The sequence below is a fragment of the Trifolium pratense genome, linkage group LG2 (genome assembly GCF_020283565.1).
Source record: "Trifolium pratense cultivar HEN17-A07 linkage group LG2, ARS_RC_1.1, whole genome shotgun sequence".
Lineage (NCBI taxonomy): Eukaryota > Viridiplantae > Streptophyta > Magnoliopsida > Fabales > Fabaceae > Trifolium > Trifolium pratense.
This window is the reverse complement of record NC_060060.1, coordinates 71,263,688-71,335,776: the sequence shown is the minus strand read 5'-3', so window position 1 is coordinate 71,335,776 and position 72,089 is coordinate 71,263,688. Positions and strand designations below refer to the sequence as shown.

The window sequence follows — 72,089 nt, the reverse complement described above, 5'->3', positions numbered from 1 at the left end:
CAAGGTTGAGATGCACAAACTGTTGAAGAGCCATTTCTTGCTCATCAGTAGGTTTGTGACACACAGCACAACCCTTTTCAAGATTATTTACTCTATTCAGAGTTTCTTGATATAGACCTTGAAAATGTTCTGCTTGTTCAGTCAGAGTGTTGAGCTTTTCTTGAAAAACTTTTTGTTTACCCAACACTCTGAGATGTTTCTCAATGACCTTGTTAAGTGCAGTTATAAGTTGAGATTTAGAGCAGTCAGAAAATACCTCATCAGTTACTTCAGAATCTGATCCTGATTCTGATTCATCGTCTGAGTCTACATCTGAGTCAGCTGAAGCCATCAGGGCTAGATTTGCCTCTTCTTCTTCCTCAACTTCTTCCTCAGATGATAGCTCTTCAAAAGTAGCCATCAGACTCTTTTTCAATCTGCTCTTGAATTGTTGCTTCTTTGAGCTGTATCTTTTGCTTTTGTCTTTAGCAGACATTTCTGGACAATCAGCAATAAAGTGTCCTGGCTTCTTACAGTTGAAGCAGTTCTTCTGATCATCCTTTTTGCTGACAAAATTTCTGGAGCTGTTACCTCCTCTGAAATTTCTTTTGTTAAATCTGTTCCATTGCTGAAACTTGGTGAATAAAGCAAACTCATCCTCATTCATCTCATCCTCTTGACCATCAGCAGAAGATTCTTCTTCAATATCAAGAAGCTGAGTCTTAAGAGCCTTAGAAGTAGTCTTAGTTGACTGTAAAGCCACTGACTTAGACTTCTTCTTAGTTTCTGAGTCAGCATCCAGAACCATCTCATGGCTTCTGAGATTGCTTATCAGAGCTTCAAGACTCAGAGTCTTGAGATTTTGAGCTTCCTCTATTGCAGTGACCTTAGGTCTCCAAGCAATAGGAAGACTTCTCAGAATCTTCTGAACATGGTCATAGGTTGAATAACTTCTCTTAAGAGCTTTAAGACCAGATACAAGGATTTGAAACCTTGTAAACATAGTCTCAATGTTTTCATCTTGTTGCATAGTGAAAAGTTCATATTGTCTTATCAAAAGACTAGCTTTAGCCTCTTGAACCTTTTCATTACCATCATAGGTAGCACACATAGAATCAAAGATAGATTTAGCAGTAGACTTGTTCTCTATTCTGACATAGTCCTCATGTCTAATAGCACCAACAACAATGTCCTTTACTCTATGATGTTTTGTGTAGATTTTTAGGTTAGCTGGTGTGAGTAACTTTCTATTCTCCATGGACAACCTACCATGTTCATTCAAGTTTTCAAAAGTTACTCCCAACTCAACCAAATCCCATAACTCATGATCAATAGCAGTAATATTGCTATACAGTCTCTCTTTCCACCACTCAAATAATGAAGCATCACCATTGAATATAGGGGCTTTTCTATTGCCACTATGTTCATGTGATTCATTACTTAAGTAGTCATAACCAAAAGCATTTCTAGGACCACCACCAGCACCACTGGCCTCACCTTCACCAGTAGTTCTGGTACTACTATCATCTCCTCCAGACATAGTGTTCTCACAAGATCTTTACTGTCTCACTGTTAAGTGAAAGTAACAGACCAGGTGCTCTGATACCAATTGAAGGTGTGAAAACACAAGAAGGGGGGGGTTGAATTGTGTTTTAGCTAAGTTAAAACTTTTTCAAGTTCTTAGCTCAACTACGTTAGCAGCGGAAAAGTAACACAATAAATAACAAGATAAAGAGAGAGAGAGATCACACAAGCAATTTATACTGGTTCCTCTCACAAAACGAGAGTAGTCCAGTCCCCTTGCACTTCCAAGGGAGTTCACTATAATCACACAAGATTACACCTGCTCAAGCACACAAGCAAGAGACTTCTCAACAATGCTTAAGCACACAAGCTTAAGACTTCACACTTAAGCACACAAGCTTAAGTTTCACACTTAAGCACACAAGCTTAAGTTTCCTCAAGTAAATAGTAAAGTATATAAAAATATACAAATGCTCTTAGATGAACCTAAAGTGAGCAAATACAAAGTAGTACAGAGTATTTGGCTAAAGTGCAAAAAACACTTGACAGAGGTTCAGAGCTTGTATAACACAGAGTTCAGAGTTTGTTCAGCGCACGTTCAAATCTTGATAATTGTATATATGATGTAGCTGAATCTTCTAGTATATATATACCACTAGAAAAGAGTCGTTGCAAAAAGAACCGTTGGAGTTGATAATCTTTTGTCTTCAAGCAGTCTGTCTTGATGCAGTTGGTTGTATCCAAAACTAAGAAAGAGTTTCAGGTACTTTGACTACTGCAGAGTGGACTTTCCTTATTCAGCTAACAAAACTGAAGACCCACGTTCTCAAGTTAGGACAGACAAAACAGAGGTAGCTGAACTGATCAGGCTTGAAAGGTCCTTTTCTTCATTGGTAGAAGAGTTGACTAACAAAGAGAATCTTCACAGCTTTCAAAGAGATCTTCAGAGGTTGATGAAGCTTGTAGACAGACAAGAAGTTCTGAAGTCTTCATCCTCTGAATGTTGTAACTTCTGAAGTCCAACATCTTCTGAGCGCTTGTGAACTTCTGAATTCACATCCTCTGAACTTCACTCAGAGCTTATATGATGCTTATATCTGCGCACTCAAAATAAATTTTTAGTCCTTCCAATTGTTAATTAATACTTTGTTATCATCAAAACCTTTATAGATTTAGGGGCAAACATTCTTAAATCAATTTTGTTCCAACAACAATTACATGTTATAAGTGCATAATTCCACTAACAAAACATCAGCAAAATAATCCTGTTACAGAGCTGTTCGCTGTAGCGAACAGGTAGCGAACAGGTAGCGAACAGGTAGCGAACAGGTAGCGAACGCAAACAGACACAAAACCTCAACTGGCGAGCAGTTGGCGAGCATCTGGCGAACACGTTCGCTGTAGCGAGCATCTGGCGAACACGTTCGCTGTAGCGAGCAGGTAGCGAACCACACCAGAAGAACATCTGTTCTTGAGTTTCCAGAAAATGATTTTTCACTCAAAATCACCCAAAAATCCCATTTTCATGTTATAAATCCCAAATGAGTTCACATACAAGTGCAACAAACATGTTTAAGCATAAAAGGACGGCTAGTTTTCCCGATCTACATCGTTAACATCGAAAAAGCAAGGATTTAACATTTATGAGTCTAAAAGCTCAAGAACACATATAATCACTCAAAACATACAAATTCTCATTATTTAACCCATGATTTCGCTCACACTACGTGGTAGAAGTATATTGAACATGTTACTAACATTGGGTTTCACTTTCTCGAAGATTAACTCTCCCAAACCAAAACGAAAATGGGGTGGAGGAAGTTCGGGTGAGGAGAAATCGACATTCTCCCCTTCCTCGGATCACCCACGATTAAGGAAACTACTCTCATACCTGGATTCGAAGAAAACTCGACGAAGATCTTGAATCTCTAGCTTTTCTTCTTGCCCTAGCTCTCAACTCTCCTCTCTTCTCTCAACTCAAGAACACAGAACAAAAGAAAATGAAATGTTCTCTCCTTTCTCTTCATGCCATATGGCGCCACACACTCCTCTCACAAGGCCCATTGGGCCTCAAGCCCAATTGGCTTGGCCCAATAACACAATAACTCTCGCTACTCGCTTAATAACTAAAGTACTCGATAAATAACTCTAGTTATTAACTTAATTAAAATGCCTCGTTAAATAAAATATTTTAACGCATTAAAATTAATAATTTGAAAATTGGGTCGTTACAACTCTACCCTCCTTAAAGAATTTTCGCCCTCGAAAATTACCTGAGAATAACTCCGGATACGAGCTCCTCATCTCGCTCTCCAATTCCCAAGTTGCATTCTCACCAGCGGGTCCTCCCCATACTACCTTCACCGAGGCGATATCCTTGTTTCTCAACCTCTTCACTTCTCTACCTTCAATCCTCAAAGGCACAGTCTCGACCGTTAAGTCATCCCTCACTTGAACATCATCCGATTCAATCACATGTGACGGGTCTCTAACATACTTCCTCAATTGTGACACGTGAAACACATCGTGCAAATTCGCCAATGATGGCGGCAAAGCAATCCTATACGCCACTTTCCCCACTCTTTTTAAAATCTGATAAGGACCAATAAACTTCGACGTCAACTTCCTCGACTTCAAAGCACGTCCAATTCCGGTAGTCGATGTAACTCTTAAGAAAACATGATCACCCTCTTGAAATTCAATGTCTTTCCTCCTCTTGTCGTGATAACTCTTCTGACGACTCTGAGACGCTTTCATCTTCTCTCGAATCATTCTAATCTTTTCCGTAGTCTCTTGCACAATCTCCGAACCAAGAATTACACTCTCTCCGGATTCAAACCAACAAAGCGGTGTTCTACACCTCCTTCCATACAAAGCCTCAAAAGGTGCCATTCCAATACTCGAATGAAAACTATTGTTGTACGTGAACTCGATCAACGGTAAACACGAATCCCAACTTACTCCTTGCTCCAAAACACAAGCTCTCAACAAATCTTCCAAAGATTGTATCGTCCTTTCCGATTGGCCATCCGTTTGAGGATGATAAGCCGAACTCAACCTCAACTTAGTTCCTAAAGCCTCTTGTAAACTTTCCCAAAATCTCGAAGTAAACCTCGGATCTCGATCCGAAACAATACTCGACGGAATACCATGCAACTTCACAATTTGCTCCACATAGATCTCGGCCAACTTAGGCACCAAGGTACCTTTCTTAATAGCAATAAAATGCGCACACTTCGTCAAACGGTCTACCACTACCCAAATCACTTCATAACCTTTAGTAGTCTTGGGTAAACCTCCTACAAAATCCATCGCAATACTATCCCACTTCCATTCCGGGATAAACAAAGGTTGCAACAAACCAGACGGTTTCTGATGCTCAATCTTCGACTTCTGACAAACTAGGCAAGCATAAACAAACTCAGAAATTTGCCTCTTCATTCCTGGCCACCAAAATAACTTCTTCAAATCTTGATACATCTTGGTTACTCCAGGGTGAATACTCATTCCACTCCTATGACCTTCTTCCAAAATCATCTTCTTCATCTCAGGCACATCGGGCACGCACACTCTTCCATGAAATCTCACAACTCCATTCTCGTCAACTTTGAAATTAGCTTCTTTTCCTTCTTCAACCACTATTGCCAACTTCTCCATTAACTTCTTATCCGTCTTTTGACATTCTTTGATATTCTCTAGAAAAGGATTCGTCAACTTCAACATTCCCAATTTAACACTCTTAGGAGTCACTTCACATACTAGACTCAAGTCTCGAAATTCTTCAATCAACTCCAACTCCTTCACCATAAGTGATGACATGTGCAACGATTTCCTACTCAACGCATCGGCCACCACATTAGCCTTTCCGGGGTGATAACTCAAATCAAAGTCATAGTCCTTCAAAAATTCGAGCCATCTTCTTTGTCTCATATTCAACTCCTTCTGATCGAATAGATACTTCAAACTCTTGTGATCACTAAAGACTTCGAACTTAGATCCATACAAGTAATGTCTCCATACCTTCAATGAAAACACAACTGCGGCTAATTCAAGATCGTGTGTCGGATAGTTCCTCTCGTGAACCTTCAGTTGTCTTGACGCATACGCTACCACTTGACCTTTTTGCATAAGCACACCTCCTAGTCCCATCTTCGAAGCATCACAATACACGACGAAAGATTCCTTAGCATCCGGTAAAATCAACACAGGCGCGGTAGTCAACCTCTTCTTAAGCTCTTGAAAACTTTCTTCACACTTCACATCCCAAACAAACGCTTGATCCTTCCGAGTCAATTGCGTCAAAGGCAAAGCCAACTTCGAAAATCCCTCAATGAACCTCCTATAATAACCAGCCAATCCAAGAAAACTTCTTATCTCAGAAACAGACTCCGGCGTTCCCCATTGCAATACGGCATCAACTTTCGCTGGGTCAACCGCTATTCCTCCACTTGAAATCACATGACCAAGAAAACTTACTTCTTTCAACCAAAACTCACACTTCGACAACTTGGCATACAACTTCTTCTCCTTCAAAACTTGTAAAACGATCCGCAAATGCTCCTTATGTTCCTCTTCGGACTTTGAGTAAACTAAAATATCATCGATGAATACCACTACAAACTTATCCAAGAATGAATGAAAAATCCTATTCATGTACTCCATAAAAACACCAGGTGCATTGGTCACACCAAAAGGCATCACCGAATATTCATAATGACCATACCTCGTCCTAAAAGCAGTCTTTGGTATATCCTCCGTTTTCACTCTAATCTGATGGTATCCAGACCTCAGATCAATCTTACTAAACACGCAAGCTCCAACCAATTGATCCATCAAATCATCTATCCTCGGAAGTGGATACTTATTCTTGATCGTCACTTTGTTCAACTGACGGTAGTCAATACACAACCGCATACTCCCTTCTTTCTTCTTAACCAACAACACTGGTGCACCCCACGGCGATACACTAGGTCGAATAAACTTCTTCTCAAGTAGTTCTTCTAGTTGCTTCTTCAACTCATTCAACTCTGACGCTGACATTCTATACGGTGCCATAGATATCGGACTAGTACCAGGTACCAAATCAATCGTAAACTCTACTTCTCTTTTCGACGGTACATCTGACACGTCTTCCGGAAATACATCGGGAAATTCACAAACAACCGGTAACTCTTCCACCTTAACTTCACCATCCATCTTCAAGGATGCAAACAACGCATACACCTCTACAGGTTCCTTCAACGACTCTACTACTTCCTTCTTACTCATCAAATGCAAACTCTCCTCCGGTTTAGGAAACACAACAGTCTTCTCGCAACAATTGATATGGACTCGATTAAACACTAACCAGTTCATACCAAAGATAACATCTATTCCACTAAGTTGGATACACACTAGGTCCATTCCAAAGTGTCTACCAAACACGGTTACGGGACAGTCACGACATACGAGACGGGTAGTTACAGAACCATTAGCAGGAGTTTCTATTTCCATACGACCAGACATTTCAGACACAGGTATACTAAGACGCTTCATGCAATCAACGGATATAAAAGAATGTGTAGCTCCCGTATCAATAATCGCAATTAAAGGAGTATTATAGATGAAACACGTACCTCTAATGAGATTATCCCCTTGATCCGCATCATCCCCACTCAAAGCAAACACCTTTCCCATAGTCTTCTTCGGCTTCTTGCACATAGGACTCTTGTGACCCTCTTCACCACAATTGAAGCAAGTCACCTTCACTTGACACACATCCGACTTGTGTCCTAGCCTCCCACAGTTGAAACACTTGTCCACCTTCTTTGGGCACTCATAAGACTTATGACCCAACTCACCACACTTGTAGCATTGTCCACCACCTCTCTTCTTTCCACCACTAGTCTCAACAACCTTCTTTCCCTTGTCACCATAGGGCTTCCCACGGTCTTGACCTTTTCCTCTCTTGTCACTCATGGCCTTGTAGTAATTAGTCTTGGCCTTTCCATCATCATCACAGATACGACACTTATCCACCAAAGTTGGAAAGTCTCGGATTTGAGAAAATCCGATAAGATGCTTGATGTCCGGGCGCAACCCACTTTCAAACTTGACACATTTGTCATTCTCAGCTTCCACGGTGTTGTAGTGTGGACTAAACGCACACAACTCTTCAAACCTCACGGAATACTCCGCCACAGACATGTTTCCTTGCTTGAGCTCCATGAACTCCACCACTTTCTTGTTCCTAATATCAGCTGGAAAGTACTTCCTCAAGAACTCTCCCTTGAACATCTCCCAAGTGATTACCACTCCACCAATTCCCATCCTCAGCTTAGCATTCTTCCACCACTTGTTAGCTTCTTCACGAAGTACATAAGTACCCAAGGTCAACTTACTCTCCTCGGTACACCTCATAGCCTCAAAGACAATCTCAACTTCCTCTATCCACTTGACAGCAGCTTCCGGAGCATAGCCTCCAGTGAAAAGCTTCGGATTATGCTTCATGAACCTCTCCAACCTCATCTCATCTTCCCTCCCGGGTTGATGATCTCTAGCCACGATGTTGGTCAAAGTAGCTATCGCATCTGCCATCTGATTGTGACCTCTTCCATTACCTCTTCCAGCCATGATCCTGAACAATCAACCAATCCAAGAACAGACTTAGAAAGGTAATATCAACAGTGTTATCTCTACACAAGTTGAATATATGGGCAACTAATCCTAATTGGTTCCACATGAACCGACCCAGCTCTGATACCACTATTGTAACACCCAAACCCCTTAACGCGAATTTATTAAATATAAATAAATAAAACACTTAAGAAAATCTAGGCGTCACGTGTTAATAATACAAACCACGGCATAATTTAAAATCATGCTAGCACAGCGGAATTAAAAGCGAATAATTAATATAGTGCTTATCATACAACAGTCATAATTGTTCACACAATATCCTTAGGCTCTAGGCCATATCAACAAAGGATATTATGTTTACAACCCAAAAGATTAGGAATAGCAAAGTTAAATATGCCATCACGGGCTCAATACAATCCAAACGAATAACCCGACCCGGTAAAACCTAACCAGAGCAATACTATACAACCCATCAAAAAGATATATAACATATATCTAAGGAGTAGTCTACGCTAACTCCTCACCAAAAAGTGTGCTACTCCAAGCACGAGCAACGCCCTCTAACTCTGATCGGGATCCTCAACCTGAGAACCTGAACCCCCAACGGTCCAGCACATAACACAAAACATGAGAGTTAGATCACATAATCAAAATACAAGTGCAAGTAAATCGATACTTAAACACTTCTTCAACAACATAAGCATGCCTCACAATTATACATATACATATACATATATTCACATCTATGATCCAATTAGAAGTTCTCAAAAACACTTAATCGAATACCAACTATCAAGTATCAATTAGCAAATACCACAATAGCCAAACATGTGTCACATATCATTTATCGTCAAATGCACACATAGCCTAATGCAACTCTAATGCTTCAACTTCATGAATGTCACCCTAGACATTTCTAATGCATGTGGTACCATCTTCTTTATTAGAGTATCTCACCTCTAATATCCTTCTTTATCGGATAAATATAATCCGATATACTTCTTTATTGGAATAACCAATATCCTATTTAATTCATGAATGCATGTATATGTTTCATGAATCAACTCACAATTAATAGCATTAAGCTTCTTCCTTTACAATGTGGAATAATATCCAACATTCTTCATTATTAGAATAAACAATTATCCTAATATTCTTCATTAATCACTTCCTTTATCATATCTCATCATCATACAATTAATCATAGCTAAAAGCACCTAATTGTATGTTAGAATATCACAATTACATGTTATAAGTGCATAATTCCACTAACAAAACATCAGCAAAATAATCCTGTTACAGAGCTGTTCGCTGTAGCGAACAGGTAGCGAACAGGTAGCGAACAGGTAGCGAACGCAAACAGACACAAAACCTCAACTGGCGAGCAGTTGGCGAGTGTAACACCCAAACCCGTTATTTAATTATCTCTGCCTTTATAAAATCTTTTTCGAAAATACGCAGCGGAAAAAATTGAAAATCTGATTTATAAAGCGCTGGTTTGAATATCACAAACTTCATTCAAAGATAATACTAATACATTTATCTAGTAAAATATTCGAATGAACTAAAAACAAAACCTCGCATCGAACGATGCGTTATTAGTTATACAAACGGATACTTTTCAAATGAAAGCTTAAGACCAACAGAGTATACTAAGAGGACTACATGCATATACATATAAAAACCCCTTTTTCCCGTGTCTCAATCAGAGCAGAGCTTCACCATTGCACTCGGACGAGGCTAACATATAACCTGTCAACCTGGACCCCCAAAGGTCCAGCAATTACACATAGCAGAGAGTTAGAAAACATAAACATAAATATAAGTGTGAGTAGTATACTACACACTTCACACGCTATCATGCATTTCTAACTCACGCACATACATCGTCAAATACGACTACCAATTAATCATTCATTTACAAACACACCAATCATATAGTTTCACGTCTTCTCGGACACTACCAAAGTGTACATTTTATAGTCATGACGGACTCTACACTTGTTCATTTTATAGTCATGACGGACTCTACTCACATACCAAGTCATGGCAACAATCACAGTATTAAACAATTAGTAAATACCAAAGCTTAACACATACGGAAAACACATTACAATCCAATCGGATATTGTCACATAACAATTATCAAATACATGTGCATTTACCTTAATGCATCTAATGCCAATTATCCAATGTCATGTCATCCCTAGACACGACTAATGCATGTGGTACCAATTTACATTGTTCAGATTTCAGTCATGACGGACTGTTCAGTTTTCAGTCATGTACGGACTGTTCAGATTATAGTCATGTACGGACTGTTCAGATTATAGTCATGCACGGACTCTACATCTGCAGTTTTACATCATGCAGGATAAGCGTCTCACCAATGGTGGACCAAACCAGTTTTACATCATGTTGGATGCTGCTATTCACCCCATTTAAGATGAACCCAGTTTTACATCTTGTTGGATGCGTCGGAACTTACCGAACCACCTTATCTCCCTTGGATAAGCTCAATAACAGTTTTATATCATGTAGGATATGGTTATCATCAACCATCTCTCCCATAAAGAGGAGTCACACAGTTTTATATCATGTTTGGATATGGGTTCCAGATCTCGGATAACATAATCCCATCTTCGACCACTTTTCATAAACATAAACCATTTTCATCAATTATTGGAATTCACATGATTCCCATAACACAATTATTCATGAATGCATGATTACTTTTAAACACATCAAATACATGACGCTATCTAACTCGAAGCTATTCATTCACTGATGCGGAAACACAATTCCAACATCTAACACATTAGGATAACACAATATCCTATCACTCAAATCATAATTATTCACATGATAATTATCTGCATAACCATTTTTATACACATAAAGTTTCATTTACACTTATGTCATAAAACACACATCATTTCCTTAACATTGCAAATTAATGCTAAAACATAAACATAGTCACTTGAACTACAAGTCATTGCATACGCGTGCGAATCATATAACGATTAACAATAAGCATTAACGACATCAACATGTATCAACAAACATGTAAGGATACCCTTAAACCATGTTACAAGTGCCTAATTGCACTTAAAACAATTATCAAAAAGTTGCTGTCACAGTGCTGTTCGCTAAGCGAATCCGTAGCGAACCCGTAGCGAACCCGTAGCGAACCCGTAGCGAACCCGTAGCGAACATGTTCGCTGTAGCGAACAGGTAGCGAACTACATCAGAGGGTTACAGGTACATGGCGAACAGATAGCGAATCCGTAGCGAGCATGTTCGCTGTAGCGAACAGGTAGCGAACCACACCAGAAAATATCTGTTCTTGAGTTTTCTAAGGCGGTTTAACATGGAATCCACTCAAAAATTCGTCTAGACATGTTATAAATTCTTATAAACAGCTAATTCAAGCATATATGGTACTTATGAACATTAATTAACACTCACAAACACCCACATACATCACACTTACAAATTCATACCAATTTCTTGCATTTTAAGCAAGTTTAACAAAACATGCAAATCATTGATCAAACATCTACATATACCCATTTTCAACTTCCCAAAGTTGTTTACCTCATCTATCATGAGTTCACTACACATGTTAGGATCAAAAGAATCCAATTTCCATTAAGAAAATCACCCACAAAACCCACAAGAAAATAGAGTGGAAAGAGTTTGGGAATGGAGGAATCGACATCCTCCCCTCTTTCGAATCACTCACGAATGTGTAATCTAACTCTCGTACCTTAGCTCGACGAATCCACAAGCTTGCTCTTCTCTTTCTCTCCCACGAGCTCTCCCTCTCCCTCATGAGCTCCTCCTCTTGCTCTTTCTCAAGAATTGCAACTTATGAGACTATTCATTGGTTTGACTTGCTACTTATAGCTCTCTCTATTCTCATGGATCAAAGCCCAATTGGCTAAGCCCAATAACCACTTACACGCCCCAAGGCCCAATCAACATAACTTCTCGCTCATTAACTTACGTTCTCGCTAAACGATTATTCGCCGCTTAATAATTTAATTATAAATCACGCCCTCGCGAAATAAAATAATTAAATAACGAATACTAAATTTTGGGTCGTTACAATTCTCCCCCACTTAAAAATATTTTCGCCCTCGAAAATGGCTCGACTAAGAACAACCTCAGATGAACTCTCTTATCCGACTTTCTAATTCCAACTTACATTCTAACCAATGGGTTTCCTCATACTACCTCAACCAAAACATACAAAACACTTCATGCAAATTCGCCCATGATGGCGGCAAAGCAATTCCTATACGTCACTTTTCCGAATCATTTTACTTCCCTCGGTATTCCTTTATACTATCTCCGGTCAAAATAACACTTCTTCCGGATTCGTACCAACAAAACATACAAACTCCAAACCAAACCAAGTTTGACAAAATCAGTCAATCCCAATCGACACAATCTCGTCTACTCATCAACAATAGATCAAGGACAGCTAATCCCTTGATTTGTCGATAGATAGTCAACAATCGTGATGATGGCATAAACCATTCTCATCAAACTACTTAAAACTTTCTCTTAACATCTTACGGTACTCGCAGCACCACTCCAAAACAAAACCACTTAACCCAAAATACTCCAAAAGACCCTTCCGTTGCATACTTCACAACTTTCCAAATTCCATAAGTTCTTAACTGCGTCGAATCTCACTCCAACCATTCATTCGGTAGCACAACTTCTACACTCATTTGTTGTCCAACTTCTCAAAGTTCTTAACACATTCCAAAAATATATTATCTCCAACCGTCAAATTCTTTTCCTTCGCAACTCCCAAATCGTTGCGTCGAACCCCATCATAACTGTTTTATTTTCCAAACAATCTCTTATCCAAATTTCTAGGTTCCTTAACACGACATTTCCAATGTCACTTTTCCGTCGAGGTACTTTCATCCAAAATATTACCTTAAGTCACTCGTCGACTAACTATCATTTCATCGTCCATGATGAAAATATCCAAAATATTTTATTTCCTTACCACATAGTATTACTATACTACTCCCACACATACGATGTTCCCAACATCACTTAGTCTCCACCGACTTTTTCCATTCCATAAATAATTTTCCAATTGCTACAAAACATCTCTGATACTTACTTCAAGCATCACTTCCAAATTCTCAACACACATTTTCCAAACACAACAATCACTTATGTGTGAGATAGTCCTTTCCGCAAATTCTTACTTGACATAAGTCACTTTCTTACGTCTCTCTAATACTCGTGCTCGACACGTTTCCAAAGGCTAACTTTCTTATCCCCAAACATCCAAAGGTAACACTTCGCACTTAGCTTCTCATCAACCTCTAAGGTTTCATCCAATCTTAGACACTAGTTGTCTGATTATCGTCCAAATGGATTCATTTCCTTCCTCTATAAACTTCTTATGAAATCCTTCGATTTGTTATCCCACTTCCATCTTGGAATAACTCTACTACTTGTACAATCATATGCCACTTGATAACTTAAAAAGTTTGCTAATCTTATTATGATATCTTCATAACTTCATTCTCATTCCGTGGTTAACTAACACTAACGGTTTACAAGGCTCCACCTCTATTTCTAAGCTTCTCAAATCCTTCCAAGAAATGACTACTCGGTTCAAACATACTCAACCTTTATAAATCCTTCCTAGGCTCTTCTTGATCACCTAGTAATTCTGTATTCAAATCTCAGCTACTATCAAGAGTTGATTTCCAAACAACCATGATCTCCGTCTTGTTGATTCCAACACAACTCTCATCAGATTCCTCTGAAAACTTTTCATCAACAAAGCTTCCATCTTTATCACTCTTCCTCCTCTTTGAGGATGAACCATCAAGTGAAAGACAACCAAACAATGGAACATCCTTCCTACGAGTCCCGCTAGAAACACCACCAGTCCCACTTATTGTAGTCGGGTTTTCAGTTCCCTAACCACACCTCCAATCCTTGACATCAATCTCCCACTTAACTTAACCCTCAAGGTATCCACCATTCGCATACTCGTCGTATGATCATCACTAGGTTTTCTTACCCTCGACGCACACGTCTTCTCCGTTTCCCAGCAATGGTTTTCACTTAACATTCAATCTGCTCCATCGTTCCCCAATGGCCACATTCTCCCTACGGCTAAACAACTTCATTCCGACTCACTCCGAAATGATCATCTGATACTTCCTCCAAAGTATTCTCCAAATAAGAACTCCACTTCGAACAATGCTACTCAATCTTAAACAATCCACTTCAAGAACATCTCTATTCGTCCTTACTTCTCGCGTTCGAAACATCTTGGAGAGACAAAATCTTCTCCCCCACTTATCTCAAACCCACCTTTACACTTCCACTAGAACATTCGGTGTAAGCACCTAACGGTTCTATCGTCTCTAAACACATTCTTCCCAAAAGAAGAAACTAGTATCGACATCGTTTACACGCATGTCGCATACAGGGAACAAAACCTAACCCACGATACCTAAACACTAACACAAATTCATGCAAGCATTCAAGTAACCTATACTTCCCTCACTTCTCAAAGTTAGGAAATCAAAACAACACAAGAAAAATGAACATTGCATAGCAATAATTCATACTCACATTTATTCTAGTCTTAACAAACACAAGAAAACAAGAATCTCACATCTAATCAACTTAGAACAAGACATCAACAAAATAAATTCCTTGTCTGGCTCCCTCGCTTAGCAAAAGCTAGCGAGCTCCCGGCGAGACAAGTCAAAAACATTCACAGGATTTAGCAAGACTTAGCGAGACTCAGCGAGGTTCATTCTTCGTCTAGCGAGCACATCCAAAAATCTGGGTGCTCTGCTACGGTTTTGAACTTACGCTCACTAAACTCTCGTTTTCTCGACTCACTAATCCACAAAATCCAAAACATCAAGCATATAACATCATTATAGACTTGAAAGCACAATTAGAATCATGCATCAACAATCACGACATAGAATTATGAGATCTTCATGTTTTTACTCATCAAACGCATAGCAATTCAAATCCCTAGTAATCATCTAACACATGTTATAAACAAACATATAATGTAACGACCCAAAATTTAGTATTCGTTATTTAATTATTTTATTACGCGAGGGCGTGATTTATAATTAAATTATTAAGCGGCGAATAATCATTTAGCGCGAACGTAAGTTAATGAGCGAGAAGTTACGTTGCTTGGGCCTTTGGGCGTGGAATAGGCATTGGGCCTAAGCCAAGTGGGCTTTGATCCATGAGAATAGAGAGAGCTATAAGTAGCAAGTCAAACCAATGAATAGTCTCATAAGTTGCAATTCTTGAGAAAGAGCAAGAGGAGGAGCTCATGAGGGAGAGGGAGAGCTCGTGGGAGAGAAAGAGAAGAGCAAGCTTGTGGATTCGTCGAGCTAAGGTACGAGAGTTAGATTACATATTCGTGAGTGATTCGAAAGAGGGGAGGATGTCGATTCCTCCATTCCCAAACTCTTTCCACTCTATTTTCTTGTGGGTTTTGTGGGTGATTTTCTTAATGGAAATTGGATTCTTTTGATCCTAACATGTGTAGTGAACTCATGGTAGATGAGGTAAACAACTTTGGGGAGTTGAAAGTGGGTATATGTAGATGTTTGATCAATGATTTGCATGTTTTGTTAAACTTGCTTAAAACCCAAGAAAGTGGCATGATTTTGATTATTTGAGGTATTTGGATGTTTGGAAGGGATGATTAATGTTCCTTGATACCATATATGTTTGGAATGGCTGTTTATATGAATTTATAACATGTTTGGATGAATTTTTGAGTTGATTCAATGTTAAACCGCCTTAGAAAACTCAAGAACAGATATTTCTGGTGTAGTTCGCTACGGATTCGCTACGGATTCGCTTAGCGAATAAGTTCGCTACGGATTCGCTACGGATTCGCTTAGCGAATAAGTTCGCTACGGATTCGCTACGGATTCGCTTAGCGAATAAGTTCGCTACGGGTTCGCTATCTGTTCGCCATGTACCTGCAACCCTCTGATGTAGTTCGCTACCTGTTCGCTACAGCGAACGTGTTCGCTACGTGTTCGCTACGTGTTCGCTACGGGTTCGCTACGGATTCGCTCAGCGAACAGCACTGTGACAGCAACTTTTTGATAATTGTTTTAAGTGCAATTAGGCACTTGTAACATGGTTTAAGGGTATCCTTACATGTTTGTTGATACATGTTGATGTTGTTAATGCTTATTGTTAATCGTTATATGATTCGCACGCGTATGCAATGACTTGTAGTTCAAGTGACTATGTTTATGTTTTAGCATTAATTTACAATGTTAAGGAAATGATGTGTGTTTTATGACATAAGTGTAAATGAAACCTTATGTGTATAAAAATGGTTATGCAGATAATTATCATGTGAATAATTATGATTGGAGTGATAGGATATTGTGTTATCCTAATGTGTTAGATGTTGGAATTGTGTTTCCGCATCAGTGAATGAATAGCTTCGAGCTAGATAGCGTCATGTATTTGATGTGTTTAAAAGTAATCATGCATTCATGAATAATTGTGTTATGGGAATCATGTGAATTCCAATAATTGATGAAAATAGATTATGTTTATGAAAAGTGGCCGAAGATGGGATTATGTTATCCGAGATCTGGAGCCCATATCCAAACATGATATAAAACTGTGTGACTCCTCTTTATGGGAGAGATGGTTGATGATAACCATATCCTACATGATATAAAACTGTTATTGAGCTTATCCAAGGGAGATAAGGTGGTTCGGTAAGTTCCGACGCATCCAACAAGATGTAAAACTGGGTTCATCTTAAATGGGGTGAATAGCAGCATCCAACATGATGTAAAACTGGTTTGGTCCACCATTGGTGAGACGCTTATCCTGCATGATGTAAAACTGCTGATGTAGAGTCCGTGCATGACTATAATCTGAACAGTCCGTGCATGACTATAATCTGAACAGTCCGTACATGACTATAATCTGAACAGTCCGTCATGACTGAAATCTGAACAACGTGGAAATGGTACCACATGCATTAGTCGTGTCTAGGGATGACATGACATTGGATAATTGGCATTAGATGCATTAGGGTAAATGCACATGTATTTGATAATTGTTAAGTGACATTATCTGATTGGATTGTAATGTGTTTTCCGTATGTGTTAAGCTTTGGTATTTACTAATTGTTTAATACTATGATTGTTGCCATGTCTTGGTATGTGAGCAGAGTCCGTCATGACTATAAAATGAACAAGTGTAGAGTCCGTCATGACTATAAATGAACACTTTGGTAGTGTCCGAGAAGACGTGAAACTATATGATTGGTGTGTTTGTAAATGAATGAATAATTGGTAGTCGTATTTGACGATGTATGTGCGTGAGTTAGAAATGTATGATAGCGTGTGAAGTGTGTAGTATACTACTCACACTTATATTTATGTTTATGTTTTCTAACTCTCTGCTTTGTGTTAATTGCTGGACCTTTGGGGGTCCAGGTTGACAGGTAATGTGTTAGCCTCGTCCGAGTGCAATGGTGAAGCTCTGCTCTGATTGAGACACGGGAAAAAGGGGTTTTTATATGTATATGCATGTAGTCCTCTTAGTATACTCTGTTGGTCTTAAGCTTTCATTTGAAAAGTATCCGTTTTGTATAACTAATAACGCATCGTTCGATGCGAGGTTTTGTTTTTAGTTCATTCGAATATTTTACTAGATAAATGTATTAGTATTATCTTTGAATGAAGTTTGTGATATTCAAACCAGCGCTTTATAAATCAGATTTTCAATTTTTCCGCTGCGTATTTTCGAAAAAGATTTTATAAAGGCAGAGTTAATTAAATAACGGGTTTGGGTGTTACAAAGTGGTATCAGAGCAGTTGTCTTCGGACTGTGAGGTTGTGTGTCAATCAGAGCCGGTCTGTGCAGTCAGATCGAGTGAGCGTGTGTGCCAGTTGTGTCTGTCTTTTCTTGTTGTGTGTACTTGATGCGATTGATACTTATCATTGTTATAAGTTATCAAGTCAAGTAGTGGTTGAGTATTTTTATGCTTAAGTTTTAAAAATTTGTGTGGTTTGAACTTTAGTTTGTAGATGCTTATTGCTAATAGTTGATGATCCAGCATGATGTAAAACTGCATGTGATGAAGATTTTGTTGAAAACATAAGATTATTTTCTTTTGAGTAAGTGAAAATGAATTTTTCACTAGAGTGAGAAAGGAGTAGGATTTAAGTAGATCCTAATGTGTGTTGTTATATGTTTGTTTATGACATGTGGTAGATTGATTACTAGTACTTAGTGTGGTTCTTTAATTGAACTATGTGAATGTATTCTCATGATGGGAACTTGTTTGAGAACATGCTATGTTTTATACATGTTTGAGTAGATGTTGTAAGTATGCGGACAAACGAAATGTAATGCATGTACTTGACTCGATGTCTTGTGTACATGGATGTTTCATTGTCTTACATATAGTTTAGTTATAAATATATGTATAGACATGTGGTAGTAATTATGTATGCTAGTTGTTACGTAGGTTGTTACGTTAGCATAGACGGGAATAGTGTGTTTATGTATTTTGCAGTGGTGTGTATGTCAAGAGGACTGCACCGGGGTTTTGAGTAGATGCTTAGATATCTTACCTTATGTTTACCCTTTGCATACGACATGCATGTGAATGCTGTCGGTATTAGATTTCTCTTGAGAGGAATATATTTGGAATCGATAGGACGGTTAGGTGCTTACACCGGATGTTCTAGTGGAAGTATAAAGGTGGGTTTGAGATAAGTGGGGGAGAAGATTTTGTCTCTCCAAGATGTTCGAACGCGAGAAGTAAGGACGAATAGAGATGTTCTTGAAGTGGATTGTTTAAGATTGAGTAGCATTGTTCGAAGTGGAGTTCTTATTTGGAGAATACTTTGGAGGAAGTATCAGATGATCATTTCGGAGTGAGTCGGAATGAAGTTGTTTAGCCGTAGGGAGAATGTGGCCATTGGGGAACGATGGAGCAGATTGAATGTTAAGTGAAAACCGTTGCTGGGAAACGAAGAAGACGTGTGCGTCGAGGGTAAGAAAACCAAGTGATGATCATACGACGAGTATGCGAATGGTGGGTACCTTGAGGGTTAAGTTAAATGGGAGATTGATGTCAAGAATGGAAGGTGTGGTTAGGGAACCGAAAACCCGATTACAATAAGTGGGACTGGTGGTGTTTCTAGCGAAACTCGTAGCAAGAATGTTCCCTTGATTGGTTGTCTTTCACTTGATGGTTCATCCTCAAAGAGGAGGAAGAGTGCTAAAGATGGAAGCTTTGTTGATGAAAAGTTTTCAGAGGAATCTGATGAGAGTTGTGTTGGAATCAACAAGACGGAGATCATGGTTGTTTGGAAATCAACTTTTGATAGTAGCTGAGATTTAAATACAGAATTACTAGGTGATCAAGAAGAGCCTAGGAAGGATTCGTAAAGGTTGAGTATGTTTGAACCGAGTAGTCATTTCTTGGAAGGATTTGAGAAGCTAAGTGCGAAGTGTTACCTTTGGATGTTTGGGGATAAGAAAGTTAGCCTTTGGAAACGTGTCGAGCACGAGTATTAGAGAGACGTAAGGAAGTGACTTATGTCAGGTAAGGATTTGCGGAAAGGACTATCTCACACATAAGTGATGGTTGTGTTTGGAAAATGTGTGTTGAGAATTTAGAAGTGATGCTTGAAGTAAGTATCAGAGATGTTTTGTAGCAATTGGAAAATTATTTATGGAATGGAAAAGTCGGTGGAGACTAAGTGATGTTGGGAACATCGTATATGTTGGAGTAGTATAGTAATACCATGTGGGAAGGAAATAAATGATTATGGATATTTTCATCGTGAACGGTGGGATGATAGTAAGTCGACGAGTGACTTAAGGTAATATTTTGGATAAGAATATTTCGACGGGAAATGATATCGGGAAGGTCATGTTAAGGAAGTCAGAAATTGGATAAGAGATTATTTGGAAAATAAAACAGTTATGTTGAATGTTCGACGCAATGATTTGGGGAATTGCAAGGAAAAAAGAATTTGACGGTTGGATAGTATATTTTTGGCATGTGTTTAGAAATTTGAGAAGTTAGACAGCAGATGAGCGTAGAAGTTGTGCTACCGAATGAATGGTTGGAGTGAGATTCGACGCAGTTGAGAACTTATGGAATTTGGAAAGTTGTGAAGTATGCAACGGAAGGGTCTTTCGGAGTATTTCGAGTGGAGTGGTTTTGTTTTGGAGTAGTACTGCGAGTACCGTAAGAGGTTAAGTTAAAATTCTAAGTAGTTTGATGAGAATGGTTTATGCCATCATCACGATTGTTGACTATCTATCGACAAATCAAGGGATTAGCTGTCCTTGATCTATTGTTGATGAGTAGACGAGATTGTGTCGATTGGGATTGACTGATTTTGTCAAACTTGGTTTGGTTTGGAGTTTGTATGTTTTGTTGGTACGAATCCGGAAGAAGTGTAATTTTGAATCGGAGTTTGTGTAAGAGACCGTATCGGTTAAGGTATTATGACTAGAAAACCCGTTGGTTAGAATGCAAGTTGGGAATTAGAAAGTCGGATGAGGGAGCTTATCCGGAGTTGTGTTTGAGTCGGGTAATTTTCGAGGGCGAAAATCTTTTAAGGGGGGTAGAGTTGTAACGACCCAAAATTTAGTATTCGTTATTTAATTATTTTATTACGCGAGGGCGTGATTTATAATTAAATTATTAAGCGGCGAATAATCATTTAGCGCGAACGTAAGTTAATGAGCGAGAAGTTACGTTGCTTGGGCCTTTGGGCGTGGAATAGGCATTGGGCCTAAGCCAAGTGGGCTTTGATCCATGAGAATAGAGAGAGCTATAAGTAGCAAGTCAAACCAATGAATAGTCTCATAAGTTGCAATTCTTGAGAAAGAGCAAGAGGAGGAGCTCATGAGGGAGAGGGAGAGCTCGTGGGAGAGAAAGAGAAGAGCAAGCTTGTGGATTCGTCGAGCTAAGGTACGAGAGTTAGATTACATATTCGTGAGTGATTCGAAAGAGGGGAGGATGTCGATTCCTCCATTCCCAAACTCTTTCCACTCTATTTTCTTGTGGGTTTTGTGGGTGATTTTCTTAATGGAAATTGGATTCTTTTGATCCTAACATGTGTAGTGAACTCATGGTAGATGAGGTAAACAACTTTGGGGAGTTGAAAGTGGGTATATGTAGATGTTTGATCAATGATTTGCATGTTTTGTTAAACTTGCTTAAAACCCAAGAAAGTGGCATGATTTTGATTATTTGAGGTATTTGGATGTTTGGAAGGGATGATTAATGTTCCTTGATACCATATATGTTTGGAATGGCTGTTTATATGAATTTATAACATGTTTGGATGAATTTTTGAGTTGATTCAATGTTAAACCGCCTTAGAAAACTCAAGAACAGATATTTCTGGTGTAGTTCGCTACGGATTCGCTACGGATTCGCTTAGCGAATAAGTTCGCTACGGATTCGCTACGGATTCGCTTAGCGAATAAGTTCGCTACGGATTCGCTACGGATTCGCTTAGCGAATAAGTTCGCTACGGATTCGCTACGGATTCGCTTAGCGAATAAGTTCGCTACGGGTTCGCTATCTGTTCGCCATGTACCTGCAACCCTCTGATGTAGTTCGCTACCTGTTCGCTACAGCGAACGTGTTCGCTACGTGTTCGCTACGTGTTCGCTACGTGTTCGCTACGGGTTCGCTACGGATTCGCTCAGCGAACAGCACTGTGACAGCAACTTTTTGATAATTGTTTTAAGTGCAATTAGGCACTTGTAACATGGTTTAAGGGTATCCTTACATGTTTGTTGATACATGTTGATGTTGTTAATGCTTATTGTTAATCGTTATATGATTCGCACGCGTATGCAATGACTTGTAGTTCAAGTGACTATGTTTATGTTTTAGCATTAATTTACAATGTTAAGGAAATGATGTGTGTTTTATGACATAAGTGTAAATGAAACCTTATGTGTATAAAAATGGTTATGCAGATAATTATCATGTGAATAATTATGATTGGAGTGATAGGATATTGTGTTATCCTAATGTGTTAGATGTTGGAATTGTGTTTCCGCATCAGTGAATGAATAGCTTCGAGCTAGATAGCGTCATGTATTTGATGTGTTTAAAAGTAATCATGCATTCATGAATAATTGTGTTATGGGAATCATGTGAATTCCAATAATTGATGAAAATAGATTATGTTTATGAAAAGTGGCCGAAGATGGGATTATGTTATCCGAGATCTGGAGCCCATATCCAAACATGATATAAAACTGTGTGACTCCTCTTTATGGGAGAGATGGTTGATGATAACCATATCCTACATGATATAAAACTGTTATTGAGCTTATCCAAGGGAGATAAGGTGGTTCGGTAAGTTCCGACGCATCCAACAAGATGTAAAACTGGGTTCATCTTAAATGGGGTGAATAGCAGCATCCAACATGATGTAAAACTGGTTTGGTCCACCATTGGTGAGACGCTTATCCTGCATGATGTAAAACTGCTGATGTAGAGTCCGTGCATGACTATAATCTGAACAGTCCGTGCATGACTATAATCTGAACAGTCCGTACATGACTATAATCTGAACAGTCCGTCATGACTGAAATCTGAACAACGTGGAAATGGTACCACATGCATTAGTCGTGTCTAGGGATGACATGACATTGGATAATTGGCATTAGATGCATTAGGGTAAATGCACATGTATTTGATAATTGTTAAGTGACATTATCTGATTGGATTGTAATGTGTTTTCCGTATGTGTTAAGCTTTGGTATTTACTAATTGTTTAATACTATGATTGTTGCCATGTCTTGGTATGTGAGCAGAGTCCGTCATGACTATAAAATGAACAAGTGTAGAGTCCGTCATGACTATAAATGAACACTTTGGTAGTGTCCGAGAAGACGTGAAACTATATGATTGGTGTGTTTGTAAATGAATGAATAATTGGTAGTCGTATTTGACGATGTATGTGCGTGAGTTAGAAATGTATGATAGCGTGTGAAGTGTGTAGTATACTACTCACACTTATATTTATGTTTATGTTTTCTAACTCTCTGCTTTGTGTTAATTGCTGGACCTTTGGGGGTCCAGGTTGACAGGTAATGTGTTAGCCTCGTCCGAGTGCAATGGTGAAGCTCTGCTCTGATTGAGACACGGGAAAAAGGGGTTTTTATATGTATATGCATGTAGTCCTCTTAGTATACTCTGTTGGTCTTAAGCTTTCATTTGAAAAGTATCCGTTTTGTATAACTAATAACGCATCGTTCGATGCGAGGTTTTGTTTTTAGTTCATTCGAATATTTTACTAGATAAATGTATTAGTATTATCTTTGAATGAAGTTTGTGATATTCAAACCAGCGCTTTATAAATCAGATTTTCAATTTTTCCGCTGCGTATTTTCGAAAAAGATTTTATAAAGGCAGAGTTAATTAAATAACGGGTTTGGGTGTTACATATAACAAACACATACAAGGACACATTAATATCCTAATCTTCTCACCATTTTGAAATTTTAATTTTCACTCATTCAAAAGAAAATAACTCTTTATTTTCACCAAAATCTTCAAGAAATAATATTAGTTTTTAAAATTATTTCAAATCATTACCACATGCAGTTTTATATCATGCCGGATCATCACATGCAGTTTTACATCATGCCGGATCATCAACAATTAGCAATAAGCATCAATCCACCAAGTTTAAACTACAAAAAGGTTAAACTCTAAGCATATACAACTATTATAAAGAAAGAAGTATAGCACTCACACTACTACTCCACAAAAGAATGGATAATCTAATCCAATTCACACCACTCATAGTTCCTAAATGAACAACATGAATGATCTCACAAAACAAACAACACAAAATCGTTAGACAAACACGACTGGCACACACGCTCACTCGATCTGACTGCACAGAACGGCTCTGATTGACACATAACCTCACAGTCCGAAGACGACCTGCTCTGATACCACTTTGTAACACCCAAACCCGTTATTTAATTATCTCTGCCTTTATAAAATCTTTTTCGAAAATACGCAGCGGAAAAAATTGAAAATCTGATTTATAAAGCGCTGGTTTGAATATCACAAACTTCATTCAAAGATAATACTAATACATTTATCTAGTAAAATATTCGAATGAACTAAAAACAAAACCTCGCATCGAACGATGCGTTATTAGTTATACAAACGGATACTTTTCAAATGAAAGCTTAAGACCAACAGAGTATACTAAGAGGACTACATGCATATACATATAAAAACCCCTTTTTCCCGTGTCTCAATCAGAGCAGAGCTTCACCATTGCACTCGGACGAGGCTAACATATAACCTGTCAACCTGGACCCCCAAAGGTCCAGCAATTACACATAGCAGAGAGTTAGAAAACATAAACATAAATATAAGTGTGAGTAGTATACTACACACTTCACACGCTATCATGCATTTCTAACTCACGCACATACATCGTCAAATACGACTACCAATTAATCATTCATTTACAAACACACCAATCATATAGTTTCACGTCTTCTCGGACACTACCAAAGTGTACATTTTATAGTCATGACGGACTCTACACTTGTTCATTTTATAGTCATGACGGACTCTACTCACATACCAAGTCATGGCAACAATCACAGTATTAAACAATTAGTAAATACCAAAGCTTAACACATACGGAAAACACATTACAATCCAATCGGATATTGTCACATAACAATTATCAAATACATGTGCATTTACCTTAATGCATCTAATGCCAATTATCCAATGTCATGTCATCCCTAGACACGACTAATGCATGTGGTACCAATTTACATTGTTCAGATTTCAGTCATGACGGACTGTTCAGATTATAGTCATGTACGGACTGTTCAGATTATAGTCATGCACGGACTCTACATCTGCAGTTTTACATCATGCAGGATAAGCGTCTCACCAATGGTGGACCAAACCAGTTTTACATCATGTTGGATGCTGCTATTCACCCCATTTAAGATGAACCCAGTTTTACATCTTGTTGGATGCGTCGGAACTTACCGAACCACCTTATCTCCCTTGGATAAGCTCAATAACAGTTTTATATCATGTAGGATATGGTTATCATCAACCATCTCTCCCATAAAGAGGAGTCACACAGTTTTATATCATGTTTGGATATGGGTTCCAGATCTCGGATAACATAATCCCATCTTCGACCACTTTTCATAAACATAAACCATTTTCATCAATTATTGGAATTCACATGATTCCCATAACACAATTATTCATGAATGCATGATTACTTTTAAACACATCAAATACATGACGCTATCTAACTCGAAGCTATTCATTCACTGATGCGGAAACACAATTCCAACATCTAACACATTAGGATAACACAATATCCTATCACTCAAATCATAATTATTCACATGATAATTATCTGCATAACCATTTTTATACACATAAAGTTTCATTTACACTTATGTCATAAAACACACATCATTTCCTTAACATTGCAAATTAATGCTAAAACATAAACATAGTCACTTGAACTACAAGTCATTGCATACGCGTGCGAATCATATAACGATTAACAATAAGCATTAACGACATCAACATGTATCAACAAACATGTAAGGATACCCTTAAACCATGTTACAAGTGCCTAATTGCACTTAAAACAATTATCAAAAAGTTGCTGTCACAGTGCTGTTCGCTAAGCGAATCCGTAGCGAACCCGTAGCGAACCCGTAGCGAACCCGTAGCGAACATGTTCGCTGTAGCGAACAGGTAGCGAACTACATCAGAGGGTTACAGGTACATGGCGAACAGATAGCGAATCCGTAGCGAGCATGTTCGCTGTAGCGAACAGGTAGCGAACCACACCAGAAAATATCTGTTCTTGAGTTTTCTAAGGCGGTTTAACATGGAATCCACTCAAAAATTCGTCTAGACATGTTATAAATTCTTATAAACAGCTAATTCAAGCATATATGGTACTTATGAACATTAATTAACACTCACAAACACCCACATACATCACACTTACAAATTCATACCAATTTCTTGCATTTTAAGCAAGTTTAACAAAACATGCAAATCATTGATCAAACATCTACATATACCCATTTTCAACTTCCCAAAGTTGTTTACCTCATCTATCATGAGTTCACTACACATGTTAGGATCAAAAGAATCCAATTTCCATTAAGAAAATCACCCACAAAACCCACAAGAAAATAGAGTGGAAAGAGTTTGGGAATGGAGGAATCGACATCCTCCCCTCTTTCGAATCACTCACGAATGTGTAATCTAACTCTCGTACCTTAGCTCGACGAATCCACAAGCTTGCTCTTCTCTTTCTCTCCCACGAGCTCTCCCTCTCCCTCATGAGCTCCTCCTCTTGCTCTTTCTCAAGAATTGCAACTTATGAGACTATTCATTGGTTTGACTTGCTACTTATAGCTCTCTCTATTCTCATGGATCAAAGCCCAATTGGCTAAGCCCAATAACCACTTACACGCCCCAAGGCCCAATCAACATAACTTCTCGCTCATTAACTTACGTTCTCGCTAAACGATTATTCGCCGCTTAATAATTTAATTATAAATCACGCCCTCGCGAAATAAAATAATTAAATAACGAATACTAAATTTTGGGTCGTTACAGCGAGCATCTGGCGAACACGTTCGCTGTAGCGAGCATCTGGCGAACACGTTCGCTGTAGCGAGCATCTGGCGAACACGTTCGCTGTAGCGAGCAGGTAGCGAACCACACCAGAAGAACATCTGTTCTTGAGTTTCCAGAAAATGATTTTTCACTCAAAATCACCCAAAAATCCCATTTTCATGTTATAAATCCCAAATGAGTTCACATACAAGTGCAACAAACATGTTTAAGCATAAAAGGACGGCTAGTTTTCCCCGATCTACATCGTTAACATCGAAAAAGCAAGGATTTAACATTTATGAGTCTAAAAGCTCAAGAACACATATAATCACTCAAAACATACAAATTCTCATTATTTAACCCATGATTTCGCTCACACTACGTGGTAGAAGTATATTGAACATGTTACTAACATTGGGTTTCACTTTCTCGAAGATTAACTCTCCCAAACCAAAACGAAAATGGGGTGGAGGAAGTTCGGGTGAGGAGAAATCGACATTCTCCCCTTCCTCGGATCACCCACGATTAAGGAAACTACTCTCATACCTGGATTCGAAGAAAACTCGACGAAGATCTTGAATCTCTAGCTTTTCTTCTTGCCCTAGCTCTCAACTCTCCTCTCTTCTCTCAACTCAAGAACACAGAACAAAAGAAAATGAAATGTTCTCTCCTTTCTCTTCATGCCATATGGCGCCACACACTCCTCTCACAAGGCCCATTGGGCCTCAAGCCCAATTGGCTTGGCCCAATAACACAATAACTCTCGCTACTCGCTTAATAACTAAAGTACTCGATAAATAACTCTAGTTATTAACTTAATTAAAATGCCTCGTTAAATAAAATATTTTAACGCATTAAAATTAATAATTTGAAAATTGGGTCGTTACATTAACTCACTCTACTCGCTTAATAACTAAAGTATTCGATATATAACCCTAGTTATTAACTTAATTAAAATTCCACGTTAATAAAATATTTTAACACATAAAAATAATAATATGAAAATTGGGTCGTTACAACTCTCCCCCACTTAAAAGATTTTCGCCCTCGAAAATTACGCTACTAAAACAACTCCGGATAACTCCTGTATCCGACCTTCCAACGAAACGTTCAAAACGCTACACATTACCAAGTTTGACAAAATTAATTTATCCCATCCAACACAATTTTTGTCTATTTATCAACAAGAGATCAAGGACGGCCAGTTCCTCAATTTGTCGATAAATATTCAACAATCATGATATCGGCACAAACCATTCTTATCAAACCGCTAAAACGTCAACTTCGCACGAAACATCCATAGACTCACATTCTACGACCTCACAACGTTACCCCCAAAATAGGTACAACCAATCGGACTCTCCGAAAGATACTTCCGTGGAATACTTCCACAACTCCATAATTCTCATAAATCTTTGATTCCCTCATGAATCACTTAACTGTGCTACACCACTTATTCATATTCGAATCTTATTCCAACATATCACTCGATGACCAACATTCTCAAACTTCATTGACACATGCTAAAAACTACCGTCTCTAACCGTCAAATTCCTTTTCTCACATTGAGTCGAATCCAATACGACTACTCTATTCCCAAGTAATCTCTTAACCAACCTTTGCATTCCTTAACGCAAACATTTTCCAATACCACTTCTCCTTAATCCCTTAGCAATTCGCTACTTCAAAATTAGGCTACCGCCTAAAATTGGTTCTCCAAACAATCATAACCTCTATCTCGTTGATTCCAACAACATCTTCAATTCTCTCACACTCCATCTATCCATGTTCCCCATCATCTTGCATTGCAACAAGCACACTCTTCTCCGTTTATTCACTCATCGAATTAAATCCACAAAGCTCCAAATACTCGTCATACGATCTAATCCCATCCATTAAATTCTAATCAACCTTTGTCTTAGTATTCTTACTCATGACTCCTTGTCTAATCCCAATATGACATCTCTAGAAAATTTCCAAAATTCTCATCCAAATACATTTTAAGTTATGCACCAAGTCACTACCGTTTCATCATCCATGATGAAACAATTTAAAATCCTTTACTTCATTGTCACCGACTGTGACCATACCTCATCAACATCCACGATGCATCTAACAAAACTAGTCTCTACCGACTCTTCCATTCCATAAATCCAAATTCCTTAGCAAATACTTACTCACTCTTATCTTGTGGGCACTACCAAATGCTCTCTGACACTTACCTTAGGCATCACCTTCAACTCCTTACTATATGTGCTCAAACACAACATCTACTCACATGTGCGGTAATCCTTTTCGCAAACTCTCACCTAACACAAGTCACTTCCAACATGACCTCCTACTACTCATTCTCAACACGTTCTCCAACGGCTAACTTTCTTATTCTTCATCATTCAAAAATGATACCTCTCTTTTAGCTTCATCTCCACCTCTAGGATCTCATTCAACTTCGACACAAATTGCCCTGTCATTATCCAAATCCAATTACCCTTTCTTTGGTAAGCCTCTCACAAAATCTTTCGAATTGTTATCCTACTTCCATCTTCGAATAAACTCGACTACTCATACAATCCTCACTTCCAACGATTCAACAAACATACCAATCCTATTATGATATTTCTCAACTCCATTCTTATTTACTTTAAAACCTACTTCCCTTCATCGATTAATTAACACCAACGGTTCACTAATCTTCACATCTCTTTCTCTAAGCTTCTCAAATCTCTTCCGAAAGTCACTTCACACACTAGACTTAGAACTCCAAATTGTTCAACCAATTCATCCTACTACCATATGCACGACTCACATAAAGCTTCTTACTCAAGAATCCGGTACAACATCCGATCCACTTGGATGACAACTTACTTCAAAATCATCACCTCTTCAAGAATCTCAATCACTCCCTCTTCTTCATATTCGACTCATTTCGATCAAACAGGTACTTCAACTTTGGTCCACAAAACACGTCTCCATACTTTTAGTGCAACACACGATTTCCAATCATTCCGAATACTCTTCATCTCACTTAACCAATCTCACTAACGCCTCACGGCGAAACACTTGGTCCGACAACTCCTCTTCTAATAGTTTCTCACAACTTGTTGTTCCCATCCATTCCACTTCGAACAACGTCACCACTTCCTGAATATTCCACTTCAAGAGCATCTCTACTCATCTTATCTTCTCACGTTCGAAACATCTCAGAGGGATATAACCTTCTCCCCCACTTATCTCAAACTCGCTCGTACTCTTCCACTAGAACTTCCGGTGCTCACACCTAACGGTTCTATCGTCTCTAAACATATTCTTCCTAAGAAGAAACTAGTATCGACATCGTTTATACGCATGTTGCATACAGGGGACAAAACCTAACCCACGATACCTAAACACTAACACAAATTGATGCAAGCATTCAAGTAACCTATACTTCCCTCACTTCTCAAAGTTAGGAAATCAAAACAACACAAGAAAAATGAACATTGCATAGCAATAATTCATACTCACATTCAATCAACTCAGAACAAGAAGTCAACAAAATAAATTTCTTGTCTGGCTCCCTCGCTTAGCAAAAGCTAGCGAGCTCCCGGCGAGACAAGTCAAAAACATTCACAGGATTTAGCAAGACTTAGCGAGACTCAGCGAGGTTCATTCTTCGCCTAGCGAGCACATCCAAAAATCTGGGTGCTCTGCTACGGTTTTGAACTTACGCTCACTAAACTCTTGTTTTCTCGACTCACTAATCCACAAAATCCAAAACATCAAGCATATAACATCATTATAGACTTGAAAGCACAATTAGAATCATGCATCAACAATCACAACATAGAATTATGAGATCTTCATGTTTTTACTCATAAAACGCATAGCAATTCAAATGCCTAGTAATCATCTAGCACATGTTATAAACAAACATATAACAAACACATATCAGGACACATTAATATCCTACTCTTATCACCATTTTGAAAATTAATTTTCACTCACTCAAAAGAAAATAACTCTATATTTTCACCAAAATCTTCAAGAAATAATATTAGTTTTTAAAATTATTTCAAATCATTACCACATGCAGTTTTATATCATGCCGGATCTTCACATGCAGTTTTACATCATGCCGGATCATCAACAATTAGCAATAAGCATCAATCCATCAAGTTTAAACTACAAAAAGGTTAAACTCTACGCATATACAACTATTATAAACATAGAAGTATAGCACTCACACCATTACTCAACAAAACAATGGATCTATTAATCCAATTCACACCACTCATAGTTCCTAAATGAACAACATGAATGATTTCACAAAACAAACAACACAAAATTGTTAGACAAACGCGACTGACACACAATACTCACTTGGTCTGACTGCACAGACCTGCTCTGATCGACACATAACCCACACAGTCCGAAGACAACGGGGCTCTGATACCAATTGTAACACCCAAACCCATTATTTATATATTTATACTTTTAGTAAAATCTTTTTCAAAATACGCAACGGAAAATCACATTTAATTTATTTATATCGGTTCGAGTATTACACTCCTCTACCAAAATAATACTAATGTAGTTAATTAGTAAAAATACTTGTTTATACAAATGTTAAATCAACTAATGTATTTATTAGCTATACAAAACAACCTAGATAAGGAGACTCTATATACATATAAAACCCCTTTTTCCCGTGTCACAATCAGAGCGGAGCTTCACCGACGACTCGACATCGAATACCACAAAACCTGTAAATCTGGACCCCCAACGATCCAGCACATAACACATAAAAGAGAGTTAGATAACATACTCAAAATATACAAGTGTAAGTAAAGGGTACTTAAACACTTCTTCATAAAAACATGCATAATCATACATTATACATATACATCACCATCATTCATTCATATTCATATATCATGCATATACTTCATTTATCACCTAATCAATCATCCACAAAATACACCAAACATATAGTTTCACGTCGTCTCGGACAATACCAAAACATCAACAAATACATTGTTCAGATTATGGTCATGACGGACCCTGCGTTGTTCATTTTATAGTCATGACGGACTCTGCTCCTCACATACGGATTAACAATCAACATTTACCAAGTATGTGTCAAACATCATTTATCATAAAATGCATACAAAATCCCTAATGCAATCTAATGCTTCACATTCATGTTATGTCCTCTAGACACCTCTAATGCATGTGGTACCATCGTCTTTATCAGAGTATTTCACCTCCAATATCCGTCTTTATCAAACAAATATAGTTCGATATCCTTCTTTATTGGACAAGCCAATATCCCTAAATATTCATGATGCATGCACTCAAAACTCATGAATATATTCATCAACAATTTTGACATATAGCCCGTCAACAATAACGTGGAACACTATCCAACGTCCGTCTTTATTAAGATAATCAATACCTTAATATCCGTCTTTATTAGAATAACATAATTCTAATATCCTTCTTTATTAAGTTGATTAACACCTTAATATACTTCATTTATACTTCATACATGATTAACAATCGTTATAAGCATCAACAAGCATCAACAATCATGTATGAATAAGACACTGATTGAAAATACATGCAAAGGAAGATAGCAGATGAAAAATTGGTGAAATCTGCAGCATTTTCGCCTGAGGCGCAAAAGTTTACGTTTGAGGCGGAAGTTTTCGCCTGAGGCGCAAAAGTTTACGTTTGAGGCGCAGAAACATCTGAAAGGTTGGCTGCTCACTGTTTTTCCGTTTCAGGCGGAAATTATTGTGCCTGAGGCGGAAAAACATGCGTTTTCTACACAAAAACGCCCAAAAATCCCATTTTTCATGTTATAAATCCCAAAAGAGTTTGTATTCAAGTGCTACAAACATATCTAAACACAAAAGGACGGTTCATTTCACCGATCTACCATTTTTACTACGAAAAAGTAGAGATTTAACACTTTTACTCAAAACTCTCAAGAACACAAAGTTCTTGAGTTTAATCATCTATAAACTTCGTTTTTAACCATTAAATTCGTTCATTCATCATGTTAAAAGCAAGTTAAGCATGTTAAGAACCTTAGGGACGATTTCCATCAAGAAAATCCATTCACAACTAAAACGAAAATGGGGTGGAGGAAGTTCGGGTGAGGAGAAATCGACATTCTCCCCTTCCTCGGATCACCCACGAATATGAAATCTACTCTCTTACCTGGATTCGAAGAAAACACGACGAAGATCTCGAATCCCTAGCTCTCCCCTTGCTCTAGCTCCCAAGCTCTCCTCTTCCTCTCTTCAAGAACACAAGAACATGAGAAAAATGAATTTCTCTCTCTTTCCTTGCCCTTAATGGGCGCCCCCTCACACATACTCAAGGCCCATTGGGCCTCAAGCCCAATTGGCTTGGCCCAATAACGCGTTAACTCACTCTACTCGCTTAATAACTAAAGTATTCGATAAATAACCCTAGTTATTAACTTAATTAAAATTCCACGTTAATAAAATATTTTAACACATAAAAATAATAATATGAAAATTGGGTCGTTACATAAAATTTGTTAGATTTGATGCATCTCAATAACATATCAAACGATTTTGTATTTGTATGAAGTTTTACATAAATGATCTATATGATAATAAACTTTCAATCCAACGGTAGATTTTATAAAATTTATATCGGTTAAAACGTTATTGAGGGGTGTAACATTTGGTGTCAAACTAGTTGGTGTCATTTGATTCTGACTCTATATATATATATATATATATATATATATATATATATATATATATATATATATATATATATATATATTTGTGTGTGTTTTGAAATTCTGTTTTAGTTCATTCATTTCATATTTGATTAATTGGATAGGTCATTATTTCCCTAAGCTTGTTGCTAATTAATATATGATATGATGATCCCTTGTTTAATTTAGCTAACACTAATTCTAGCTTTTTGGAAAATGAACTTGTTTTTGTTTATGGCTTGTTCAAGTAATGACAGATTTGAAACTTTAAGTTTAACTTAAGTGACTTGTGTCATTTGAAAAGTTAGAATGAACAAACTGATTGATTTATTTATTTGGTTATGCAAATTAGGACAATTTTTATTAGTTTTTGTTCCTAATTATGTAAAGAAAATTGAAATTTATTCTATGTGTTGTGTGTTACTAATATTAATATTAGTATTAATTTATTTTTAAAGTGATCTTAGTATCATTAGTTCTTTCAAATTAATAATGGTCATATAATCCCTTTTACTTAAAAGTGGTCTTAGTTATCATATGAGATTGGTCTTAGTACCATATTAGAATTATCTCAGTGTCATTATTGATTGATATTGTAGTATCAATACAGGTGGTATGATAGTACCATTAACGAAGGTGTATTTCTTGCTCAATTTCTACAATGCAGTAGTAAATCGCTATATAGTTGTAACTTGGTTCTTTTGTCCTGGGGATAACGTGGTTGATAGTCTACTTGCACAATTTTGGGCAATGCCGCGAAACATCTTAAAGAGAGCGATCTAGTCTACAACTCAACCCAGTAATTTCTTCGGTGGATGAAAAAATTATTTTTAAACGTAAACTTAACAATAATAAGTCTTGTCCTGTCGAATTGTGGCTCGGCCAGTCTTGGTTATGACTGAAGGCGACTTGGTTAAAGGCTATGCTACCTTTCAAATTGTGGCTCGGCCAGTCTTGTCCTGTCGACCCTTATTTAAAAGTTTGTCTATGCTTTCGTAGTTAGAAGAAGAAAGTTGGGACAAAGGCTTACAAGTCTATAGAGTCGGAAGTCAATGACAAAGGTTAATCATTACATAGAAACAAAATCTCATAATACATAGAAATTAACAACAGAGAAACACAATGAAAAACATAGAAAATGACACAGAAATACGATCAACAAAGACTTAAGTTAGTTCATTTCTTTTCAGTTGGAGGCCTCTGATGGGAGTGGCACCCAAACAATGTGCTTTACAGGGAAGAAATGACACAGTGGACCTTCCCCGGGCTTCATTCCAAGATACTTGAATATGATATGATTAGGAGGCATGTCAGATGTGTCTAGGTGGCAAATGGCCAAAGCATCCATAATGTCTCCATATTGACCCTTTAGAAGAACTTTGAAGATCCTGCTCCCTATGTCTAGATAGTGGCAATAGTAAAGAGCATAAGGGTAAGGCCTTGGGTGACAAGCTACCCATTTAGGAGCATAGATATCCTTTGATACTTCCAAAATGGTGTAGTTCTGCAAAGCTGCACCTGATGTTGTGGGGTATTGAGTTGTGAGAATGTTATATTTAGCGTCAGCACCAATAACACTATGAACAAATTCAACCATAGACTCCATTGAAGTAGGACAAGCTTTGGTCTCCCCTTTTTGTAGTGGAGATTCGCATTGATCAATTATGTCTTGCATATCTTCACCTTGAGGAGAATTTTTTGTGAGCTTAAATAGTTGAAGAAGGCTTGGTACTTGTGACTTGGATAAAGGAATGGAGTCGGCTACTTTTTTTGGCAAGAAATTAGCATATTCTCTGATAGGAAATGACAAGGTCATTACATTCCCTGCATACATATCTTCTATAGCGAAAAAAGCCATCTTGAATGCCTCTGTATGGTCAACTTTAGAAGATAATTTATCATTTGGTTTTGCATGTGCGTTTTTCAACAAACCATCAAGGTAAGCTTGAGTCGAGATGTGGGTAGCTTTTGATTTGTCAACTTGGCTATCTTTTAACCAACCATCAAGGTAAGCCTGTTTGATTGTTTTTTCGTTTTGGTCTTTGTTATCTTTCAACCATCCATCAAGATAAACTTGTTTGGAGTCAGCGGTGGATTTTGCTTTCTCATCTTGACTATCTTTCAACCATCCATCAAGGTAAGCTTGGTTGGAGTTGGGGGTGGATATTACTTTTTGGCCATCTTTCAACCATCCATCAAGATAAACTGAGTTGGAGTTGGCGGTCGACTTTGCTTGGTTGTCTTTCAACCAACCATCAAGGTAAACATGATTGAAGTTAGGGTTGGATTTGTCATGGTTATCTTTCAACCAACCATCAAGGTAAACTTGGTTGGAGTTAGGGGTGGATTTTGTTTTCTTGGCTTGACTATCTTTCAACCATCCATCAAGGTAAGCTTGCTTGGCGTTAGGGTTTGATATTTCCTTTTGGCCATCTTTCAACCATCCATCAAGATAAACTTGGTTGGAGTTTGTGGTCAACTTTGCTTGGATGTCTTTCAACCAACCATCAAGGTAAACTTGATTGGAGTTAGGGTTGGATTTTTCTTGGCTATCTTTCAACCAGCCATCAAGGTAAGCTTGGTTGGAGTTGGATTTTTCTTTTTGGCCATCTTTCAACCAGCCATCAAGGTAAACTTGGTTGGAGTTTGAGGTGGATTTTGCTTTCTCAGCTTGGTTATCTTTCAACCATCCATCAAGGTAAGCTTGGTTGCCATTTGGGGTGGATTTTGCTTTTTGACCATCTTTTAACCATCCATCAAGATAAGCTGGATTGGCGTTGGAGGTCGACTTTGCTTGGCTATCTTTCAACCAGCCATCGAAATAAGGTTGATCAGCTTGTTTTTCATTCTCTTGCTGAATCTTCATATCTCTGGCAAAACTTCTGTGGTCATTCTACAATGCAATTGAATAAATAAGTATTAGAGAATAACAATTTAACTACATGTTTTGGATGATATATATATATGATCACATATACAAACACAAATGTTTTATTATGAGATACATATTTTACTGCACAATGAAGATAAATTCATTTTGTATAATAGCATATTTTAAATAACGAATAATGTAGGCCCGTTTAGTTTGTGTGAAAAGTGTTATATATGATAAATAAATGTAAATTGAAATGTAAAGAATAAAGATACAAAAATGCATGCAAGTAAAAACGATGATCAAGAGCAGCACAAGGATAAAAAATAAGGGTGTTGCAAATTAGTGCACCCAACACTAATTAAGAAATTTTTTTAAAAAATAATATTTATATTGAGAAAATCAAAATTTAGATTTTTAAAGAAAGTGTTTGACTATACAACTTTAAATAAAAAAAATTCAAATATATATACTCTTAACTAATGCATCAGGTGCACTAGTTAGCATTTGCCAAAAAATAACTATGAATTAAGATAAATTATAAAGGGGCTACTCCCACCTAAAACATGTGGGAGTAAGTTAGCAAGCATATACTCCCACTTGTTATTTACCAAAAGCCCACTTTCTATTGTTAAAACCAATTTTAAATAAAAGGGTAATTTTTTAAGTTTGTTATTTTTTTAAAAAAAACATCATAACCGTTTCTTACATTTTTGCGGGCAGTGATATTCTACTCGTGAGATTTTTTTTGTGTTAATTATTGTGAGACTTACTTAAATCCACTGACTCTTTTTTCTTACTCAATAATACCAACCATAATTATGGTAATAAAAAAGGTTAAAGAATATATAGTAGTTTTGTTCCTGGTATTATGCACAAAATGATCATTTGCAAATAATTTTTTTTTTTGACAAAAAAAAAAACTAACAAAATAAATTGAAAAAGGTAGCGAGAAAGCTATTATGGAAAAAAACGGTAATTATTAACAAAGAAGAGGTTCTTATATGTTTTTTATATAAAAATAAATGAAAATTACAAAAGTATTCTTTTTTGAAAATGCTATTTTTAAAATAAAAGATGACATTTTAGTAAAAACTAAGTGGAGTATACTTGCTAACTTCCTCCCACCTAAAAATGTGGGAGTAAGTTAGCAACCCCAAATTATAAATTATAAACTCATTATGATCAAGAGTAACATTAATTAAATTGATGAAAACTGTAAATGTAACGATATAACATGCATGCACGTAAACTCACAATAATCAAAGCGTGACAAAAAAATGAAAAATAATGACGAATTACTATAAATAAATTATCAAAACCGGAAATAGCCGTTTCAAAAAAAAATGTAAAGAGATAAGCATGAATGCATTTTATGCAAGTAAACTACTTACAATGATGAAGAGCAAGACAAAAGGGAGGAGAAAGAGAACAACTTTGTGCGCCATATCTTACTGCTATGCTTATTGTTGGAATACTGATGAATTGAAGAACAAAGAAGTGTGCTTTTTATAGGTGAATGAGAAGAAAAACGACAAATAATAATCACATGTAAACACACACTAGAACATCTACTTTTTAGATGCATTGACAATTCAATGTATCTAGCCCATAATATATACTAAATACATTAGATACATTGAGAATCTGATTCGAGGGAGTAATATTTAATTTAGTCAAAAAAAAGACTTACTCCCTCTATCCCAAAATAAATGACTTGTTTGACTACATTATTTACATTTTAGATACATTGAGAATTCAATGTATATAGCTTATAATATAGACTAAACACATTAGATTATCTTTGAATTTAAAAACCACTCCCTCTAATCCTAAATAGTCCACTTTTTTGATACATTGGAAAACAAATGTATTTGGACTATATTATAGTTTAGATACATTAGCATTTTAATATACCTAAATAGTAAAAGTTCTCTTATAATTAGGACTAGAGGGAGTATAAGAAAACTTTCACTATTTAGATTCATTATAAAAATGATGTATTTAGACCATAATATTGTTTAAATACATCAATTCTATAATGAATATAAAAACTAGTAAATTTTTTCTTATATACAGGACCAAAGTATTTAGGTCTCGAGGGAGTAGTATTTAACTTAGTCAAAAAAGACTTACTCCCTCTGTCCAAAATAAATGACCTGTTTGACTACATTGAGAACATCTATTTCTTAGATACATTGAGAATTCAATGTATCTAGCCTATAATATAGACTAATTACATTAGATCCTCAATGAATTTAAAAACTACTCCCTTTAGTATCTAGACTATAATATTGTTTATGGTTAATTAGTTAAATGGTTCCTTAAACACATTTTATGTTTCATAATGGTCCTTTAAAGTAAAAAAGTCCGGATTGGTCCCTTAACTATATGACCATTAGTCACAATGGTCATTTCTATTAATTTTTAACACCAAATGTATTAAGTGGACCACCATTGCATGTGGTCCACCATAGATCTCAATAATTCTTTTAATTTAAGACATTTGATCTTATTGGAAAAAAAATAGCCATTGAATTTTGAACGTACACTATATCTAATAATGCACCATTATCAACTAAACTTTTTCTCTATTTCTTCATCTTCGTTCTAAATTTCTTTTTCACATTTATCATCATCTTCATAAACCTTCAACCAAAACTCACACTACTAAAAAAATGCAAATTAGTGACGGAAATTTGTGAGGGAACCAAATCCCTCACTACTTGTGACGGAATTAGTTACGGAATATTGTAATTTTACATCAGTGAGGGAATCTGTGGTGGATAAATCCGTCACAAAATATCCGTCGCCAATTCCATCGCAAATTTGACGAGATTAAATATAGTGAGGGATGTTGTGACATAATTTATCCCTCATTAATTATTCCGTCACAAATTCCATCACAAACACATATGACATTAATTTTGTGAGGAAAATAATCCCTCACAAACAATATTTATGAAAATTATGAAATATTTTTTATTTTTTTTTTCTAAAATCTTACTTATTATTATATATTTACTTTGATAAGATTACTTATTATTTAATATTATCAATAAAATTTGATTGATAATATTAATAATAACTATAACTATTTTTATTCAAAATATATCTGTTTTTTTTTTTAAATATTCAAAATATATACTTCTTAGTATTATTAATATTAATATGCTTAAAAAAGAGTAATTTAATATTAAAAAGAAAAAGGAAAAGTAATAGACAAACCAAAATAAAAACACTCAAAAGCGTGAAACCATAATCAATATTCGCAAAACCCAAAATTGCTTAAACCCTTATTCTCTATTAGTTCTCCACCGCGGCCGATCCGTGTTGCGATACAGTGTAAGCACGACGAAGGTTCATCGAACTCTCCGATTATGAGCGTCGTTTATCTCAGATTAAAGTTATTTTCGGTAAAATCCCAAAATCGTTAAATCAGAACAAAATCAAGCCGGAGAAAAATTGGAGCTAAATTACGCCGGATAGAAATCAGAGCATGTTGAATTTACACCGGAGTGAATTACGATGAATCACCACATAATTTTCGTTTCCACTTTGTTCTCTTCTTCTTCGGTTCTTTGGAACTGAATGACGCTGAAGATTTCATCATTGTAAATGAAAATCTCTCTCTCTCTCTCCATTTTGTTCTTCCCTGAGATTAAATCGTTGCTAAGATTTTTCTGTGTTGAAAATCATGAAGTCTGATATAGGATTTGTGTTCGTTTTCGATTTTCATTCTGTTGTCTAATTGTGTGTTGATGATTTTAGTTGCTGACATTTTTCTGTGATTGGTGTTTGATTAAGTGATTTTTGCAAATGTGGTTTCTAATATTAGTAAAGGTTAATTAAGAAATTAGGGTTAAGTGTTTTGGTTGAACTGTTTTGACTTGAAATATAGCCTAAATAATTTTGAATTTTGGATTCAAATGATGAATTGCACATGGATGCATATTATGAATTTTTTAAGTTATGATGTCTATGTCTATTATGCTTTTGTGACCTCTTGTTATATTACATGCTTTGGTGATAGTTTCTGAACAGAGATTAGGAAGTTGTAGTTTATAGAAGTAGGCCTTTGTTTTGTTTAGGATTAGGTGATCTGTGATATGATTTGGTTAATCTAAGACTAGTTTCAAGAATGAACCTATGAAAATTTTCCTTGCAATAATTAGTGAGACCTGGTTTTTAAATCTATGGAGAAGGTATGGTTTAAATGCAAAAAACAGATGTTTAATACTTGTATATGTGTGTTTATCTGTTGTAAGGTGACTGCAAAGTGCAAACTATTAAAGTTGAGCTCATTGAGAGAACTGACATGTTGATTTGGCTATAACTGACAAACTGTGTTACTTTGACAGAACATGCCTTACCTTATGAAGGGATGCCAAACTGTATATTAAATGAATATTGAGATGCTTACTTTACTTATTGGCAGGTTTCTACTTCTCGATATTCCTACATAATTGCCAAACATGCAAGTTTTTCGTAAGATGTCACGATCACTACAAAGATTTCCTCAAGATATAATCATTGTAGTTGCCTCACAGTGCTGCATTGTCTGCTCTAGAATTTTTTGATAGGTATTAATTTCACTTTGATTTATTGGTCAATTACATTAATTTTCATAACGAAGAAAAATATGAATAAGATAAATGACAATGAAAAATATGAATATTTCATTGTTCATAAGCTTTGATGTGGATAGAATTAGATGAGCTAGTAATTGACTATTAATTGAAAATATACAAAATACTTAAAGTAGTAAACTGATCCTACTGATCTATAAGCTAAGACTTACTAGAATTATTCATTTGTGTATGGTGGCATGGTTTGTCTCTTATTTGTCTGAGTTGCGTTAGTTACATATGTAGTTTCATTAGGATTGTGTAGGCAGCGGTGAGTGCTTCGGCAACTAGTTACTTATGTTCGTTTCTCATTTCTTCTCCTATTTATTCAATGGCTTTTGATTCCCCTTTACTTGTTTCTTTTAGTTTGGTTGCAAAATATACTAAACTGATGTGTTAATGTTGTGCAGCGTTTGTGTGCTACAGGATTATTTTATAAGCTATGAAGTTCTGGACAAACTTATAAGCTATGAGGTTTGGCACATCTCTCACTCTCTTCATTCTCAAACATAGAAAATCCACACAAAGGTTCAAGTTATTGATATCCATCTAGTCTAAGGTAAACTCAAATACCCCTCTTATGTCCAATAACTTATAAAAGTTAGGTTTGATAATAATGTCTATATAGTGTACAATTTGATATGTTATGTTATCTATGACTACCAGTGAGTTTGTCTTACCACCACAATAGATGTAAAATATTGTAGCTACTGGAAATGGTTTCATCTTACTCTTATTCTTTTCCTTCATTTTCTTTATTCATACAGTATTTTAGTAATAATAAAGATTGGTAATGGAATGAAGGACCATACTATATAGTCCTCTGACTATTTAAATTACTCTCATTTATATTCATAAATGTAGTTTATTTTCTTCATACAATTCTAACCTTTTTTATGTTTAATTTTTGCAGAGTGTATAGGTTGATACATAGACATATACTTGCAACTGTTTGTTTTGGATAAATATGATACTTTCAGTTTGGTATCAAGTTTCGAAGCATAAATTCGGTGCTTGTAAGGTATTTCACTTTTTTCAGTTTGACAGTGTTGATATCATTCACTCTTGTATGGAATTACAAACATGATGGTACTTGAATTGTGTTTAAGAAGGCACAATGTACTACAGTTGAGTGCCATTTATTTATTTTCAGAAATTTACTTGAATATGCATATTTACTTTGTTTAATGTGACTCTTTGATTTATCTAGGATCTTTGTCAACTGTGACCAAGTTGTAAGTTAGGGAGCTTATTATATTTAGGGTCTTTTTTTCTTTTCTAAAGGGTGCATATTATTAGGGATAGAGGAGTGTGTTTTATTGTTACTAAGGTTTTGGAACTTTTGCAGAGATTTGAGTAAAAACAATCTCGGTGGCAGTATATCGTACTCATTTCCACAAACTTTGCAGCACTGGTATGTTTCTATAGCATATTATTACTTTGGAAGTTATTTTTGTTTTGATATTGTAATTTCTAACAGTCTTGTTACAATGCAGAATGGTGATGAAATCATGTGAAAGAAATATAATTAATTTTGTGGTTTGTTGAAGATATATTTGTGGAATTAACTGTGATGCGTCTGAAGAAGCTGCTTTGATGTTCTGAGCAATTAAATGACAATACTAGCAGTTAGAAAGTATAAGGCTACACAAGATCATTATGTTCAAAGCTACAATATCTTGAAGGGTATAATTTATTATTGACATTTAGGCTCTAACTTATTATCTTCAAGGGTATAACTTTTCTTCAGCTTTCATGTTTGTTGTAGGACATATCAATACTGTCGAGAACTAAGTTGCTACCCCTGAATAAAGTTTCCAATAAAACAGGGAGAGAGGATAGAGAAAGTTCACTAAATCACTTAAAATTGTAAGCACTCTTATCTACATATCCTCCTCCCCCCACTTAATATATGATGCTACAAATATTTAGTGACTATTGTTTAACCATAAGTTCTGACATATATAGGATATGGAGTATCTGTTTCTCCATGATTCACTTAAATGTGTTTAAATGTATTTAAATTAGGCTTCATTTGAGGCTCAAGTCGGGTTTTGAACTTAGAAAAGCTTACTATCAAGTTTTCAGTAATGAATTGAGGAACATAGATTGATTTTTGTTTCCATGCATATAATTATTACAAATAGTCAATACTTTTTGGGTTTAATTTATGGATGGATGCTGGCTATTTTCAGGGAAGATAGTAGTGAAAGAAGGAACCAATTCTTGTGGATCTTGTCAGAGCCAAGGGAATGATATGGATCTATTAGTAATTTGTCTGTAATTCTATTATGATGTAGGCTTGATTGTGTCTATATCTATTAGTAGATTATTTTGATATTTCATTCTTTGTTTAGTATATTTCAATGTTCTTTAATTGCTAGTTACATTCATGATTTATTTACACTTTTTTGTATAGTTTGTTATAATTTTTACTGATTTTAATGCATCAATACTTATGGATTCAATTAAAAAAATGTTTTGCATAAAATGGTTTATATGAAACCATTTTAAAATTAAAATTGAGGAAATTAGAATTAGTGAGGGAATTTGAAATCCGTCACAAATGTTAGTGAGGGAATCCCAGGTCTGTCACAAATATTTGTGAGGAAATTTGAAATCCATCATAGATTAGTGAGCGAACTGAAACCCGTCACTATCTAGCGACGGATATAGTAGTCAGTTGTTTGTGACGGATATATATCGGTTGTGACGATTTTTTCCGTCGCAAATTGTGATGGATTAAAAATTCCCTCACTAAGCGTTTGCGACGTTGAAAATGTTTACGGATTTCGATTCGTCGCTAAATCCGTCACTAAATGTGTTTGCGACGGAAATTTGACACATTAGTGACGGATTTCGTCCCTCTCTAAAGTTAGTTTTTCTAGTAGTGTCAGATCTGAGAAAATTAAAATCCAAAATCAAAGTTTTTCATGTGAATCTAAATCCAAAAAAACCCAAATCCTAAAAACATTGTTAACGCACAAGATGTTGATTTTTTTTGGATTGTTGTGGATAAATTGAAGCTTAGTAACTTTGATTTGTGTTGTTAATTTTCTACTTTAATGTGTTAATTTTGTACTTTTAATTAAATTGTTGGGTGGTGAAGGTTATCATTTTTAAGGTTAAACATGTTTTTGGTCCTTATAATTTTTCAGAATTTTCATTTTAGTTCCTGAATTTTTTTTCCACACTTTTTAGTCCCTGAAATTTTTTCCGTCAATGTTTTTAGTCCATACTTTTCATTCAACTTGTGTATACTTTCACATTTTTGAATGATTTTTTGTATTCATGTTTATAATATTTTAAGAACGTCCTCGATAAAAAAACTAGAATTTTTTAACATCAGATGAATTATTTATGAATTTTTATGTGCAAAAAACTAAAAAATACATATTAAATTCATCTTTTGTTAAAAGAATTTAAACTTTTATAACAGAGATTCATATAATGTACTAAACATGATCGCAAAAAAAAATTTAAAATTTAAAATGGTATGCACGAGTTGAATGAAAAGTAAGGACTAAAATGAAAATTCTAAGAAACTTTAGGGACTAAAAAGTGTGAAAAAAATCTTCAGAGACTAAAATGAAAATTCTAGAAAACTATAGGGACCAAAAACATATTTATCCCTTATTTTTATGGTATTGGTGGTTCATCTGAATTGAGTGGTATGGAAAAGAGGTCTAGAGAATGGAATTTCAATGATTGGAGATGGGGTGGTGATTTGTTTTTAGCTAGCCACGTAAATCCGGTGCCGGTGGAAGGTATGAGAGTAGGACAACAATTTTTCCCTCTCGAGTCTGGGATCTCGGTGGCTGGGGTTCGTCTAATACCTCTTACCAATTTAAGGATTATATTTTTTTTATGAAGTTGTTGATGAACATGAAAGATAAGAGAGAGAAGAAGATGCAGAAGAAAAGAAATATTTACTTGATGATGGTTCACCATTACATTCAGTAGACCTGCAAATCCTACCATTGCATTTTTAACAAAATGATCAAACGGTTCATATAAAAACAAATTAATGGAGATGACTATTGTGACTAACGGTCATATAGTTAAGGGACCAAAATTGACATTTTTTTCTTTAAGGGACCATTGTGAAACCTAAAATGTCTTTAAGTGACCATTTAACTAATTAAGCCTATTGTTTACATACATCAATTCTATAATGAATATCTTATATATAGGACCTGAGGGAATATATCTTCTCTTATACTCCCTCCGTTCCAAAATGTAAGTTACTTTGACCAAATTATAAAATTAAGAAATATAATTAATGTTGTATGAAAAAGAGATATTATGAGTTAACAATTAGATTTTTATTATCTGAATTTCACGCCTTAATACAAAGATATATATACACTAAATATGATTGCTGATGAAAGTGCGGAAGTTCGAGAGACAGAGTCAAGTAAGGAAGATAGTATTTTGCGAGATAATTGATTCAACTTTCAAATACCGAAGTCAGTGAGAATTTACATCAAATATTTCCACTATAATGCCATTATCTTTTTATATCTTATGAGAGTATCCATGAATTTGTTTATTTTCTAGAACTTGCATTTATTCTCTGCTGACTGGTTGAATTTAACTTACATCACATCGAGGCAATTTTTATAGGTACCTAGAGTCTTTTTCGAGCCACCCTTTATAATTATTATCCTTTCCTTAGCCACTTTAAGCTGTAAAATAATTACTCTCTTTTCATTTGTTGACAAACCATATTATAAGCTATTAGATAGTAAAATAAAATATGTATCCTCCTTTCATGGAAACGGATTTAGTCCCGTCAGTTTGTGTGCACTCAAGTTGTAGTCATCAAATCAGAGCCTTCCGATCAACATTACACGACTCAGTTTTAACTCAGTTTGAATATTTTAAAATATAATTTTTTTTATCTTAGAAACCGTCTGATTTTAATCCGACGACTCTGATCTCACCGAGTGCATGCAGTCTCATGGATGACAACTACAACGAGGGAGGGAGGGGGAGAGAGAGAGATAACATACGTTTTCATTTTCAAAATTTGTTTACTTTCATGGATTTTATCTATGGAATAAGATAACACTAAGTTCTTATGAGCCAAAGAATAACAAAATTGAATAATTAGGAAAGTTTTGAACGAACATGATACATGTTGGTTTAACAAAATAATATCGACTTTGCCTATAACCATATCAGAGTAATGTAAAGCGAAGAAGCATGTGCAAATTAAACTGGGATTTGATATCATGTCATATTCATGAAAGTATGTATGAACCTCCAATTTTATGCTGGTTGTGTTGCTCTACTTTTAACTCACAGGTTCCTTCACGTCCATTCCAACTGATAATCTAGATACATCTACACCTTCATAAGAATGGTTTGATAGATAGGTTTCACATTTACACACATATAAATGATTTTAGTGGACAAAAAAAATGGTGATATACAAGCCAAAAAGAAAAACTATGAAAATGGACCAAGGTCATAGGAAAACAAAGAGACCAAAGAGAAATGAAATTAAATGCACTATTGAGATACAAACTTAGTTAAGTCATCTATTGCACATTTATTTTCAACAAACATTCGGTATAAATCCAAGATAATCATCACCATCATTCTAATCATTATAATCACCATAATCATCATCACTACTTCTATAAGTGTCACTTTTGCTGAATCGGTAGGCAAACGTTCAAGCCATAGACATATTTACTTATGCACAATCTTATAGAAGCGTCCTATGCTATTTTGGATGTTTCTTATAAATTCAAGTGGGGAATTGTTGAAACGAAGAGCACATTAGTGTGTGTATTGAAAATATATTTTTTTAGTCCCTCATTGGATATTAGAGCATACTAATGTGTAATTTGAAAATATAAATAAATCAAGTCCCACATTGGTGAGGTTATACACTTTATTTATTATTTATATTTTCAACCCTATCTAAAAAGTGGTTATTGAGTTGTTGTGAGAAAATAGGAGGAACTCAACCTAAAAGAGAAAACTTAGATGCAATTTGTAGTACTATTTTCTAATAAAAATATGACATATGTCCAATCTGTTCCACATCACTTGCTCCCTCATTTAAAATAAAAAAAAAAATTCGTCTCTGACTGATACAGTTTCACTAAAATCTCTCATCAATGTTACTTCTCTTCATAAGTGTCAGTCGCTTCAGTTTTTTCCTCATCCTCCATCTCCTTCTCAGTTCTCACAATCGACATCCACAGACTCAGTGGTACCTGATGACATGCGTCATTACATGAAAATAAGACCAATTTCAAGTCTTTTTAGAAGAATTGTAACTCATTTCATGGAAGAATAATGCATTAGTTTGAAGATATTTGCAAAGGATAAAAGTAGCTGAAGAATGAAGAAAATAGCTAATATTCTGCTTTTTTCGCCCCGGGCGAAAATGTTGGTGCCTCAGGCGAAAATTTTGTGCCTAAGGCGAAAATTCCTGTGCCTCAGGCGAAAATTCCCAGTTGAAAAGCACCTCTCTGTTTGCTTTTTCGCCTGAGGCGAAAAATCCTGTGCCTCAGGCGAAAATTTCACCAGAAAAAGTACCTCTCTGTTTGCTTGTTCGCATGGGGCGAAAATGTTGGCGCCTCAGGCGAAAATTCTGTGCCTGGGGCGAAAATGCTCGTGCCTGAGGCGAAATTATCATTTATTGACTCCGGTTATAAAAGGAAAACGCAGATCTGAGATAGTGGATCGAAAATTGACATTGGAAACATCAAATTGAACAACTTTTGAAGATCTAGGAGCTTGGAGGCAAGGATTGAAGTGTGGAAACACATCAAGATCATCTTGTAAACATGCTTTCTCTCATTTCTTTGATTGTAATGTTTTCTTATTCTATGTGTAACTAAATTCCCATGATTGGTCCTTAGGGGATTCTGATTTCTATTTCTCTTGAACCATGTGATTCTCATTTGAATTGATATATGAATTACGAAGTTAGTTTCTTTGATTATTCCTTATGCTTAATGTTTTATATGAATTAGCTACTTATATGATGAATTCAATGATTTATTTTACTATGACGATAGGAATGAATCATCGATCTAGGAATAATTGATCGATTAACTTTCACTTAAGACATTTCGGATTGTTAATTGAGATTTTATAGATTAAAGTTTGTAATCCTCAATTGATCATAGATTGCCTAAGACATTAGGAATCGATGATCAAGGGAGAGGATTATGTTACCAAGACATTGGGCATAATCATTTTTGATTTAATCTAATCGTGAAACTAAATTGAGTAAATTTGTAATCATACATGAAATTACCAAGAGAAGTAGTAATTAGATGAACCAAAAGGATCAATCGCTTTTCTTCATTTGATTTGAAACCTAAGTTATTTTGTCAGTTTATGATCAAACTTGAACCAAACAAATTTCCCCCCTTTTTACATTTAAATTTATGTGTTTAAGTATGTATTCAACTTGTGTTTGAATTACAACAATCCTTGTGGAAAGAACGATTTTTATACTACTTGACGGCTAATTGTATACTTGCAAATTATTCATCAAGTATTTTGGCGCCGTTGCCGGGGAATGTTGATTGATTCAACAAGGCAATTGGACCATACTTAGTTCACTATTTTAGTTTTGTTTTGTTTATAAAAAAAAATACAAAAATAAGTTTCATTTTAAATTTCGTTTTCACTATTGTTTAGTGCAAGTGCTACTAAGGTATTTTCTTTGTTTTGTTTAGACCAGGCAGGAAGTCATGCTTGAATTAGACAATCAAAACGAACTTTTAACAAGTTACAAGTTAATGAATGCTCTACTACAAATTATTACCACACAATTAGCAGCCCAAGAGCAGATGAGCTACATGTGGAATGGGAAGCAAAACAATCCATATTTCAATGCCTATAATCTTGGAGGGAAGAATCACATGAACTTTTCTTATGGAACTAATTCATGTTTAATTCAAAATAAAGAAATTCCTCAAGAGCAACAGTCGGAAGATCACCTTGTAGATTCTTTTGAAGATAGTCTTATCTTAGCTATCAAGGTGACTCAAGGAAATTTTGAAGCAATGAAGATTAGCCAAGACCAAATGAAAGCTAACCAAGACATTGCTAACAAGAATCATGAAGCTTCAATCAAGAACCTAGAAACTCAAATGGGTCAATTGTCAAGGCAATTCTTGGGTACTCAAAATAATGGCTTTGAAGGTTCTACAAAAGATAATTCTGGTCATGAAAGCTGCAATGCGATCAATTTGAGAAGTAGAGTGGTTCCTTCACCCGAGGTTATGACAAAGAAGAAAAGTGAGTCGAGTGAAGATGGAGTGAAAGAAAAGAGAGATGAAAAAAATGAGAATGAGGGTGAAGTTGAAAAAGAATGTGTAGTAGAAAATGAGATTGAAGGTGAGATAGAAGAAGTAGTCGAAAATGAAAGAGAGAAAAAAATTCAAAAAGAGAGTGATGAGAAGTTAGTTGAAAAGAATCACACTTTGAAGAAAGGTCAAAGCTTAGAAGAGAAGGATGGCAACAAAGGACAAAACACTTCATTCCATGCCAAGTTACCGTATCCGCGAAAGAAGAAGGCCAAGGAGAAAGATCATCAACACTTCAAAAATTTCATGAAAATGCTCCATAGTCTCCAAGCGAATATTCCTTTTGCAGAGGCTTTGGAACAAATGCCTATATATGCGAAATTTATGAAGGAGCTTTTGACAAAGAAGCGAAAACCTCTTGATGATGAGACGGAAGACATGACCGAAGAGTGCAGTGCAATAATTCAAAAGAAGCTTCCCCAAAAGAAGAAGGATCCGGGAAGTTTCACCATTCCATGCTCTATTGGAAACTTACATGTTAGGAGAGCTTTATGTGACTTGGGTGCAAGCATCAATTTGATGCCCTTGTCTATGATGAAGCGCATCCCGGGTGCCGTGGCTAAACCGACAAAGATGCAATTATCTCTTGCCGACCGGTCAATTACCTACCCACATGGAATTTTACAAGATGTTTTGGTAAGATGTGCTGAATTTGTATTCCAGGCTGATTTCGTGATTCTAAATATGGAGGAGGACGCTGAAGTTCCTCTCTTGTTGGGAAGACCATTCTTAGCCACCGGAAGGGCTCTAATTGACGTTAAGATGGGTGAGCTCATGTTTCGTCTAGACAATGAACAAGTATGCTTCAAGGTGTTTGAAGCAACAAAGTTTTGTGGAGTGGTACCTGAATGTTTCAAGGTGGATGTGTTAGAGGATGTGGCAAAGGATGTGAGATAAGAAGAATGGGATCATGAAATTGAACTTTTTCTTCAACAATTGGATGAGTGCCAAGTAGCGGAAACGCTAAAAGTGGAGGAGACATTGCTAGTGGAGGAAGAGTTTGAGCCAAGTCCTCCGGGGTTGCAAGAACTTCCTCCTAATTGGGAGTATGTATTCTTGGGAGAAGATTCAAAGCAACCGGTCATAATTAGTAGCTTGCTTACTCCTTTGAAAGAAGATGACCTTGTTAAAGAATTGGAGAAGGATTATGACACTTCGGCTTGGAATTTAAATGGTATAATCCCTGCCTTTTGGTTGCACAAGGTGTATAAGGAGGAAGAAGTCAATCCGGGTGTGGATGCTTGTAAAATTGTTATTCCTCCATTGGAAGGTTTAGTAAAGAAAGAAGTGACGAAGCTAGTTGAAACCGTCATGATGAGTTTTAGGAAAAAGATTGTGGATGATTCTAAGGAAGGTCCAAAAGGAGCACGAAAGAAGAAAAGAAAGAAAGGGAGGAATAAGCAGATAAAGTTCATTCGCCATCCGATAATAGTGAAATCATTGCTTGTTGATCAGAATAATTCTCGGTTGAAGAAAGAGCAAAAGAGGAGTTGGGGTGAAACAAGTCTGAAATATCCTACCTAATTTGAAGTCATGGACCGTCAAACTATTGACGTTAAAAGAGCGCTGCTTGGGAGGCAACCCAAGGTTTTATTCACTAAACAATATTTTTCTTTGTTTTGTTTTGTGTTTTGCAGGTTTAAGAAGACAATAGAGGAGTTGGAGTATAGTGCATTCGAAAGCTGAAAAAAAAAAAAGAATCAGGTTTTCAGATATTACCTTCTCCATGTGTACTTTTTGGCCTGCTTCGTGCGTTTATGTTGAAGTTGTTACTTGCTCTTTATTGGTCATGAATAAATACTTGTTTTATTTGTTGTTTTCCTTGAATGTCTTAGTCTTTTTGAAAACCTCACACTAATTGAAATTTGTTTGGCTACCATCTTAGATTCAAAATTGTTGACCAAATGCATGATATGAATGTGTGATATTTTTGACTGTTTCTGATGCATCATAGTGATAATTTAGGCAAAGCTTAGGGACTCTCACAAATATTGACCATAGTTTAATCCAGCATAACCGTGAGATTTTGAGCCCAAACACTGATTTCTTTTGATGATTATGAGAATTCCACACTTAGCTATGTCTCTAGAATTTGCGCATGTTCTCTTTAATTGATTTATTGTTGTGATGCACACACGAGGCAAGTTCTTTGGTATCTTGAGCCTGTTCTAGCCACCTCTATCATTGCTTATCCTTTGTTTAACCCCTTTGAGCTTAAAGAAAAATGTTTTGTTTGTTATCTGACCCAAGTTTTGTTATAAAAAAAAAATGATTTTCTTGGAGAATTAGATACCTTTAGTGGTTTTTGCACAATGCATGTCACTAAGTTTGGGGTTGCTTTTGGAATTAGCAACAACTTAAGTTTATATATATATATATATATATATATATATATATATATATATATATATATATATATATATATATATATATATATATATATATATATATATATATATATATATATATATATATATATATATAGGGGGCTGCTAATTTAGACCCAGTTGGGTCTAAATTAGCAAGGTGCACCTTTTGAGTTGGACAAAAATACCCTTTCTTTTTAAAAAAAAGAAAAAAAAAAAACATATTGGCGCTGATCCAGTGTCGCGCGCCTACCGCAGGACCACCGTTACAGACCGTTGATTTCCATCAGACGGCCAAAAGATGATCTCATCATGGTTGTCGGATCAATCAGACAATCCAGATCATCCATATCCATGATAAGCCAGCGCGTGCACCACACTAGATCTGCGCCTGGAGAGAGAAAATTTCATTTTAAAAAAGCAGGACACGTGTCAACTGCTGGGTGGTTGGCGTGTTTTTTTTTTTCATTTAATACTTTAAACTCAATTATTTCGTTGTAAATTAATTTTTTATTTTTTTATTTTTATACCAAAATTCATAATTTTTTTTTGTCTACAAATAGAGACTTGGTTCGTTTGATTTGGACACAAAAAAAAAAACTCAATTTTTCACTACCTTTAATTATCTTTATATAATACTGTGAAACCATTTAGCTGGTAGAATGGTTTCACAGTATAACTCTCTGAAACCATTTTACTGGTAGAATGGTTTCAGTGAGTAATTTGTTAATTGTTTGCTTCTGAAACCATTCTGAAACCATTTAGCTGGTACAATGGTTTCAGAGCGTTGTACTTTGAAACCATTTCACTGATAGAATGGTTTCAGGGGAGTTGATTTTTAATTGTTTGCTTCTGAAACCATTTTACTGCTAGAATGGTTTCACAGTATAACTCTCTGAAACCATTCTTCCAGCTAAATGGTTTCAGAAGCAAACAATAGTTTTTAATTAGCGTTTTATCTCATTTAATTAACGAAAAATAGTTTCAGGTCTCAAAAAATTTCATAAAATATACCAAAAGTTCCAGAATATTATCTAATATTTTATTAGAAACAAATAAAAAAACAATTGGTTTCAGAGTACAAATCTATGAAATTATTATTATTATTTGTTAAATGGTTTTAAATAATCAGCGGAATTTGTGAAAATAATTTCATGACTTGAACTAGGGAGAGTGAGGTACACAAGAGGGTTCTAAATAATTCATAGTACTTTACATAAAATTTTAGAAATTTTTTATGGAATTATAATATTTTTAATTACCTTTTTACTCATTTAATTAACTAAAAATAGTTTCGGGTCTCCAAAAATTTCATACAATATACCAAAATTTCCAGAATATTATCTACTATTTTATTATGAAAAAATAAAAAAAAAATAGAGCCTCTCTGAGGCCGCACGCGCCCCCACGCGCCGCCGGTGAGAGTGGGCGTGGGCGACGCGCACTGTTCATCGTCCCTCCCACCCGTTTTATGCAGAAACGGGTCGTGCGACCCGGTTTTTGACCCGGTTCGATCTCCCTCAATACTCAACGAAACTCGACGTTCCTTATATGGATTTTGATCGTTTTTCAATTTTACAAAGGTTTTCGGTATTAGTTTTTGAAATCGGCGTTCGATTCGCACGTAAAATGAGGTCGAAATTTGGAAGAAATTTAAAAAATGTAATAGTTGTTCTATTGTTTCAAAAAAAAAAAAAAGGGTATTTTTATGATGCAAATTACATACATGCCCCAGTTGCTCTATTGTTTCAAAAAAAAAAAAAAAGGGTATTTTTGTCCAACTCAAAAGGTGCACCTTGCTAACTTAGACCTAACTAGGGTCTAAGTTAGAAAACCCCATATATATATATATATATATATATATATATATATATATATATATATATATATATATATATATATATATATATATATATATACAAAATTATGAAAGAAAAATTCAAAAGTTCACCGAGAAAATGATACACCTGAAAATATGCTATTTATTTAGTTAATTTACTATTATATTCTATATGTTTTTATTTCGATTCCGAAGTTTTATTATATAAATAGTTACTTATTTCTCATATTTTAAATAAACAGATAAAAAGTGTACGAGTTGAAGAAAGGAGCGAAAACGGACCGAAAATCAGCTCGCCAGCTACAACCAAGTGGCGACCGCCAACAAGGCCATAATGGCGCCCGCCAGCTGCATCCAAGTGGCCCTCGCCACTTCCTTCCAAATCACAGCCATCCATGTGATCCAACGGCAACGCGAAGAATTTTTACAAGTCCCACATCGGCCAGATTCTGTCTTTTCCTCCTTGTATTTTAGTATAAATAGGCTAGTTCTCTTCACTCAAAAACATAACACTTGACTTGGAGAATTGAGAACTAGGCTTAGTACCACAAGGTTTTCTTCTCTAAAGTTGAGAGTTTAGTATTATTTTATTCTCCGTTGAGAATAAAATAAGTTTTTTTTATTTTCCTGCCGTTACGCTGTCGGAGTCCGTACTCGAGATTCCTTTTGTAATTTCAGGTTCTTATTTTATTATGTCCTTATTTATTTCTTGTCTTTATTTTATTGCTTTTATTTTATGCTTTTAATTTCTGTTTTTATTTTTATTATGGCTTTTTATTTATTTGCTTATTTTATTTTTATGTCTTTAGATTTAGTTATGTCTAGCTAAATTTAGCGTTGCTAGGATGTGTAGTTAGTAGCTAATAGGGGTTCGGTAGTTAATTCGTGCTTAATAGTTTTCAACCACCAGTTTTAAATAAATACGTTTTCAAATAATTCGTCACGAGAGTGAGGATTGTTTTAAAGGCAATAAACCAACATTGACGAGAGTTGAGGTTTAGGGTCAGATAGTTAAAACTGACCGTTAGTTCTAAAGTCCGCGAGAGCTATTTAGGATTAATGAGTTTTATATTGATTTTCAAAGGTACTTATATAGGTAAGTGAGTGTGTGAGAGCTGAGCATTTATTTTATCTAAGTATAACGCTAGTCAAGATTTGCCAGAGCTGAGATTAGTGTTTTTAAATCAAATATAATTCTTGAAAACTGGCGAATGTTTTATTTTCTTAAGCAGTTTTTAATTAAACGTTGACTATAATTCGTCACGAGAGTGAGAATTAATTAAAGTAAAAATCAATAGAGCGAGAGCGTGAGATTTCTACTAGATAGTAAAAACTGAACATTAAATCTAATTCGCAACGAGAGTTGGGATTAGAGTTAATTAAATTATATTGTTTTTCAAAGAGTATTTTATTAGCGGGTGTGAGAACGAGAGTTAAGCACCACCTTTATAATTTATAATACTAGTCAAGATTTGCGAGAGCTGAGATTGGTATTTTTAAAACAATATAGTTTCGAAAATTTAACAGTTAAGCCTAGCGCGAATTAAGCATTGAACCCTCTGAAGCAACTAATAGCACGTCCTAGCAATATTTCATTTACATATTAAAAATCTAAAAAAATATTTACTTTTCTTATTTTAATTATTTAATTAATCAAAATCCTTCTAATCATTAGCCTTAGATTTACAAAGCAACACTAGAATACGGTAGGTCGATTATTGGTCCTTTGGGTTCGATATCTTTTAAAACTACACAACACGACTGTATACTTGCGGTCATTGTCGCGTCACACGATCAAGTTTTTGGCGCCGTTGCCGGGGACCAATTTAGTCGATATCGTAACTCCGGTGTTACACCGTAGAGACTAAGGCAAATTTTATTTTATTTTACCCCGATTAGTTCGTTTGTTGCATGCCAAGCACTCGCTCTAGAGGCGAAAGATTGGTGCAACTTGTTAGCGAACCCGAACGTCTTTTAAGACGTAGAAATTTAGAAAATCAATTAGAGATTCCTCTTCCCGATTCAGTTATGGCTGAAGCCCCACAAGAACGACCACTAAGGTCATACGCTATTCCTTCGCAAGCTGAACCTCACAATAGCATCGCTGCCCCCGCTATTGAAGCAAATAACTTTGAGCTTAAACCTTCGTTGTTGTCGGCCGTACAACAAAACCAATTCTCCGGAAACCCCACGGACGACCCCAATTTACATTTGTCCATATTCTTGCAATATGCGGATACAGTAAAAGCAAATGGTGTCAGTCCCGATGCTATAAGACTTCGTTTATTCCCTTTCTCGTTAAGAGATAGAGCTAGAGCTTGGCTCCAGTCCCTACCATCTAACTCAGTCACCTCATGGGATGAGTTAAAGAAAGTCTTTTTAGCCAGATATTTCCCACCCAGCAAAACTGCTATGTTAAGATCGCAAATTAATGGATTTAAACAAAAAGACAACGAGTCTCTTTTCGAAGCATGGGAAAGATACAAAGAAATGATTAGGATATGTCCTCATCATGGGCTCGAAAATTGGCTAATTATCCACACCTTTTACAATGGTCTCTTGTATAATACAAGAATGACAATAGACGCCGCAGCTGGTGGCGCACTTATGGATAAACCATACAACCAAGCCTATCAGCTTATCGAGAGCATGGCTCAGAACCATTATCAGTGGGGAAACGAGAGAACAACAGTAGAGAAACCTCAAACGAAAGGTGGAATGTACGAAATCAGCAACATGGACCACATCAACGCCAAGTTAGATGCCTTAACTCAAAAGATAGAGAGTCTAACCAACGCACCCAAAGCCACCGTGGCTGCAACAATACAAAATTGTGAATTGTGCGGAGCTCAAGGTCATACTATCGCTGAATGTCGACTTCTAATCGAAGCTCCCACCGACCAAGTGAATTACCCTCAAGGGAACTCTTACAACCAAAACCAGAGAAATCACCCGTACCTTTCGTACAATAGCAACAACGCTTTATATGCACCTGGCCAAGCACCTACTCCTTCGCCACCAAGTTTCCAAAATACTACATACCCTGCTCCTAGGAAGTCCAACCTTGAACTATTAATGGAAAACTTCATAACTACCCAAGCTCAAACCAACCTTCAAACTAGTGAGCAAATTAAGCAAATAACAAGCAAGTTAGATGTCTTGACCACTCACAATAAGATGTTAGAGACACAAATCGCACAAGTGGCACAACAACAAGCATCTACCTCTGCTTCCGCAGGCATATTTCCTGGCCAGCCTCAGCCAAACCCTTGGGGACATGTGAATGCTGTTATATTACAAAGTGGGACACAATACGATGGACCAGCTGATCCTAGAACTAAAAATCCTGCCATGCAACCCAATTCCGATAAGACAACCGAGAAGGAGAGTAAACCAAAAGAAAAGGACGATAGTGGAGAGGAAACCAAAGAGAAAGAGAAACCTTACGTTCCTCCCCCACCATATAAACCACCCATCCCGTATCCTCAAAGATTAGTACAATCCAAAAACGTAGGGCAGTTTAAGAAATTTGTAGAGCTTCTACAAAAACTAAACATCACAATACCTTTTACGGAAGCTATCACACAAATGCCCTCGTACGCTAAGTTTCTTAAAGATATCTTAACTAATAAGAAAAAGATCGAGGAAGAAGAAACCGTTATGCTTACTGCCGAGTGTAGCTCCATACTTCAAAATATTATGCCTCCTAAGCTAAAAGACCCAGGAAGTTTTTCCATACCATGTGTCATTGGAAAACATGTCATAGATAGAGCACTATGCGATTTAGGAGCCAGTATAAGCTTAATGCCTATGCCCATATATGAAAAACTTAAGTTAGGAGAATTGAGACCAACTAAAATGTCAATACAATTCGCTGACCGTTCTGTCAAATACCCCCTAGGTATACTAGAAAACGTGCCAGTACGTATAGGTCAATTCTTTATCCCAACTGATTTTATAGTCATGGACATTAGGGAAGATTCCAATACACCCATAATTTTAGGAAGGCCATTCTTAGCAACCGCCGGTGCCATAATAGATGTGAAAAAAGGAAAGCTCACCTTTGAAGTAGGTGAAGAAAAAGTTGAATTTATCTTAACACAATTCATGAACGCATCGGCCATTGAAGATAGTTGCTATATGTTAGACGTCGTCAAAGAATGTGGAAAAGAGATGGAGAAAGATAAAACCAAAAATTCTGAAATTCTAAAAACTCTCATCCCTCCGACTCATAAAAATGGTAATGACGACCTAGCTAAATGTTTAAAGAAAAGCTCTTGCTGTAGACTCGACATAGCTGAATCAAATGTCGATAACACACCCTTTAAACGAGTACCTCCCGACATACTAAAAGCCCACCCAGAAAGTAATATCTTCCAAAATAAAACATCTCTGTTTGCCTCCAAGAAAAAGAAAAGAAAAAGGAAAACACCTATGAGATGGTTTGACATGTTCAAATGGAGACCTAAGGATGTTGGACATAATTTTAAGGACGTAAGTTTGGAAGAGGCACCATACTAATCTAAAGGGTTAAGAAGTCGAGCTACCGACTTTAAACAAAGCGCTGCATGGGAGGCAACCCATGAGTTTTCTTTAATTCTTGTTTAATTTTTGCTTTCTTTTATTTTTGATTTTTTTTATGACTATCCCTGATGATCCTGTGACTAATGGAGCTCCCACGCACATTTCTCCAAATGTTGCTGCTGGTGGGGGCGCAAGCATTGTTCCACCTGCACACACTACACATTTTTTCTAACACTTTTGCAGGTAGTTCCTCCTCATCAAGGCAAAGCACTATTGATGATGTACTCCATGAGATACGCGCCCAAAATGCACTAAATCAAGAGCGCGATGGATTATTTTATGCCATGCATCAACAACAAGAGGAGATGATGGAACGAATGACATTCATGCAAGCCCAGCAAAACCAAATTCTTCAAAACCAACATGAGATGCAGGGCTATTATCATAGATGGGAGAGCTCAGAAGAGCACCGTCAACAACAGCTCGACAATGTCATACAAGAGCTAGGCGGTTTGAGGCTTCAGTTCAACAATTTCCAAAACCATCAACAGCCTCCCCCATGATTTACCACAGGTTTTACGCTCCAATTCTGCTCTTGAGTCGCAACAGTGAGGACACTGTTGGATTTAAGTTTAGGGGAGTATTCTACTATCTCTATTTACTTTTAATTTTTTTTAGTTATTTGAATTTTTATTTCCTTTCGCATAATAAAAAATTGAATTTATAGTATATTCTTTGGTTTTTCTAAATTTTTCCTTTTCTTGAGCCAAATTAAAAATTTTTCCAAAGACTTAGGATAATAGCTCACTTAGAAAGTATATAGGTTAAGAAAAGACGAGAGGCTTAGTTAATGAAATTAGGGAATTTTACAACAAAATCGGTATTCTTCCAACACCCAGAAGTCTCCCTAGTATAGATATCAATTTGAATAACCATTGTGCCAAAATCTCTTGATTTAAATTTGTGGAATCCTTTAGTAGTTTATCTATCCAGTCGGACACCATCTATAAAGTCACACATTAAGTAGGTTTGTCGATGAATATAAGCGAATCATCTAAGCAAATTCTTAAGGTCATACTGTGGTAATACGGTTAAACCTTAAAGAAAAAAAATATATAAGGTCATACTGTGGTAATACGGTTAAACCTTGAAAAAAATATTTATATGATTGCTCATACAAAAAATTTTGCATCATCAAGCTAATTGCGAGTTGAAAAAGATGAATAAAGACGCTAACCGACTTTCTTACCATGTGTGTGGCATAGATAAAGGGTCTTAATGTGACTGTCTAGAATGAAAAAGGATGAAACAAAGGAGAAGATTTAGATTTTAGTACAATGGCATGATCCAAATTCGGTATGTATAAGAGGGAGAACTTTGTGTGTCGTTGAAATACCCTTCTTGATTGTGTAAGAACCTAACTAATTAATCTTAGCCGATTTAAATTTCTGACCACGTATGAGTACTTGTGATGTTATTTTTCTCTAAGTCTGTGTGTGTGAGTTGCTTCGCTTTTCAAATGTTCTATATGCAAGCTAAATTGCTTGAGGACAAGCAATGGTTCAAGTTTAGGGGAGTTTGATACACCTGAAAATATGCTATTTATTTAGTTAATTTACTATTATATTCTATATGTTTTTATTTCGATTCCGAAGTTTTATTATATAAATAGTTACTTATTTCTCATATTTTAAATAAACAGATAAAAAGTGTACGAGTTGAAGAAAGGAGCGAAAACGGACCGAAAAGGAGCAAAAATGGACAAAAAGGCCACACATGTGCAGCCAATTGGGCCACACATGTGCAGCCCATCATCACGCAAATCAGCTCGCCAGCTACAACCAAGTGGCGACCGCCAACAAGGCCATAATGGCGCCCGCCAGCTGCATCCAAGTGGCCCTCGCCACTTCCTTCCAAATCACAGCCATCCATGTGATCCAACGGCAACGCGAAGAATTTTTACAAGTCCCACATCGGCCAGATTCTGTCTTTTCCTCCTTGTATTTTAGTATAAATAGGCTAGTTCTCTTCACTCAAAAACATAACACTTGACTTGGAGAATTGAGAACTAGGCTTAGTACCACAAGGTTTTCTTCTCTAAAGTTGAGAGTTTAATATTATTTTATTCTCCGTTGAGAATAAAATAAGTTTTTTTTATTTTCCTGCCGTTACGCTGTCGGAGTCCGTACTCGAGATTCCTTTTGTAATTTCAGGTTCTTATTTTATTTATGTCCTTATTTATTTCTTGTCTTTATTTTATTGCTTTTATTTTATGCTTTTAATTTCTGTTTTTATTTTTATTATGGCTTTTTATTTATTTGCTTATTTTATTTTTATGTCTTTAGTTTTAGTTATGTCTAGCTAAATTTAGCGTTGCTAGGATGTGTAGTTAGTAGCTAATAGGGGTTCGGTAGTTAATTCGTGCTTAATAGTTTTCAACCACCAGTTTTAAATAAATACGTTTTCAAATAATTCGTCACGAGAGTGAGGATTGTTTTAAAGGCAATAAACCAACATTGACGAGAGTTGAGGTTTAGGGTCAGATAGTTAAAACTGACCGTTAGTTCTAAAGTCCGCGAGAGCTATTTAGGATTAATGAGTTTTATATTGATTTTCAAAGGTACTTATATAGGTAAGTGAGTGTGTGAGAGCTGAGCATTTATTTTATCTAAGTATAACGCTAGTCAAGATTTGCGAGAGCTGAGATTAGTGTTTTTAAATCAAATATAATTCATGAAAACTGGCGAATGTTTTATTTTCCTAAGCAGTTTTTAATTAAACGTTGACTATAATTCGTCACGAGAGTGAGAATTAATTAAAGTAAAAATCAATAGAGCGAGAGCGTGAGATTTCTACTAGATAGTAAAAACTGAACATTAAATCTAATTCGCAACGAGAGTTGGGATTAGAGTTAATTAAATTATATTGTTTTTCAAAGAGTATTTTATTAGCGGGTGTGAGAACGAGAGTTAAGCACCACCTTTATAATTTATAATACTAGTCAAGATTTGCGAGAGCTGAGATTGGTATTTTTAAAACAATATAGTTTCGAAAATTTAACAGTTAAGCCTAGCGCGAATTAAGCATTGAACCCTCTGAAGCAACTAATAGCACGTCCTAGCAATATTTCATTTACATATTAAAAATCTAAAAAAATATTTACTTTTCTTATTTTAATTATTCAATTAATCAAAATCCTTCTAATCATTAGCCTTAGATTTACAAAGCAACACTAGAATACTGTAGGTCGATTATTGGTCCTTTGGGTTCGATATCTTTTAAAACTACACGACACGACTGTATACTTGCGGTCATTGTCGCGTCACACGATCAGAAAAGAAGTTCGAAGAAAAAAAAAAAAAAAAATAATCATGGTGATCTTCTTGAAAACAATAAGAATTTATTGGAAGAAAATTTTGTGAAGGAAAATTGTTCTCTAGTATCCATTATTAAAAAGTAGGGCAGGGTGTTGTATCTATTCAATTTAGTGGTATCTAACTTCAAGTTTTTTTACTCACTTACCAGAAATGCCACCATCCACCTTTTAACCAGGCCACGTTAGAACCTATAAAAGTCCTCTAATGTGTGTGTTCATGACATGGTGATTGATTTTTGAGAATGTCTGCAAATTTATAGTAGTCTAGTTATGATGTGTTGATTGAGTGAATATTACCCTTAAATAGGAGAGTCGGTGAGGGTGGGTATACTAGAGATCTAAATATATATATATATATATATATATATATATATATATATATATATATATATATATATATATATATATATATATATATATATATATATATATATATACAAAATTATGAAAGAAAAATTCAAAAGTTCACCGAGAAAAGAAGTTCGAAGAAAAAAAAAAGAAAAAAAAAAAAGAAAACAAAAATAATCATGGTGATCTTCTTGAAAACAATAAGAATTCATTGAAAGAAAATTTTGTGAAGGAAAATTGTTTTCTAGTATCAATTATTAAAAAGTAGGGTAGGGTGTTGTATCTATTCAATTTAGTGGTATCTAACTTCAAGTTTTTTTACTCACTTACCAGAAATGCCACCATCCACCTTTTAACCAGGCCACGTTATAACCTATAAAAGTCCTCTAATGTGTGTGTTCATGACATGGTGATTGATTTTTGAGAATGTCTGCAAATTTATAGTAGTCTAGTTATGATGTGTTGATTGAGTGAATATTACCCTTAAACAGGAGAGTCGGTTAGGGTGTGAAGAGATTAAGTATGGTCAATCTTTGTTTGATGCTCTTTGTTTTGCCTAAATTTGAAACTGTGTGTATTTGAATCATGACGAAATTGATCGTTGAAATATTATGCAAATTACGTCTAACTTGATTGGGTTTGAGTTTGTGTAGCCAAATGGATTGAGGTAGTGTTTTGTTTTCTTAGAGATTGAGATATTCCTCGAGGACAAGGAATGAAATAGGTTTGGGGTTGTGATGACATGCGTCATTACATGAAAATAAGACCAATTTCAAGTCTTTTTAGAAGAATTGTAACTCATTTCATGGAAGAATAATGCATTAGTTTGAAGATATTTGCAAAGGATGAAAGTAGCTGAAGAATGAAGAAAATAGCTAATATTCTGCTTTTTTCGCCCCGGGCGAAAATGTTGGTGCCTCAGGCGAAAATTTTGTGCCTGAGGCAAAAATTCCTGTGCCTCAGGCGAAAATTCCCAGTTGAAAAGCACCTCTCTGTTTACTTTTTCGCCTGAGGCGAAAAATCCTGTGCCTCAGGCGAAAATTTCACCAGAAAAAGTACCTCTCTGTTTGCCTGTTCGCCTGGGGCGAAAATGTTGGCGCCTCAGGCGAAAATTCTGTGCATGGGGCGAAAGTGCTCGTGCCTGAGGCGAAATTCTCATTTATTGACTCCGGTTATAAAAGGAAAACGCAGATCTGAGATAGTGGATCGAAAATTGACATTGGAAATATCAAATTGAACAACTTTTGAAGATCTAGGAGCTTGGAGGCAAGGATTGAAGTGTGGAAACACATCAAGATCATCTTGTAAACATGCTTTCTCTCATTTCTTTGATTGTAATGTTTTCTTATACTATGTGTAACTAAATTCCCATGATTGGTCCTTAGGGGATTCTGATTTCTATTTCTCTTGAACCATGTGATTCTCATTTGAATTGATATATGAATTACGAAGTTAGTTTCTTTGATTATTCCTTATGCTTAATGCTTTATATGAATTATCTACTTATATGATGAATTCAATGATTTATTTTACTATGACGATAGGAATGAATCATCGATCTAGGAATAATTGATCGATTAACTTTCACTTAAGACATTTCGGATTGTTAATTGAGATTTTATAGATTAAAGTTTGTAATCCTCAATTGATCATAGATTGCCTAAGACATTAGGAATCGATGATCAAGGGAGAGGATTATGTTACCAAGACATTGGGCATAATCATTTTTTATTTAATCTAATCGTGAAACTAAATTGAGTAAATTTGTAATCATACATGAAATTACCAAGAGAAGTAGTAATTAGATGAACCAAAAGGATCAATCGCTTTTCTTCATTTGATTTGAAACCTAAGTTATTTTGTCAGTTTATGATCAAACTTGAACCAAACAAATTTCCCCCCTTTTTACATTTAAATTTATGTGTTTAAGTATGTATTCAACTTGTGTTTGAATTACAACAATCCCTGTGGAAAGAACGATTTTTATACTACTTGACGGCTAATTGTATACTTGCAAATTATTCATCAGTACCGAAACAAAATTGATCTGAGTCTCCACCCTGGTTTGCTTCGACTGCAAATCGGATTGTACTATTTTCTAATAAAAATATGACATATGTCCAATCTGTTCCACATCACTTGCTCCCTCATTTAAAATAAAAAAAAAATTCGTCTCTAACTGATACAGTTTCACTAAAATCTCTCATCAATGTTACTTCTCTTCATAAGTGTCAGTCGCTTCAGTTTTTTCCTCATCCTCCATCTCCTTCTCAGTTCTCACAATCGACATCCACAGACTCAGTGGTACCGAAACAAAATTGATCTGAATCTCCACCCTGGTTTGCTTCGACTGCAAATCGGATTGTACTTCAATCACGGTGGCTTGGTGATTACCTCAAGGTGCTTTGTATCTGGTCTCTAATGGAGTTCGATAATAATGGCAACTTTCATTCTACCAGATTCGTATAGCAACTTTTTTAATTTTATTTTTATTTTTTAAAATAGATGAAAATGAGCTGGCATAAATGGACATGTGTCATATACAATGTTTTAAGAACCGAACCGGAGGTCGAGCCGGTGTGGTCACTAGTTCATGGTTCAACTGGTTAGACCGGTTCAACCACTATTGAACCGTTTATATGAACCGTTCATATAATTTTCGTATCTGGTAGCTAATAAACAAATTATCAGTAACAGAATAACAAATACTTAGACATAAATTGACAAATTAACAAAATTTAGTTTTAAAGTGCATGATGGTCATAACAAAATTTAGAAAATAAACTTTAAATTGGTAAACAAAGCAACAAATTACTAAAATTGGTTCATAATAATTATTCTACTTCACAGGTGATAAACAAACTAACAAAATAGAAACTTTAAAAACCTAAAACAAACAAAACACAAATTAGAAACTACTGTAATATAAGAAAGAAAAAAAACCCTTTTCAAATATAAGGAAAAAAAAAACTACTGTATTTAACGTTTTTTTTTTTCACTGTAATATAAGAAAAAAAAAAACCCTTTTCAAATTTGAAACAAGATTCTGAAAAATATTATTCTTGTTGCAATCAATCAATGTGTTGAAACAAGATTTCCTAAAGCAAATAATATAAAGATAAAACCCATAAAAATTGAACAAAACCTTAGTTCTTCATTCCACAAATTAAGAAACAAATTAAGAAACTTAAACATAACAATAGGATAAATTTGTTTCATTCCACCATCTAATATAAAAAAAGATTAACGAAGAAGAAGATAAAAATTGAACAAAACTTTAGTTCTTCATTCCACAAATTAAGAAACCTAAACATAACAATAGGATAAATTTGTCTCATTCCACCATCTAATATAAGAAAAAATTAACGAAGAAGAAGAAAAAAAGTGCAGGTGTTCAATCCTTACCGGTGGTTTTGCGATGAAACTAAGGGATTTGGTTCCTTCCACCGTTTTCACTGTAACGACCCAAAATTTAGTATTCGTTATTTAATTATTTTATTACGCGAGGGCGTGATTTATAATTAAATTATTAAGCGGCAGATAATCATTTAGCGAGAACGTAAGTTAATGAGCGAGAAGTTATGTTGTTTGGGCCTTTGGGCGTGGAATAGGCATTGGGCCTAAGCCAAGTGGGCTTTGATCCATGAGAATAGAGAGAGAGCTATAAGTAGCCAAGTCAACCATGAATAGTCTCATAAGTTGCAATTCTTGAGAAGTTGAAGAGCTTAGCTAGGGCAAGGAGCTCATGGGGGAGAAAGAGAAGAGCAAGCTTGTGGATTCGTCGAGCTAAGGTACGAGAGTTAGATTACATATTCGTGAGTGATTCGGAAGAGGGGAGGATGTCGATTCCTCCATTCCCAAACTCTTTCCACTCTATTTTCTTGTGGGTTTTGTGGGTGATTTTCTTAATGGAAAATGGATTCTTTTGATCCTAACATGTGTAGTGAACTCATGGTAGATGAGGTAAACAACTTTGGGGAGTTGAAAATGGGAATATGTAGATGTTTGATCAATGATTTGCATGTTTATGCAACTTTGCTTATTTTGCAAGAAATTGGCATGATTTTGATTATTTGAGGTATTTGGATGTTTGGAAGGGATGATTAATGTTCCTTGATACCATATATGTTTGGAATGGCTGTTTATATGAATTTATAACATGTTTGGATGAATTTTTGAGTTGATTCAATGTTAAACCGCCTTAGAAAACTCAAGAACAGATATTTCTGGTGTAGTTCGCTACGGATTCGCTACGGATTCGCTCAGCGAATAAGTTCGCTACGGATTCGCTACGGATTCGCTTAGCGAATAAGTTCGCTACGGGTTCGCTATCTGTTCGCCATGTACCTGCAACCCTCTGATGTAGTTCGCTACCTGTTCGCTACAGCGAACGTGTTCGCTACGTGTTCGCTACGTGTTCGCTACGTGTTCGCTACGGGTTCGCTACGGATTCGCTCAGCGAACAGCACTGTGACAGCAACTTTTTGATAATTGTTTTAAGTGCAATTAGGCGCTTGTAACATGGTTTAAGGGTATCCTTACATGTTTGTTGATACATGTTGATGTTGTTAATGCTTATTGTTAATCGTTATATGATTCGCACGCGTATGCAATGACTTGTAGTTCAAGTGACTATGTTTATGTTTTAGCATTAATTTACAATGTTAAGGAAATGATGTGTGTTTTATGACATAAGTGTAAATGAAACCTTATGTGTATAAAAATGGTTATGCAGATAATTATCATGTGAATAATTATGATTGGAGTGATAGGATATTGTGTTATCCTAATGTGTTAGATGTTGGAATTGTGTTTCCGCATCAGTGAATGAATAGCTTCGAGCTAGATAGCGTCATGTATTTGATGTGTTTAAAAGTAATCATGCATTCATGAATAATTGTGTTATGGGAATCATGTGAATTCCAATAATTGATGAAAATGGACTATGTTTATGAAAAGTGGCCGAAGATGGGATTATGTTATCCGAGATCTGGAGCCCATATCCAAACATGATATAAAACTGTGTGACTCCTCTTTATGGGAGAGATGGTTGATGATAACCATATCCTACATGATATAAAACTGTTATTGAGCTTATCCAAGGGAGATAAGGTGGTTCGGTAAGTTCCGACGCATCCAACAAGATGTAAAACTGGGTTCATCTTAAATGGGGTGAATAGCAGCATCCGACATGATGTAAAACTGTGTTGGCTTATCCAAGGGAGATAAGATGGTTCGGTAAGTTCCGACATATCCAGCATGATATAAAACTGTTCTTGGTCCACCGTTGGTGAGACGCTTATCCAGCATGATGTAAAACTGTTCTTGGTCCACCGTTGGTGAGACGCTTATCCAGCATGATGTAAAACTGTTCTTGGTCCACCGTTGGTGAGACACCTTGGTACCACATGCATTAGTCGTGTCTAGGGATGACATGACATTGGATAATTGGCATTAGATGCATTAGGGTAAATGCACATGTATTTGATAATTGTTATGTGACAATATCTGATTGGATTGTAATGTGTTTTCCGTATGTGTTAAGCTTTGGAATTTACTAATTGTTTAATACTGTGATTGTTGCCATGACTTGGTATGTGAGTAGAGTCCGTCATGACTATAAAATGAACAAGTGTAGAGTCCGTCATGACTATAAAATGAACAAGTGTAGAGTCCGTCATGACTATAAAATGAACAAGTGTAGAGTCCGTCATGACTATAAAATGAACAAGTGTAGAGTCCGTCATGACTATAAAATGAACACTTTAGTAGTGTCCGAGAAGACGTGAAACTATATGATTGGTGTGTTTGTAAATGAATGATTGATTGGTAGTCGTATTTGACGATGTATGTGCGTGAGTTAGAAATGTATGATAGCGTGTGAAGTGTGTAGTATACTACTCACACTTATATTTATGTTTATGTTTTCTAACTCTCTGCTTTGTGTTAATTGCTGGACCTTTGGGGGTCCAGGTTGACAGGTTATGTGTTAGCCTCGTCCGAGTGCAATGGTGAAGCTCTGCTCTGATTGAGACACGGGAAAAAGGGGTTTTTATATGTATATGCATGTAGTCCTCTTAGTATACTCTGTTGGTCTTAAGCTTTCATTTGAAAAGTATCCGTTTTGTATAACTAATAACGCATCGTTCGATGCGAGGTTTTGTTTTTAGTTCATTCGAATATTTTACTAGATAAATGTATTAGTATTATCTTTGAATGAAGTTTGTGATATTCAAACCAGCGCTTTATAAATCAGATTTTCAATTTTTCCGCGGCGTATTTTCGAAAAAGATTTTATAAAGGCAGAGTTAATTAAATAACGGGTTTGGGTGTTACAAAGTGGTATCAGAGCAGGTTGTCTTCGGACTGTGAGGTTGTGTGTCAATCAGAGCCGGTCTGTGCAGTCAGATCGAGTGAGCGTGTGTGCCAGTTGTGTCTGTCTTTTCTTGTTGTGTGTACTTGATGCGATTGATACTTATCATTGTTATAAGTTATCAAGTCAAGTAGTGGTTGAGTATTTTTATGCTTAAGTTTTAAAAATTTGTGTGGTTTGAACTTTGGTTTGTAGATGCTTATTGCTAATAGTTGATGATCCAGCATGATGTAAAACTGCATGTGATGAAGATTTTGTTGAAAACATAAGATTATTTTCTTTTGAGTAAGTGAAAATGAATTTTTCACTAGAGTGAGAAAGGAGTAGGATTTAAGTAGATCCTAATGTGTGTTGTTATATGTTTGTTTATAACATGTGGTAGATTGATTACTAGTACTTAGTGTGGTTCTTTAATTGAACTATGTGAATGTATTCTCATGATGAGAACTTGTTTGAGAACATGCTATGTTTTATACATGTTTGAGTAGATGTTGTAAGTATGCGGACAAACGAAATGTAATGCATGTACTTGACTCGATGTCTTGTGTTCATGGATGTTTCATTGTCTTACATATAGTTTAGTTATAAATATATGTATAGACATGTGGTAGTAATTATGTATGCTAGTTGTTACGTAGGTTGTTACATTAGCATAGATGGGAATAGTGTGTTTATGTATTTTGTAGAGGTGTGTATGTCAAAAGGACTGCACCGGGGTTTTGAGTAGATGCTTAGATATCTTACCTTATGTTTACCCTTTGCATACGACATGCATGTGAATGCTGTCGGTATTAGATTTCTCTTGAGAGGAATATATTTGGAATCGATAGGACGGTTAGGTGCTTACACCGGATGTTCTAGTGGAAGTGTAAAGGTGGGTTTGAGATAAGTGGGGGAGAAGATTTTATCTCTCCAAGATGTTTCGAACGCGAGAAGTAAGGACGAATAGAGATGTTCTTGAAGTGGATTGTTTAAGATTGAGTGGCATTGTTCGAAGTGGAGTTCTTATTTGGAGAATACTTTGGAGGAAGTATCAGATGATCATTTCGGAGTGAGTCGGAATGAAGTTGTTTAGCCGTAGGGAGAATGTGGCCATTGGGGAACGATGGAGCAGATTGAATGTTAAGTGAACACCGTTGCTGGGAAACGGAGAAGACGTGTGCATCAAGGGTAAGAAAACCTAGTGATGATCATACGACGAGTATGCGAATGGTGAATACCTTGAGGGTTAAGTTAAGTGGGAGGTTGATGTCAAGGATGGAAGGTGTGGTTAGGGAACTGAAAACCCGACTACAATAAGTGGGACTGGTGGTGTTTCTAGCGGAACTCGTAGGAAGAATGTTCCATTGTTTGGTTGTCTTTCACTTGATGGTTCATCCTCAAAGAGGAGGAAGAGTGATAAAGATGGAAGCTTTGTTGATGAAAAGTTTTCAGAGGAATCTGATGAGAGTTGTGTTGGAATCAACAAGACGGAGATCATGGTTGTTTGGAAATCAACTTTTGATAGTAGCTGAGATTAAATATGGAATTACTAGGTGATCGAGAAGAGCCTAGGAAGGATTTATAGCGGCTGAGTGTGTTAGAACCGAGTAGTCATTTCTTGGAAAGATTTGAGAAGCTTAGAAAATAGATGTGAAGGTTGGAGAACCGTTAGTGTTATTTAACCAAGGAAAAAGAAGTGAATTCTCAGAAGTAGATGAGAATGGAATTAAGAAATACCGTGTTAGAAATTGGTATACTTGTTAAGTTATCGAGTGGTAGTGGATTGTACGAGTAGTAGAGTTATTCCGAGATGGAAATGGGATAACAATTTGATGGATTTTGAAAGAGTTTGTCGAGAAGGAAATATTTTCATTTAGATGGTGATCGGACAATTAGTGTCGAGGGTGGATGAACCTTTGGAGGTTGAAATAAAGCTAAGTGTGAAGTGTCGTATTTGAATAATTGGAAATATGAAAGTATCAGAGAAAGTGTTTTGTACCATTCGGAAGTAAGAATGAGATTGACAACGACTTATTGGAAAAGTCGGTGGAGACTAAGTGATGTTGGGAACATCGTATATGTTAGAGTAGTATAGTAATACTATGTGGGAAGGAAATAAATGATTATGGATACTTTCGTCGTGAACGGTGGGATGATAGTGAGTCGACGAGTGACTTAAGGTAATATTTTGGATAAGAATATTTCGACGGGAAATGATATCGGGAAGGTCATGTTAAGGAAGTCAGAAATTGGATAAGAGATTATTTGGAAAATAAAACAGTCATGTTGAATGTTCGACGCAATGATTTGGGGAATTGCAAGGAAAAGAATTTGACGGTTGGATAGTATATTTTTGGCATGTGTTAAGAAATTTGAGAAGTTAGACAGCAGATGAGCGTAGGAGTTGTGCTACCGAATGAATGGTTGGAGTGAGATTCGACGCAGTTAAGAACTTATGGAGTTTGAAAAGTTGTGAAGTATGCAACGGAAGGGTCTTTCGGAGTATTTTGGGTTAAGTGGTTTTGTTTTGGAGTGGTGCTGCGAGTACCGTAAGATGTTAAGAGAAAGTTTTAAGTAGTTTGATGAGAATGGTTTATGCCATCATCACGATTGTTGACTATCTATCGACAAATCAAGGGATTAGCTGTCCTTGATCTATTGTTGATGAGTAGACGAGATTGTGTCGATTGGGATTGACTGATTTTGTCAAACTTGGTATGATTTGGAGTTTGTATGTGTTGTTGGTATGAATTCGGAAGAAGTGTGATTTTGAATCGGGGTTTGTGTAAGAGACCGTATCGGTTAAGGTGTTACGACTAAGAAACCCGTTGGTTAGAATGCAAGTTGGAATTAGAAAGTCGGATGAGGGAGTTTATCCGGAGTTGTGTTTTGGTCGGGTAATTTTCGAGGGCGAAAATCTTTTAAGGGGGGTAGAGTTGTAACGACCCAAAATTTAGTATTCGTTATTTAATTATTTTATTACGCGAGGGCGTGATTTATAATTAAATTATTAAGCGGCAGATAATCATTTAGCGAGAACGTAAGTTAATGAGCGAGAAGTTATGTTGTTTGGGCCTTTGGGCGTGGAATAGGCATTGGGCCTAAGCCAAGTGGGCTTTGATCCATGAGAATAGAGAGAGAGCTATAAGTAGCCAAGTCAACCATGAATAGTCTCATAAGTTGCAATTCTTGAGAAGTTGAAGAGCTTAGCTAGGGCAAGGAGCTCATGGGGGAGAAAGAGAAGAGCAAGCTTGTGGATTCGTCGAGCTAAGGTACGAGAGTTAGATTACATATTCGTGAGTGATTCGGAAGAGGGGAGGATGTCGATTCCTCCATTCCCAAACTCTTTCCACTCTATTTTCTTGTGGGTTTTGTGGGTGATTTTCTTAATGGAAAATGGATTCTTTTGATCCTAACATGTGTAGTGAACTCATGGTAGATGAGGTAAACAACTTTGGGGAGTTGAAAATGGGAATATGTAGATGTTTGATCAATGATTTGCATGTTTATGCAACTTTGCTTATTTTGCAAGAAATTGGCATGATTTTGATTATTTGAGGTATTTGGATGTTTGGAAGGGATGATTAATGTTCCTTGATACCATATATGTTTGGAATGGCTGTTTATATGAATTTATAACATGTTTGGATGAATTTTTGAGTTGATTCAATGTTAAACCGCCTTAGAAAACTCAAGAACAGATATTTCTGGTGTAGTTCGCTACGGATTCGCTACGGATTCGCTCAGCGAATAAGTTCGCTACGGATTCGCTACGGATTCGCTTAGCGAATAAGTTCGCTACGGGTTCGCTATCTGTTCGCCATGTACCTGCAACCCTCTGATGTAGTTCGCTA

General features: G+C 36.0%; 1 protein-coding gene, 1 long non-coding RNA gene and 1 other non-coding gene across 6 annotated transcripts; 1 reads left to right on the top strand and 2 right to left on the bottom strand.

Moving 5' to 3' along the window:
• Positions 1-34,767: 34,767 nt before the first annotated feature.
• On the bottom strand, positions 34,768-37,923 carry LOC123911198 (BURP domain-containing protein 9-like). Its single transcript, XM_045962566.1, has 3 exons — positions 37,848-37,923; positions 36,012-36,474; positions 34,768-35,975 (listed from the first exon to the last, which is right to left on the bottom strand). Exons 1-3 carry the CDS (start codon positions 37,899-37,901, stop codon positions 34,768-34,770), a joined length of 1,725 nt encoding a protein of 574 aa, XP_045818522.1. The 5' UTR covers positions 37,902-37,923.
• A 1,729-nt stretch (positions 37,924-39,652) lies between these two features.
• LOC123911197 lies at positions 39,653-43,558 on the top strand. Of its 4 annotated transcripts, none has more exons than XR_006810400.1 (8): positions 39,653-40,067; positions 40,892-41,036; positions 41,508-41,640; positions 41,995-42,102; positions 42,430-42,495; positions 42,578-42,767; positions 42,832-42,950; positions 43,277-43,515. It is a non-coding gene; the product is annotated as an uncharacterized LOC123911197 (long non-coding RNA). The 4 variants fall into 4 exon arrangements; XR_006810397.1 differs by having other exon boundaries at positions 41,492-41,640; positions 43,277-43,513; XR_006810399.1 differs by having other exon boundaries at positions 39,655-40,067; positions 41,492-41,640; positions 42,850-42,950; positions 43,277-43,558.
• A 12,486-nt stretch (positions 43,559-56,044) lies between these two features.
• Positions 56,045-56,151, bottom strand: LOC123911998. The gene has a single exon (XR_006810853.1). It is a non-coding gene; the product is annotated as a small nucleolar RNA R71 (small nucleolar RNA).
• Positions 56,152-72,089: the final 15,938 nt, after the last annotated feature.

Coding starts and splice junctions, on each gene's coding strand:
- LOC123911198 (XM_045962566.1), bottom strand. CDS start 37,901: ATGGCGCACAAAGTTGTTCTCTTTCTCCTCCCTTTTGTCTTGCTCTTC. Junction 36,475..37,847: donor TTGTCTTGCTCTTCATCATT/GTAAGTAGTTTA, acceptor ATTGCATTGTAG/AATGACCACAGAAGTTTTGC. Junction 35,976..36,011: donor TGATGGATGGTTGAAAGATG/GCCAAAAGGAAA, acceptor ACGCCAAGCAAG/CTTACCTTGATGGATGGTTG.